General features: G+C 38.1%; 6 protein-coding genes and 1 non-coding gene across 7 annotated transcripts; 2 read left to right on the top strand and 5 right to left on the bottom strand.

Annotated features, from left to right (window-relative positions):
* Positions 1-2,822: 2,822 nt before the first annotated feature.
* On the bottom strand, positions 2,823-3,871 carry LOC118582501 (olfactory receptor 5M11). The gene has a single exon (XM_036185427.1). It carries the CDS (start codon positions 3,843-3,845, stop codon positions 2,871-2,873), a length of 975 nt encoding a protein of 324 aa, XP_036041320.1. The 5' UTR covers positions 3,846-3,871; the 3' UTR covers positions 2,823-2,870.
* Positions 3,872-10,161: 6,290 nt separating this feature from the next.
* On the bottom strand, positions 10,162-11,130 carry LOC118582502 (olfactory receptor 5M11-like). The gene has a single exon (XM_036185428.1). It carries the CDS (start codon positions 11,128-11,130, stop codon positions 10,162-10,164), a length of 969 nt encoding a protein of 322 aa, XP_036041321.1.
* An 11,231-nt stretch (positions 11,131-22,361) lies between these two features.
* Positions 22,362-23,285, bottom strand: LOC118582816 (olfactory receptor 1030-like). Its single transcript, XM_036185925.1, has one exon. The coding sequence runs from the start codon at positions 23,283-23,285 to the stop codon at positions 22,362-22,364; it is 924 nt and encodes a 307-aa protein (XP_036041818.1).
* A 13,183-nt stretch (positions 23,286-36,468) lies between these two features.
* LOC118581770 (olfactory receptor 1030-like) lies at positions 36,469-50,061 on the bottom strand. Its single transcript, XM_036184222.1, has 3 exons — positions 49,992-50,061; positions 49,406-49,464; positions 36,469-37,338 (listed from the first exon to the last, which is right to left on the bottom strand). The coding sequence occupies exons 1-3, from the start codon at positions 50,059-50,061 to the stop codon at positions 36,469-36,471; spliced, it is 999 nt and encodes a 332-aa protein (XP_036040115.1).
* Positions 50,062-50,760: 699 nt separating this feature from the next.
* Positions 50,761-51,705, top strand: LOC118583011 (olfactory receptor 1030-like). Its single transcript, XM_036186259.1, has one exon. The coding sequence runs from the start codon at positions 50,761-50,763 to the stop codon at positions 51,703-51,705; it is 945 nt and encodes a 314-aa protein (XP_036042152.1).
* Positions 51,706-58,545: 6,840 nt separating this feature from the next.
* Positions 58,546-59,481, bottom strand: LOC118582866 (olfactory receptor 5M10-like). Its single transcript, XM_036185995.1, has one exon. The coding sequence runs from the start codon at positions 59,479-59,481 to the stop codon at positions 58,546-58,548; it is 936 nt and encodes a 311-aa protein (XP_036041888.1).
* A 1,556-nt stretch (positions 59,482-61,037) lies between these two features.
* Positions 61,038-61,221, top strand: LOC118583334. The gene has a single exon (XR_004944908.1). It is a non-coding gene; the product is annotated as a U2 spliceosomal RNA (small nuclear RNA).
* The last annotated feature ends 10,868 nt before the right edge of the window (positions 61,222-72,089 follow it).

Raw genomic sequence — 72,089 nt, 5'->3', positions numbered from 1 at the left:
GTGTACTTCTCTTCTTTGGGGTTTACTGCTGTGGTGTTATCTATTGCCTGTGTTTTCATGGGTGTATCTGCCTTCCTTAGGTTGGGATTTTTCTTCTAGTGCTTTCTGTAGGGCTGGGTTTGTGGATAAGTATTGTTTAAATCTGGTTTTGTCTTGGAAGGTCTTGTTCACTCCATCTATGATGATTGAAAGTTTTGCTGGGTATATTAGTCTAGGCTGGCATCCCTGGTCTCTTAGTGTCTGCATTATATCTGTCCAGGTCCTTCTGGCTTTCAAAGTCTCCATTGAGAAATCAGGTGTTACTCTGATGGGTTTGCCTTTATATGTCACTTGGCCTTTTCCCTTTGTTGTCCTTAATATTCTTTCAGTATTCTGTATGTTTAGTTGTTTAGTTATTATGTGGCGAGGGGACTTTTTTGGGGGGTCAAGTCTGTTTTGTGTTCCATAGCCTTCTTGTATCTTCTAGGCATTTCCTTCTTTAAGTTGGGAGAGTTTTCTTCTATGATCTTGTTAAATATATTTTCTGTGCCTTTGAGTTGGTATTCTTCTCCTTCCTCTATCCCTATTATTAGCAGGTTTGGTCTTTTCATGTTTTCCCAAATTTCTTTTACATTTTGGGTCAGGACTTTGTTGGTTTTAGTGTTTTCTTTGACTGATGAATCTATTTCTTCTACAGTATCTTCAACACCAGAGATCCTCTCTTCCATCTCTTGCATTCTGTTGGTTATACCTGCCTCTGAAATTCCTGTTTGCTTACTCAGATTTTCTATTTCCAACCTTCCTTCTGCTAATGTCTTCTTCATTTTTTCTATTTCCCTCTTCAGGTCTTGGACTATCTCTCTTGCTTTTTCATGATTTTTCTTTCAAGGAGTTATTGTTTTCTTCTGCTTTAATTGTCCTTTCCTCTAGTTTTTTATAGCTTTCTTCCCATTTTTTGTTTGTCTGTTCCTCTACTTTATTTTTGATTTCTTCTATATAAGGCTCTAGCCTCTTCATGATGTTACTTATAAGGTTGTTTTCTTCTTCTTCTTCTTCCATTCCATGATGTTCAGGTCTAGCTGTTGGAGAAGGGCTAGGTTCTGGTGATGCTGTATTGCTCTTTATTTTGTTGTATGTACTTCTGCCTTGACGTCTGCCCATCTCGTCTTATGTTTGTTCTTGGTCTTATCTGTTTACTTGGTTCAGAGAGAGCTGACAGATTTAGGGAGCCTCTCTCTGGTCCAGATGGAAGCTCTGGGCCAGATGGGAGACCTGGTCCAGATGAGAATGCTGGCTGGATAGTAGCTGTGGGGCTGGACTCTGAGTCTTGGGAAATCCCTGGTGTCTCCTTATTTTGTCCAGATGGGAGCTCCTCTTGTCCAGATGGGAGTTCTCTGGTCTCTGGTCCAGATGGGAGTTCCAGGGCAGGATGGAAGTTTGGGGCTGGATTCTGATTCTCAGGAAGTGGCTGGGGTCTCTGGCAGATGGGTGTGGAGGCAGGGTGTGGAGACTGCAGGGTCTGTCTGCAGTCTTGGAAAAGGGGAGCCTTCCTGCAGGGCCTGCCAATTGGCCAGAAACTGGGTCCAAGTTGGTCAGGTCCTCCCTGGATGTCTTGTGTCCAGAGGTGGGACCCAGGGGCAGTTGCCTCTCTGGCTACAGCCCCAGGCACTCACCTCTGGTCCAGATGGGCATTCCCAGCTGTCTCTCTCTTAATTCACATATAGCAAACACATTGTTACCTTGTTTAGATTTATACACTTTAAAAGAATTCTTCTGTGTTACCTCATTTCTTCAATTGTTTTTTTTTTTATAATCTGTCTCCTCTTTAGAGAAGGATTGACTTTTACTGTTTTCTTTGATGAAGCACTCACTTCTCCCGAAATGCTAATTTGATAGTAGATAATCTATCCTGAATGTAACTGGGATTAGAAAAAACAGTGAATGCAAGGGAATCACTATCGGCAATGGCTTAACGCTTACTTAGTTTCGGTGTCTCCCATTTCTGGTTTTATTCTTTACTCTCAGATCAACTTCCTCTAAATTGTCAGGATGAAGATGAAACAAAGTGATAGGACAGCCCTGAATCTTAGGAGAAATATGCTTACAAAAGACAGAGAAGACCTGGAACAACCATCTGACACCTACAGAAGTGTCAGCATAATCCATTAGTCTCATGCTACTGGCATGACTCCTCTACAGAAGTACATCAGTAAGAAACAGAAAAGCACCAGAGCACTTAGAAGTTTTCACTTAGAATAGCCCTTCTCCAAATCTGATGTGCATGTCAGTCTGTACGTCTACAACATGGATTTGAACAGACATATCTGTGGTAGAATATGATTCACCATTTTAATATTTGCTGCAGTGATATCTGTGTTACTGGTTTGTATCAGTTGTTGTGCCTTTTGCTGAGAGAAAATGTCTGACAGGTGCAACTTAAGAGAAGAAGTTATTTGGGCTCATTATTTAAGAAGATATATAGTTACCACGGAAGAAAGGTAGAAAGGCAGGAAAGAGGCAGCTTGGTCACAATATGCTTACACTGAAAAACCATGAGTTGAATGACCATGTCTGTGCCTTCTTCTATGTTCATTTTTATTTAGCCATGACCCCAGGAAAAGGAATGATTCTGTGTGTTTTCAACGTGTCTATTTTTCCCTTAGGTTAACCTCTACAGGCAGAGGAAGAGGTGTGTCTCTTAGGTGAATTTCAACCTAATCTAAATATGAGCATTGACTATCACTTATCCATGAAGAACAGGCTGCAAAACAGGACTGAAAATAAGGCCAGATGATTTATCTCAAAACATATAACATTTAGTTGGGACACCATGGATATGACCACAGAGAATATAAAAAAAGTCATCAAAGCACAAATGTGTTGTCTCAAAACTATAGTTTCAGTTTATTGAAAAATTGAGGCATCAATGCTCTCCTGATAACTTTTTGTCTGAGTATTGTTTTCAATGCCTGCTTTACATCTTTGTTCCTCAGGCTGTAGATCAATGGATTCAGCATTGGACTTACAAAGGTATAGAAGACAGCTATTATTTTGGATTCCTCAACAGTCTTGTCAGTGGGTGGTCTTACATACATGCAGAAGAGAGTCCCATAAAACAATGTGACAGCCATCATGTGGGAACCACAGGTAGAGAATGCCTTGTGCCTTCCTTCAGCTGATTTGATCTTTAGGATGGCAGCAATAATGAAGGCATAAGACACCAGGATGATTGTGAGGGAATTGGAGAGGTTGAAACCAGCTGATATTAACATGGCATGTTCCTTTATATAAGTATCAGAACAAGACAGCTTAATGAGTGGTGGGTCAGCACAGTAGAAGTGATTGATGACATTGGATTTGCAGAAGGTCATACTGAAGGTCAGGATGGCTTGGAAAAGCCCATCTGAAAAGCCATAGACATAAGGACATACAGCCAAGCAAATGCAGACCCGCCTGGACATTTTCACACTGTAACGCAGAGGATTACATATGGCCACATAGCGGTCATAGGCCATGGCTGCCAGCATATAAAACTCTGTGAGGAGAAGGGCAATGAAAAGGTAGCACTGGATAAAGCAGCCAATGAAGGAAATGGTCTTCTTGTCTGATAAGAAATTAGTCAACATCTGTGGGGTTGCAGTTGATGTATAGCACAGATCCACAAATGCCAAGTTACTGAGGAAGAAGTACATGGGAGTGTGAAGGCGGGAGTCCAGGCTGATCAGGGCCACCATGCCCATGTTGCCCAAGACAGTGACAAGGTAAACCAGCAGAAACAGCACAAAGAGGAGGGGCTGCAGTTCTGGGCGGTCCGTGAGCCCCAGTAAAATGAACTCTGTAATTCCAGTGCTGTTGGTGAGAGGCATCTCCTTAGAGCTGGGTCTGTGGTCGGAGCTGCGAAAACAAGGCAAAAATGGAGATTAAAAACTGACAGCTAAAATCATCTTTTTCTTAAAGTTAAATCTAATGCAAATTGTACAATAATCCTCTTTACATGTCTATTAAGCCCCTTTCACTTTACTTTTATTCCTCTGTGTTGTGTTTCTACTATATCCCTATACTAATCCACACATCTATGAGTGAATGTTTGCTACATCTGTTCTACTTCTCTGAATTTCTTTTTGCCTCCCAATATATCTAACTTGCAAAGCTAAGCAGACTAAAGTTCCTGTGTGAGTTCTCACATACTTCCCTCACATGTGAATCTAGCACAGTCTCTTTATTTCCTTGTTTTCAGGACATCATATACACCTATATATTCACATCCAGTTTCCATATTAGTACTGTAAGTCTAAGGGGAAAGGCCTGCTAATTACTGTACCATGAGTATTCAGCATTTAAACTCTGGTTATGGGAGAAAAATAAAACAAGCAAAAAGTTTCCAAGAAGTACGAATTATTGACAATACACAAAAAAAATTGTAAAGGTTTTTGTGCTGTTGTATACAATGGAGAAACAATTACAATTTAAAAATTTTATGTACAATGGCATTTCTTAGAAAGCTTACTCTTCAATTAAATTCACAGCCATTTCAGAATGGTTAATTAAAATATTTTGCTCCTTGGTGAGATTTTTTTTAAATTTTTTTCTTTATTATTATGTGTTTTAAATTTTATACATCAGCCATGGGTTCCCCTGTCCTCCCCCATCCCGCCCCCACCCCCACCTATCCCCAACCCCTCCCCTCCATTCCCATGTCCTCCAGGATCAAGGCACCCCTGGGGATTCATTTAAACCTGGTGGATTCAGTACAGGCAGGTCCTGTCCCCTCCTTGCAGACTGAGCAAAGTGTCCCTGTGTAAGCCCAAGGTTTCAAACAGCCAGCTCATGCACTAAGGTCAGTTCCTGCTCCCACAGACTGGATGCCTCCCAAACAGAACAAGCTATTCAATGGTCTCACTTATCCAGAGGGCCTGATCCAGCTGGGGGCTCCACAGCCTTTGGTTCATAATTCATGTGCTTCCATTCGTTTGGCTATTTGTCCCTGTGCTTTTTGCAATCTTGGATTTGCAGACCCTCCTCTTTCTTGAAAGTTGGACACCTGGAGCTCCACCTGGGGCCTGGCTGAGGATCTCTGCATCCACTTCCATCAGTTATTGGATGAGAGTTCCAAGACGATTGTTAGGGTGTTTGGCCATCTGATCACCAGACTAGGTCAGATCAGGCTTTCTCTCGACCAAAGAAACTCAAAGCAATACCATTAAAATCAGGAACAAGGCAAGGCTGTCCCCTCTCCCCCTACTTATTCAATATAGTACTTGAAGTTCTAGCCAGAGCTATAAGAAAACATAAAGAGATTAAGGGGATACAAATTGGAAAGGAAGAAGTCAAGCTCTACCTATTTGCAGATGACATGCTAGTATACATGATTGACCCCCAAAATTCAACCTTGGTGAGATTTTATCCAATCATATGGAAGAAAGAAATTATGTCATTGGTAGGAAAATATATGTAAGTATAGAGGGTTTTTTTTGTTAAAAAATGAGCCAGATGAAGAAAAAGTAAAGTAGTATGTAGATAACACTCTTTCAATCACTTAGAGTGACTAAGTGACTTTTCCATTTCTACAGTAGCTTTTTAAATAGGAGGAATAAAATTACTATTAATTCTTGTGATATTTTGATGAGATATTCTGTGAGCATCAAGAAAGAAGTATATGTGTGTACTCCTTCAAAAAAGTATTATGAAAGTACTACTGATATGAGTAATTCTAGTATATCCTCTCACATGTTTATTTAGTGTATATTTTTCATTCTTGATTAAATGATAAAAGTTATGTGTGTAGTAATACGATTATTACAAATTCAAAATTCCAATAAATTTTTAACATTTTATGACTAATCTAAATTCTAAGCATTTCAGCTAGAAAAGAGCCAAGACTAGCATTAACACTGTTTCATTGATAAATATCCAAAATGACATAAAAGCAAACGTGTGAACAAAGACATCATAATTTTATTCCTACCTTCCCTAGGAAAAATTCTCTCAGAGACACTAGCAAGAAAAAAGCTGCTGAAAATGATTTGTAGCCAATTTGTAACCTGTATCTTTTATCTCCAAAATTATCTCTCAACACACCCCAAAGAATTCATTAAGAAACAATAGTAATTGGTATAGCCATTCCCTCACTAGACCCTTGGGATTTGAGCAATGAACTTGTATCACCTTGTAATCACCTTCGGCTGGATGTCTCAGCTGCTTGAGAATTGATACAGGATTTTTATATAAGTCAATATTTCTTGCAAGAAGATGAGTTGAGAAATTAATCATGGTATAACATTATGCCACAATCCATGGACTTTGGTGTATCTAAGATTTCTCTACTGTTGAAATGTGTGCTCTACAAACCTTCTCCAAAAATAGCTGGAGCTATGCTGTTAAATTACAAAATGCACTGAATAAAATTATTACTATTTCGAAAAGACTATGTGTATAGTTATAGTAAAATTAGTCTAATGTAGTGGTTCTCAACCTTCCTAATGCTGTGACCCATTAATAGAGTTCCTCATGCTATGGTGGCCACCCAACCAAAACATTTTCATTGCTACTTTGTAACTTCAATTTGGCTACTGTCATGGATCATAATGTAAATATCTGATATGTAGGATATCTGATATGTGACAACATTGAAAGGTCATTCTACCACCAAAGGGATCATGATTCACAGGTTGAGAACCACTAGTTTAATTTGTTAGGCTTAGATGTAGAGAATTAATATTTTATGAACAACAAAGTGAGGGCTGGAATTCAGAAACATGTAATAAGTAGGGTAATAGAAGTAGAATGATAATATCTCCACTTATTTATAGAGACTACTATAATTCTAACAGTAAAATTAAATAACGGTGACAACTAATAAAGTTGCATAGTACATATACTTACTAATGTGCATAAAAATCTATTTTTTAAGTAAGTTTTCAGGACATATAGTCAACTTCATTCTGCTACTGGAAATTCTGGGGACTTCCACAAGAGCTGCCATATGATACCAGGGAAATGAGGGTCTTCCCTTGTGGTTCTTAACCTCATTAATCCAAGTATTTAAGAACAGACTTAAATAGAAGCTTGAGGACAATTTTATGAAAGTTAAACATAAAAAACAACCCAGGGCAGGCCAACTATAAATCCCAGCAGCTACCTGGGGAAAGAGAATAAAAAGAGGACAAAAGCCATTTGCCTTTTTAGTTATTCTGTCATGTAAGTCAGCCACATGGTGCACAAGCAGCCACATAATATGGAATAGATCTCTAGAGAAAGAGCAATAAATTCCAGAGCAGCAGAAAAAAAACATAGTTAGCCTTTATCTAGTCTCTACAACAAAAAGATATGAAAGAAGAATAAGGAAAAGGTATACTTTTCTGAGTCAGGACTCAGGAAGAGGGTCAGACACAGCAGGATCTCATAGAGGATTATAGGGATTTCACTAGGAGCAGAAATTCTAGGAAGGAAAAGCACATTGTTTTATTAAGAGTTAATTATTTCTACTACCTCTTTTGTTTTGCTTAAGATGAAGCCACTTTCCTAGGGTTACTGGTCCTTCCCAATCATTGACTTTCCCAAGTGGATTAACTCTTAACTGAGGAGATATTGGCATGTCTTTACCTACAGGAAGATTTCATTCCTTTGAGTAGGAAGTAATCACTTGCTTTAATAGTGTTCAATGCTGCTATAACAATTTTCATTTGATTTTTATCTCATAAAGACAAAATATATTAACAAATTTATCATCAACTAAAAAGATTTATCATAGGACAAATAGTACATGCAGAAATTCTATTTCACTATCATAAATTCATTTAAGATGAAGTGTATCAGCAAGGAAGGAAAAGCTAGGATGGTATACATATATTATACTGATGAAAGTTTTATATGGGACCAAAGGGCCAAACACTAAAAGGAAGTGTAAAAACAGGTAACTGGCAGGGAGATAAGCAATACTGTCAATGTACATCAACTATTTGTAGGAAAATGCCTTTATGTAACACAATATATCATGCACAATGAAAACATTATAAAACAATTTCTAAATGTATGTAATACAGATAACTGCAGGAATTCTGTCTTTATATTAAATATGTACCACAGTGATGAGGAAGGAAAAATAACTATCTGTCTCCTCTCTACAGCATCGTGCAATCACTCTAAAGATGTTCAATAAGGAAGGGCAAAGGAATGAAACCAGGAAATGTGAGAAAGGAATGAAAGCATTTTACTCACCAGTGACAGTGACAAATGTTAAAAGATCTAGAAAAACAGATGAAAGTTCATAGTAGAATTAGTAAGAAAGACAACCTCATTTGCATGATAAAAGAAGCTTGTATTTAAATAAACCTGTATGAGGCTAATGTATAGTCAGAGTTACCAAAGATATCAAAAGACCTTAGAGTCTTGATTTTTTTTTTTTGATGTTGAAATACAACTACATGCTTGATAATGATTCTGAAAACTGTTACCATGTATTTGTAATGAATTACCTGTTTCCTTGGGTTCAAATTCTAAACAAACAATAATGACAAAAATTACAGAGCTGTTAATAATACATTTAATAAGCACCCGAGTAAGTATTAAATGAAAGCATTCTTTTATCTTGTTTTAATGGCATAGTGTTCTTTCAAATACATTTAGCATATTTGAACAGTAAGATATTTTGATGAGACTGATCTGTGTTGCCTTAATTTATTCATGCTTCAGGATTTCCTGAAGACAAATTTGTACTGTATTCTTTTGATGTTTTTGTTTAGGCAAAGAAATTTATTCCCTTGTTTGTACAGTTCTCAATACCATACTACATATAAGCGTGGTGTGTGTTATTTGCACTTATGAAAGATAAAACAAACATTACTATCCTAATCATAGTTTGAAATAGAAGGAATAGTCAATGCAAAGTAATCAATATCCACTATAACTTTTGATTATTCAGTTTCTGTATTTATTTCTTTCTGATTTCAGTCTTGACTCTCAGGTCAACTTCCTGTCTATTGTCAGAAGAAGATGAAACCCAAAGTCATATGCAAGCCCTTAATCTTAGGAGAACATTGTAATCTTAGGCTTACAAAAGGCAGAGACCTGGATCACTAGTCTTACATCTACAAAAGCATCAGCATAATCCATCAGTTTCACATTTCTTTCACCAGTACTTCCCTATACACGCACAACAGTAAGAAATAGAAAAACAAGATCATGATTCACATCCTCATTTTCACTGGTAAGTAGGTGAGGGGGAGTACAGATGTACCATTGTTCCTTAAGTGTCCTTCATCAGAAAGTCTTATGGGTCTATCAGTGGAAGGAACTGAAATGAATAGCCTCAGTATCCTGTTAGGTCTTGTAAACAATTTTCCCAGAAGGATGCAGGCAGATCCCTTGTCATAGCACTTGGAAGTTTTCACTTAGACTATTTCTTCTCTAAATCTGATGTGCCTATCAGTCTCCTTGGGATCTGTCTACAATACAGATTTGAAAATAGATCTGAGGTGGAATACAATTGAAAGTTTTAATAGCTCCTTCAGTGATATCTATGTTGCTTGTTTGTTACTAGCTGTGCTCTTTTGTGTGAGGAAAAAGTCTGACATGAGCAACATAGGGAAGAAGGTCTTATTCGGGTTCATGGTTTCAGATGGTATATAGTCCCCACAGTGTAAAGGGATAGAGGGAGGAAAGAGGTGACTTGGTCACTTTGGGTTCACATTCACCTAAGTTGAGTGATTGTGAACATGCTTCCTTTTGTATTTCTTTGCATTAAGTTCTGATCTCAAGCATTGGATGGTGCTGTCCTTCTCCTAGACATGTCTTCTTGCCTCAGTTCAATCTCTCTGGAAATGCCTATACTGATAGACCAACAGGTGTTACTCCAAGGTATTTCTCAGTCTAGACAAAATAACTACATATACGAAATATCACTGATCCATGAATAACATGGTTATGATCAACACTAAATACGGAAATGTAGATGTTTCCCAAATAGCTACAACTCAAGATTGTGTGTGTGTGTGTGTGTGTGTGTGTGTGTGTGTGTGCGAAATATTATTTGGAAGTGTCATGGGGAATATGTGGGGGGAAGGTGAAAAGGGAAAATAGGGGATAGAAGTATGAATAGTACATTTTATAAATCTAGGAAATTGATAAAAACAACAAAAAAGATCTAAGCATAAAAATACAAATATATTTGTCACAAAATTATAGTTATATTTTATTGGAAAATGGAGGCATCATTGCTGTCCTGATAACATTTTGTCTGAGTATTGTTTTCAATGCCTGCTTTACATCTTTGTTCCTCAGGCTGTAGATCAATGGATTCAGCATTGGACTTACAAAGGTATAGAAGACAGCTATTATTTTGGATTCCTCAACAGTCTTGTCAGTGGGTGGTCTTACATACATGCAGAAGAGAGTCCCATAAAACAATGTGACAGCCATCATGTGGGAACCACAGGTAGAGAATGCCTTGTGCCTTCCTTCAGCTGATTTGATCTTTAGGATGGCAACAATAATGAAGACATAAGACACCAGGATGATTGTGAGGGAACTGGAGAGGTTAAAGCTTGCCGATATTAACATGGCATGTTCCTTTATATAAGTATCAGAACAAGACAGCTTAATGAGTGGTGGGTCAGCACAGTAGAAGTGATTGATGACATTGGATTTGCAGAAGGTCATACTGAAGGTCAGGATGGCTTGGAAAAGCCCATCTGAAAAGCCATAGACATAAGGACATACAGCCAAGCAAATGCAGACCCGCCTGGACATTTTCACACTGTAACGCAGAGGATTACATATGGCCACATAGCGGTCATAGGCCATGGCTGCCAGCATATAAAACTCTGTGAGGAGAAGGGCAATGAAAAGGTAGCACTGGATAAAGCAGCCAATGAAGGAAATGGTCTTCTTGTCCGATAAGAAATTAGTCAACATCTGTGGGGTTGCAGTTGATGTATAGCACAGATCCACAAATGCCAAGTTACTGAGGAAGAAGTACATGGGAGTGTGAAGGCGGGAGTCCAGGCTGATCAGGGCCACCATGCCCATGTTGCCCAAGACAGTGACAAGGTAAACCAGCAGAAACAGCACAAAGAGGAGGGGCTGCAGTTCTGGGCGGTCCGTGAGCCCCAGTAAAATGAACTCTGTAATTCCAGTGCTGTTGGTGAGAGGCATCTCCTTAGAGCTGGGTCTGTGGTCGGAGCTGCGAAAACAAGGCAAAAATGGAAATATGATATAGTCCAGGAGGCCTCAACTCTGTTCTAAGAACTATTGGCAACTATGGAATGCTGAGAAGGGCCAAGATCATCTTCACGCTTGGTAGAGCATATCAGTTGCTTATCTAGGGCCAAATGGTGAGCCCTGAAATCATACATGCAATACCATGTTACAGACTGAGGAAGTTATACTTACTTGCAGGAGTACACACACAGACATACACACATATAGAGTAGACACATACATGTGCACATACAGCAACTAAAGAAAAATTCAAGGAGAGATACATGAGAGGGTCATTGAGGATGTAAAGGAAAAGGGAAATGATATAATTATATTATAATCTTAAAAACAAAGAAATAATTGTTTAAAATAAATACTTTTAAAGCAAAACTTTAATAACACTAAAAATCATGTTTTTCTAAAATGATACCTTCTGAAATAGATTGTATTATACTATTTTTTAGTATTCTTACTAAGGTAATATTTCACTTGATGCTGTTTTTATTTGCTATTTTGTTTCTAACTAACTAGCTAATATATATATATATATATATATATATATATATATATATATATATACACACATATATATATATATTCTAGCTCATACATATGTAAATGAATCAATGCTTTATCTGTCCTGTCCCTTTGCATTTTTTTTCTTACCAGTATCCTATTGTGCAAGGCTAAGCAGGTTAAAGGTATTTTGTATGATATTGCTTACATACTTCCTCTATACATGGATGTAACCTAATCTCTTTATGTTTTGTACTTTTAAACCAAACCCCACATCTAAAATGTGTATTTAGAATATTTATATCACACTTTTATCTCTTTAAGGATAGGAATGAAATCTTGTTAATTAGTACACCATGAGTATTCTGAGTATGTGTGTGTTTGTGTGTATCTGTTTAATTATGGAAAACAAATATCAAAGGCGTCATAGGAGAATGAGACATTGATAATACAAAAGCATAGAGAGTTTGTGGTGTTATTTACTTTAAAAAACAGTTGCATTTCTATAAATTATTTGTGCAAAGGTATTTCTTGGAAGGGTTAACATTCAGTTAAATTTATGTACCATTTCAAAATACATTATTAGAATATTGGACGGATGACTTTTGTCATATGTAGGAAGAAATCATGTCTTTGGAAGAAAAATAGTTTAAACTGGAGGTTTTCTATTGTGCAAAATGCACCAAATGCTGTGAAATTGTATCAAGCTTTCTCTCATATTTACAAGCTTAAAATGATGACTTGAAAATAGAGAATCAACGTTTTTTAGTTAAGGGAGAAAAGAGAGGAAGGATAAAATAGCATTGTAGGTGGAGTATATGTGGTAAGAACACAAACTGTACATATGTGTATGTGCCCTTGTGGTATCCATCTAGTTAAAAAAATAGTGTGATCAAAAAATGCAAGAAATAAAAGAAAATACTCAGAAAAACCAAAAGTTAATTTTTGAAGAACACACCTATAAAAGACAAAGCCCTAGTGTCCAATCTCAGTTGAATTTAGTTCAGCAGTAGAAGACTGATGTAGCATATATGATCATACATGATGCCCCAACTGTAATTCCCAGCATTTGCATTCTGCCGCGTGAATATGTGTATGTATATTTGTATAATATATATACATATCATATATCAAGAGAATTAATAAGTAGTTATCCAATATATGAATTGTAGCATGGTTGTTTAAGATAATTAGAAGAACATTAATTAATACTTACAAAGAAGGAAAATTACAATTACTTCTGTAGCTAATATTTAAGAAGTTGAGATCTGGTGTACCCTAATTTATTTTAAATTTCTCCTCCTATTGCAACCAGCTAACACTGAATTTCCACTTCACTTCATTTTACTTTCCTACTCAAAATACATTTTTATTAAACTTTTTATTTGCTTTTATTTATTGTGAGTGTGTGTGTGTGTGTGTGTGTGTGTGTGTGTGTGTGAGTGTGTGTGTGTTTCAATACAAGTGAAGTTCAAAGGACATCTCATTCTCTCCTTCCACCACATGGACCCTAAGGATGCAACTCAGGTCATCAGGCTTGATAGAAATTGCTCTTACACATTGAGCTATCTTTCCAGCACTCATTCTTAAAATCTTTTATTGGAAAATTTTCACCAATCATGCTTCACCATGAAATTAGTGACCTCACTTACTTCACTATGTAGTTTAGAAAGTAGATAATCAATAAGCCTCCTGTTCACTTACCCCAAAGTTTATGCACTTAATAGGTGTTGTTTGAATGGATTGATGGTATAATAATGCTCCCCTGGTCTTTAATCCCACACCAATTTATAATTTTAAGCTATTTCTCTGAGTGTGATAACAGTTCTCACACCAATAAAACTCTACTGGGTAAATGCAAACATGATCTTCCCGTTAGTCTTAAGAAGACTGAGATAATTAGGAGAACATCCACCTGAGAGAGGTTGTTGAATTTGATGTATGAACACAAAATTGTCTTGTTTTTAAATATCCTCTGCCAGATGTTGTTCTGTAACCTGGACCACATTGTGAAACTCTCTGAGGTATATGATGTGATATCCAGAAAAATCCAACTGCAGATCTTTGCAGAGGACAGGAACAACCATGGCATTCCTACATAGTACAAAAAGGGAAAGAATTGTGTGGCAATTTCCCTTAAGCACAAACATGCTTGATTATGGGACTACTTCATGTTCTTCATTAATCCAGACCTAATGCATCTGTTGTAATTTTTGGAGCTGAGGACCAAACCCAGGGCCTTGCACTTGCTAGGCAAGTTCTCTACCACTGAGCCAAATCCCCAACCCCTCTGTTGTAATTTTATAATCTAAACCAAACTGGGGCTTCTGCCACAATTCCTGCATCAGTCCTTACTCCATCACAGACTGAGATACTGTGAATTAACCTATTTAACAAATTTCCATGTGCCATATTTCTCACTTGGAGAAGTGAGTTTATATCAAAGAGAATATTGATCACATTTTCTGTTCCTCAACCACTATCCTGGTTCAGATTGTGTTATGAATTTTCTCCATTTCATCAGAGAGCTCTAAATCCTCCCATCATGCCCTTTGATGTGCTCATGAAAGTAAAAGTCACTTAATAAAATCCTTACCCCCAACAATCTTCCTTAGTATCCCTGTTAAATCTGTCTCCAGATCCTTTTAGCATTATATCAAATATAGAGAATATGACTACTCTTGACATCAGAGTGTGTGAGAATCTGCCTAAAATGTTGCTTCTTAAATCTAAAGGAAGTCACAATTATTTTCCAAATTGCAGGTTATAAATGTTGAGTAGAAAAAAAAGCATCTCACAGGAAGGAAACTGAGGGAAAGCACACCACAGAAGAGCCTTATTTAAAAAAAAAAAAGTTTTAGTCTCAAGGTCATAAAAACCCATGTTAAGATGCTGAAGTAGGGGAGCATTAGAGGAGATAGATGCCATGCTTAACATGAGGGATCCTGGAAAGCAATAGCCTTTAATTCAGCAAATAGAATTCCTATCTCTCCCAGTTATGAAGAGTTTCAGGAGCTATGTTTCATCCCACATAATCTAGCATAAGTGCTAGAAGTTGCAAGGCATATGGCTAGAGGAAGGAAGAGCTTATAGTGAGAGGTGCAAGGTCTCAGCAGCTTCCTGTACTTGGCATTGAGAAAGAGACTGTTGGAAGATGTACCTGGTATTTGAGATAGAGTTAAGCAGCTAGGGCGTGTGTGGTCTGGCCCAAGTAGTGATATCTACCTCATCTGTAATAACACTGATTATGGACTATAGAACTGAAAAGAACATCTCTTTAAAGGTTCATGTGTTTTCACAGTCTTTCTAGTGAATAGAAATTTATAGGATTCTGAATAAAAGAATGCTGCAATAAGAAGCTTACAAAAATAGATCCTGTTTAAAGACAGACTAAAGCAGGATGCTTTAAGAAGAGATTTATAGGAAAGAGGAGGAAATTGCAGAAATACTGTTGACTCTCTTTGGCAGTGTTAGTGTGTTACTTTACTTTGGGCCACAGCCTTTGCACCACACTGTGTTCAACCACTTACCCTCAGTAAGCCAATTTAGGAAGTCAAATTAATAGTAGCAAGCAGAAAAAGGATATTTATTCACTATAGCCACCTTGAGAAGAGGAACAAAGAGATACAATGAATGCCCTAAGTTTTCCTGGGGGTCCTGAAATGTTACTGAAGTTTAAACAGAGGGCCAAGGGTGTGCACATCTGAACAGTCCTGGTCAATATGTTGCCCTGTCCACCATTGACCCATCCTTGTCTGGGCTTCAGTTTCATCCTATGAGGTAGTCTGGTAAGCTATAATAACTGTGTGAATGAATTTGCTAGAGACAAGTGACCCTCAGGTTGGGACATTCCCTTCACCCAGAATGCGATTCTTGGAGTCCATTGTTTCAATATTCTGAGAGTCAGATTAAGAGACACATACATCTCTTTAGAATATCTTAACTTTTCCCAGTTAGAGTGTGAGCTTTGATTGCATGAAGGGAGATGCAGAAAATGCTATATGGGTGTTTCTGGGAGGAAGAAGCACTTAGCCCCTGAAAGGCTGACCCTTATTGTCAGTGAATATACTAAACTTCAAAATCTTCCATGAAAGCAGCAGAGTGGCCCAAATATGCTTTTAGAAGGGAATTCATCAAAGTCAAATTGGTCTTAGAGATCTCCAGGGAAAAGCACAATTGTGTTATTCCATGCTTGTAAAAGAAGAGTTATTCAATATGCTTCAGATGAACAGAAGAAACATAACTAACTCCTCTTGAACAATTATTGTTAAGGTGACCTATAATCTGAATAGTCAGGACATAACAACTGCTGTTAGAAACACAGTTTATATTGATCAGAGCTGGCTTCCTTTCTAGATTTTTTTGGGTGTGCTTTTAATCACAGTAAATACCAAGATTCCTGTTTCCTACTGATTAGCTAATTAAAGAAAATCCTGACTGTCAAGGAATTAAAGTTAATAGACATGATTTCTTGGCCTGGTTAGAGGGAGTAAAAACACAAGACTTACGTTTGGCTCTGCCATGCACCTCTGTGCTCAGTCTCTGTAGAGGTTTCTGGACACTGCTATAAACTATAAAATATACCCCTACTTATACTTGCATGAGGGAAGTGTGCCACCGTAAGCCAAACTCTTGAGGGACTGAGGTAAGGAAGATTAGCATCACACTGAGGAATACTTTCTTGGCTTTAATAGGAGCATTTTGGGATCCAGAAAGTAATTAGCCACTTCAGTCATCATAATTTCTACCCTTCCATATTTAGAGTATCTTTTTTCCTGAGCTCTGCCGAGGACATAGTTTGCTTTGATTGCCTTTTTTTATATGCTAAAAGTAAACGAGGTCAACTCAGTCATTGCTATCATTCTCTAAGAAATTATGAAATCCTATGCTTTGATGATTCCAAGTAAGCAACAAAAAAGAGCATTCAATTTAAATTAAAATTCTAAAAAATACAAAACATAATTAAAACAATAGATATGTGAGATCCTCAGCAGTGGAAGCACTTGCCTTCAATTCTGATGACCTGATTCTGATCTCTGGGACTCACACAGTGGAAGGAGATGTGGTAATGTTCTATTTGTGCTCTAATAAAGCTCGCCTGGTGATCAGAGGAAAAAGCCAGGCACTATATTAAACATAGATGTCAGGCAGTGATAGCACACTCCTTTAATCCTAGCATTTGGGAGGCAGAGATTCATCTGGATCTCTGTGAGTTCAAGGCCACATTTGGAAAAGAGCCAGGTGTGGTGGCATACACCTTTAATCCCAGCACTACTTAACCATAGAGGTCTGGAGGTCTGTACAGACAGACAAGAAGTGATAGAGCTGGGCAGAAAGAGGAAGTGATGTAGCTGGGCAGAGAGAGGCAGTAAGATGGCAAGGCATAGAAAGGTATGTAGGCATGAGTTTGCAGGAAGTTGTTCTCTTAGGCTGAGGATTTCCTAGCTGTAAGAACTTGTGACAAGCTTGATCTATCCCTCTGATCTTTCACCTTTCACCCAATATCTGGCTCTGTGTTTTTTATTAATAAGACCGTCTAGCAATTTGTGTTACAAGGAGAGAACAGTTTTCTCAAACTTGTCCCCTGATTGCAACTAACACCCCATGCCATGTACATGCCTATATATACCCATTCCATGCACATAAGTAAATCTAAATAAAAAAAGGAATGGATAAAATGGCACATATACACAATGGAGTACTACTCAGCATACTCAGCAGTAAAAAGCAATGATAACATGATATTTGCAGGCAAATGGATGTAACTAGAAAACATCATCCTGAGTGAGGTAATCCAGACTCAGAAGGACAAACATGATATGTACTCACTCATAAATGGATACTAGGATAATCAGACTGCAACCCATAGCTCCAGAGAAGCTAGCTAACAAGGAAGACCCTAAGATGGATGCATAGATTGCCCAGCAAAGAAGAAATAGATGAGATCCACATGAGCAAATTGTAGGTGAAGGGGGTAATGGAGGGCAAGTGATGGGGGATGAGAACATAAGGGAACAAGAGGTTCGAGCTGAACAGGGACAGAATGGGAGAGCAAGGAAAGAGATAACCATGATAAATGGAGACACCATGGGAACAGGGAGAAACAGGGTACCAGGAATCCTCAAGAATGACCCTACCTTAGATTACTAGCAATAGTCGAAGTAGGCTGAACTGGCCTACTTTGGTAATCAGATTAGTGAACACCCTAACTGTTATTACAGAGCCTTCATCCAGTAACTGATGGAAGCAGATGCAGAGATCCATGGCCAGGCACTAGGCTGAGCTCAAATGTTATTTCCACTGAGAATTGTAATCGAATTACATCTTACTGTATCCATCACCTTCTTTGTCTTTTTGCAGTGAACCCTAACGCCTGTGTGAAGCATACATATCTTCTGGGTTTGGAACTAGTCCTGGTTGGCTCGGAAAGAGAGCATGACTGAGGCACTCAGCAACTATGACGATTGCCTACTCAGTAAATGCTTCTATATTCAGGGAATTCTGTAATGGTAGCTATCAAAGTAGATGTGTGGACACAGACTCAGTTTAGGCTTCAATTCAACTGCTCTTCTAATTTTGTTAACATCACTGCTATATAAATAAAGTTTGATGGCTCTATTGAAGTAACAGTGGGTATCAGCACTAAAGAAAGCACAGATGCTTCAATACATTTTAAAGATATTTTCTTTTCTCCCATAAACAATTTTTTAAAATCTCATGTAGATTCTAGATAGCAGTTGTAAAATCTGTTTATTTTGTTAAGATGACTTTTAGTAGTCAAGAGATTGGCCCAATACTGAAACTACAATATTCATACTACACTAAAGATCTTAATTGCAAACTGGCACATGCATAGAAACTTGAGGCATTAAAGGTTTTTCAAACACAGCTGTTTAGACAGACATGTTGGTCAAAATATATTGCTATAATATCTGAGATTTCTAGGAGACAGTCTTACAGCAAAGTCACAGATCTTCTAGCTTTTGCAATCTTCTGCCTACTTTCCATAAAGATAAAACCAATAGGCAAGCCAAAGTAGACAAGGAAAAGCCCAAAAGGCCTCAACCTTACAGGCAAAGAACTAGAGGCAACTAAGGAATGCTGAGTATAGGAGAAATAGTCTTCCCCAGAGAAGAGTATGCCAACTGTTTATCTAACACCAAATGGTCCACTTGAAAACATATACACAAGTAACATTATACAGACTGAGAAGGTTAAATTAGGACTGTATAGATATGTGCATGCAATAACAATGAAAAAGTAAGTCACTTTGAATAGAGCAAGGAAGGGTATATAGGAGAGCTCAAAAGGAGGAAAAGGAAAGAAGAAATGTTATAATTATACTATCATCTCAAAAAAATTCAAAATGGTTTAAAAGGTAATTAAATGTAAGTAATGCAGAATAGAAAATGATACTTTTGTTGAATATTGGAATCATATTCTGTTGTATATGTACTGTAATGGGGGAGGTATAAAGTCCTAAAGACATGCATGTATATCTTCACAAGAGGAAATTTTTAGAATGGGATCGATGGAGGTAATTTGGAAATAAAAGAAAACCAACAGGCATCTCCAGGAGCAGAATAGTTCTTTAATCAGTACAACTTAAGGGTCACACTCTCTCTATAGAGTAGAGACTACACACAGATGGGGATCTTGAGGTTTTATGGGATGGGAAGCCAGAAGTTTTGGGGCAGCAGAGTCCATCTGGTCAGATCTCCTGAAAGTGGTAGATACCAATGGGTTAGGCATGTGAACCTCCTTACCAGATGCTTCCACAGTGTCATCAGTCAGGTCATCTTTCCTGTCCAGAGCTTCTCAGGCCACCAGAGGCTTTTATGAACCCTTCAGTCATAATTTAATCAGCACAGAAGAGTACAGCTAAACAGAACAACGAGATAGAACTACATTTAAATGGATATATTTCACAAATAAAGTACAACATGTGAAATACTGAAATGTAAGTTGTGAAGAGTTTGTGGACACAACATCAAAACATCGGTACTGAGAACAGTGTGTTGGAAAGCTATTACAAATGAAGTAAAAATGATAAAATAACTGTTTAAAAAGTAGGGCAAACAGCAAAATATTCAAAAGTATGTAATTTCATTTGTAATAATAATCCAAAGAAATGAGAATGTAGATTGAATCCTCCCCACTGGAGAATGTTTAAGAAATTTGAAAATACCTGTGCTTTATAGAATGTGGGAGAAGAACATTTGCTTATTCTTGCTATTCTGATAGTAAGGCATTTGAAGAAGAACCATGAATTTAAACATAAATGCATCCTATGATGCAAAGTTAGCATTCACCTAAAAAAAACTCTATCACTGTGAAATATTTAGACTCACCTAATTCAATTTGTCACTTGGTTTTCATATTATCAAGAGGGGAGGGGCTTGGGGGAGGTGGGAGTGGGTGCGGGAGCGGGGAGGACAGGGGAACCCATGGCTGATGTGTAAAATTAAAACACAAATATAATAAATAAAAAAGGAGAAAAAATGTTATTAAAAAAGAATGTGGAAATATGCAATGATAATTTAAGAGTAGAATTGGATACTTGTATCATGTCTTGTACTGTCATAAACTATAATAGTTAAAAGTGATGTTATATGAGCCGGGTGGTGGTGGTGCACACCTTTAATCCCAGCACTCTGGAGGCAGAGCCAGGCAGATCTCTGTGAGTTCAAGGCCAGCCTGGTCTACAGAGTGAGTTCCAGGAAAGGCGCAAAGCTACACAGAGAAACCCTGTCTCAAAAAACTAAAAAAAAAAAAAAAGTGATGTTATATGAATCAATATGTATATACCTAACAATGCTAGTTAAAAACAAAACAGTTTGCAGAGACACAGAATTATTTTATCTCCGACATGATTTATATAGCCAAATGATGCTGTATAATTCCACGGATACACAAATACTTAGTGACTAACGTACTAATAAGATACATTAAATTACAAGAAGCATTTACTGAGAAAACTTTTAGTATCAAAACATATTAAATCAGTGCAACATCGCATAAAGATTGAGGAATGATGACAAAGGGCTCATTACCTGATTTCCTTTTTGGTTAATGTTAAACATTGGCCTTCTAAACAATTAGAAAATTCCTAAAATTAATTTTAAAATACATGTAATTCCAAATGCATTGCATTTAGGAAGCAATCTAACTCCCAAAGACCAAACAATGAACCAATAAAATAAATATGTTATTTGATAATGTGTAAAAATAAAAAGCATTTCTAAACATATGGCAATAAAAAGAGTTAAAATGGAGAACATGCATGTGTATAACTATGAAGTAAAAAAAAAAGTTAATACTTTAAGATAAAAATTAAAAATAAATTTAAGAATATATAAATATAATAATTGATAAACAGACAAAATAGTGCATTAGACTTTATCACAAAAGAAACTGGAACAAGTAATGAGTAGGTGAAACTGTAACCATGAGGTCAGAATTGTGCAGACACATGAGAATACCATGCACTGATAAGGTTAAAACATCTAAGGCAGCTAGCTATTCACCAAGAAAAGGCAAGGGCTATGTAAATGTTCTCGGCAGGAATGAAGATGTTCTAAAGAGACAATTCTGCTCCTCTCTTTGCTATCACACTACTGAAACAATGGATCATCCACCACCCCCAATGGAAAACTCTCTAGAAACCTCATGTTGGGTAAAGGAAAAGCCGAAGAATTTGGTGTGAAGCAAAGGGGGAGCTTGCACCCCTAGAATTGATTGACAACTTGTCAGTTCATTTTGCAAGAGAGATTAGAGCTGAAGCATTGAAAATTAACAAGACCACACAGTACCTTGACCAAGACTTCATAAATATATAATTCATGCATTTTATTTAAATCTAATACTCATGATCAAAAAGATAAACTTGGGGTATCACTAGATCCCTCTACTCTTCTTCTTAATATGGCCTTATTGAATAAATGCTTTCTGCTTTTGTTTGTGTTTTCTCTGCTTCTCACTGTTAGCTGTGCTTTTAAGTGGGCTGCTGAGGATGAGTCTCTAAGCCTGGCTTGTTAGAGTTGCCAGGATTCACAGGCACAAACACCTTCTATAACTCTAATGAAGGAATGGAGGAGAGGTTACAAATTGAGGGTCATACATAACAGTAAAAGACTCAAAGCACATCCATCAAAAACTATGCCTTTCAAACAAACATCCCATGTACAATGTCATTGGTTCAGTAATATCAGTTGAAAGACACATTTTAAAGAAATATTAGTTATATATCCAAAAACAACCTTTATTGCCTTATAATTTGTATTAAAAAATAAGCAAATGAAAGTTTTCCTTTCTATGGATGAAAAAAATTTGCAGAAACTGTACAAGTCAGAGCACTGGATAATTACATAATTTACAACTCTGAGTCAGTGTAAGTACTATGGATATAATCATGCCCTTTATTAATTAAAATAAGCACTGTCCCTGCACCAGTTTCTGAATTACTACGCTACAAAAAAAAAAAAAAAAAATCACCGAGATTACACTGTAATCTCCAGCTAATGAATTACTACAAACTAGTAAATTCTACATGTGAATTTAGAAACATAGTCAGTGGCAGAAGAAGGTTTGTTCAATTAAAACATACAGTACCTTATCAGATAATAAGAACATTTTACATACATGTGAGTATGTCAACTTTACTCAAAAAATCATTTCTGGATAAGTTTCCTTATTGCATTTTTCACATCTTTGTTCCTCAGACTATAGATGAATGGGTTTAACATAGGACTTACAAAGATATAAAAGACAGCTACAATTTTCCCTTGTTCTACAGATGTCTCCGAAGGGGGCCTCAGGTGCATGCAGAACAATGTTCCATAAAAGATGGTCACAGCTGTCATATGGGACCCACAAGTGGAGAAGGCCTTGCGCCTCCCCTCTGCAGAACGGATTCGCAGGATGGCTGCAAAGATGAAAATGTAGGAGATGAGGATGATGGTGAGAGAACAGGTGAGGTTGGATCCAGCCACCACAAACATGGCAGTTTTTTTCACATAGGTGTCTGAGCAGGCAAGGACCATGAGAGGGGGGTCTGCACAGTAGAAGTGATTGATCTTGTTGGGTCCACAGAAATTCAAACGAAGCATCAGGATAGTCTGTATCAGACCATTTACAAAGCCGTAAATGTACTGTGCAGCCACAAGGGAGAGGCAGACACCTTTGGACATTTTGCTAGTATATAACAAGGGCTTGCAGATGGCTGTGTAGCGGTCGTAAGCCATTACCGCAAGCATATAATAATCTGTGATCACCAGGGCAATAAAAAAGTGGAATTGAATAATGCATCCAATAAAGGAAATGGTTTTTCTCTTGGATAAAAAGTTAACCAGCATCTGAGGGGCAACTGTGGTGGCATAACAGAGATCTACAAAGGAGAGGTGGCTGAGGAAGAAGTACATGGGAGTGTGGAGCTTGGTGTCACTTCTGATTAAGAAAATCATGCTCACGTTGCCAATCACTGTGATGAGGTAGATGAGTAGGAAGACCACAAAGAGCAGAGGCTGCAACTCTGATTGATCTGTCAATCCCAGCAAAATAAACTCAGTCACTGCTGTGTAATTCTTCTTTAACATCTTGTTATCTTGGCTCCAGAGAAGGTCTAAAGAGGAAGGAATTTAAAGCGTATGATTATTATTGTACATGCAACATATCATTCTGCATGATACTGAGTCCTCTTCTTCAAAGTTATAAATGCACATGACAGAAAAATGGCTCAGGGCTCTGGAGATATAACTCAGAGGTTAAAAGCCATTGTTGCTCTTGTGAAAGACTGGGTTCAGTTCCCAGCATTCATAAGGTGTCTCACATTCCTCTGTAACTTCAGTGCCAGAGACTACTATGCCCTCTCTTCTGCCCTCTGCAGGCACAAGGTACACACATGCTGCACATACATAAATGCAGGCAAAATACTATATACATAAAATACATAAATCTAAAACAAACAAAAGTAAAGTGGCTTAGGGACGTGTGCTTAATGTTTTAAAATTTCACCATATATATATGGAGCCGTGTGTGTGTGTGTGTGTGTGTGTGTGTGTGTGTGTGTGTGCACGTGCATGCATGCATGTCTTCTCCATTTCTCCATGTTTACTCTGTTTTCCATGAACATGATGTTTTTTTCCCCTAAAATGATCTTTGCCTAAAATGATGTTTTTCTCCAAATATACTTTCAGATGTGTTTCATAAAATGTTGGAGATTGAGAGTTACCTAAATTTCCCTAGCTAATTAAGTTGGAAAATTAAACTGAGCATGACACATATCCATGTAAGCATTGGATCTCTCTACTTACTCTTCTGAACCAAAGATGTCTTGTAAGCTGTTCCCTCATTTTTCAACTGAAGTCCCTCATCCCAAGTAGCCTACCTCACAATACTCTCATACCAACAAAACTCTTAGTTTTTAAAAATAAGCTCAGCATCTGCATATTTTTTTTTTTGCTCAAGAAGAAAAATAATTGTTTTGAGGGAGAGAGCACCAGTCAATATTAAATATTTATGTATAAAAATATTCATATATAAACACATACGGCATACATGAGGGAATTAAATTCTATACATATGCCTGTGTACATGGATGCACATGTGCATACAATGGTGGTGTCACATACTCATGAGGGGCATTGAAAATTTCCTGTTAGGTTGGCAGGAGATAATGAAAAAATACTGAGAAACAAATCTTCATTCTATAATGATTTGTTATACCTTTAAGTCAACCTAACACTTGTAGAAAATTTCAATCATGCTAAAACATGAATTCTATGCAGGTTTCTTTTTTTTTCTTTTTATTAAGAGATTTTCTATTAGTTTTACATAACAACCATGAATTCCCATGCCCTCTCTCCTCCCACCCACCCCCCAGTCTTCGCCCCCACCCACCCCTCATTACCACCTCCTCCAAGGCAAGGTCTCCCCTGGGGAGTCAGCAGAGCCTGGTACATTCAGTTGAGGCAGGTCCAATCCCCTCCTCCCTGCACCAAGGCTGAGCAAAGTGTCTCAGCATAAGCACTAGGTTCCAAAAACCCGGCTCATGCACTAAGGACAGGTCTTGCTCTCACTGCCCAAGAGCCCCCCTAAACAGTTCAAGCTAAACAACTTATACAGAGGGCCTAGTCCAGTCCAGTTATATTCTATATAGCATGCTGAAGCAATAATCATGTTATGAATCTACCTGAGACAATACTGCAGGCATTACCCCAGAAATAAAGAGATCACAGACATCATATCAAGGAACACCTGCATTCTCCTTTGGTGACAAATGCCCACATGTATCAGGATTGTAACCTGGCTCTTCCATGATAAGCACAATATCACTGATAGAAAGAAGTTATTTATGGACTCCATAAGGGATTCTTGTGCATTTTATTTTGCTATTCTACAAATTAGGACTTAAGTTTTATTGGGTAGGGTATTAAGATACAAAAGAAAAATCATATTGGTAAATGAATACTTACTCTGAGAAACAGAGAAGACCTTCAGCGGTGATATTGCAAAGCCATTACAGTAGAAGACAGGTCAACTTATTTTATCTGTTAAAATGTATACTTCTAGATTCTAAAATTAAGAAAGGATGATTGCTACTCCTAACTGTGAAAGGAGAGTAACTTTGTAATGGCAGCACCAATGTGAAGACGTTGAATTGCTTATAAGAGCAAACTCTCATAGAACCAATTCCCTGTGGCTCAATTATTGCTTGGAGTAAATTGCTTGGATTATGAATAACCCCTAGCTTCCTGTTCTAAAAGCCTAAATCCATTGAGAGCAGTTTTGCCCACTCCCTGCAGTCATCAGAAATTCAAATCTTCCAAGGACAGTGAACCAAAAGACTCTTTACTTATTGTAGCTTGTGCTAAAAATCTTTATTTTTAATTATTATCTGTATGTATATACTAATGACTGCTTATAGCGGGCTCAGGGATGAGCCCCCTATTTGTTTATTCAATACTAAGTGAACAGTCCTGAAATCATATACATACAAGCAACACTAAATCGACTCAGTAGGTTGCATTTGTATATTTATGTTTATGTATGCACTTAATAATAGTAATAATTAAGGAAAAGGGGGTATTAATTTGAAAAGCAATAATAGGGCAGAGAATGGGTTGAAAAGAGGAAAAGAAAGAGTGGAAATTTGCTTATTTTTATAATTTGCTTTTAGTGCCCTGACTACATAGCTGTGGCTAGCCTGAAGTTCCCTGTGCAGACCTGGCTGTCCTATAGACTCATATCTGCCTGCCTCTGTTTAGAGTGCTTGCATTAAGACACGCACTACACCACCTGACCTGTATTTTTTTTAAATAAAATCAATATTAAGAAATAAAACAAGTATTTAATAGTACATTTTTAAAATATAAAATATTATTGAAATATTGGCTGCATATTTCGGAGTCTAGAAAGTGGTGAAAGTTCAGTTAACTTACCTTGAACTGGCTGTTTACTGATTTTGAGCCTCTCATCTGGCTTTTTTCAAATAGAAATAACTGTTACTATCGGTGTTTTCTCAGATACAGCCAGTCTGATGAGAAGACTCCCTTGTTGTTCTAGGTGTATTCTCCTTTATCTCATATTTCTAATTATTTTCCCAATGTGGCATTATGGACTTCAAGAGTAATTAAGTTTGTGTTTGATTAGAGCTGACTTTAATTAGTAGGGGGAATCAGGGAAACATCCGAAGCAGGATAAGAAAAGTAGCTCTGTGTCCTTCTCATCCCCTTCTTGTCTTAGAATGGGCATGCTAAGGTTTCCTTGTCCACGCAGAGAACTCCTTTCTGAGTGTTTCCTGCAGAAGAAAGTAGCATAAGATGTTCTTTCTGGCTCAAGCTCCCAATGGCTCTGGAGCCAGTATCACTGTCCCTGATCCTGGGGCCTCAATGTGGGATTTTTTTTTCTGCCATAAGACTGCTTCATTTTCATTAAATTCAGTTTTTAAGATCACCTTTGTTCTCATTCATCAATAGATCCTAAGCTTCAACAATAGAGCAGAACCTTGCTTTAGTACTGTTTTCCAATCTAGACCAGAGTAACACATGTTTTATATTTAATACATATTACATACAGCAAAGTAAAATTAAAAAAAAACTCACAATAACTGTTTTCTGTTTTTTTTTTTTTTTAATGTTTGAGGTGTTTCTGGTTTATCATTGTTAGAGGACCCTCCATCTGGGTCCTGATTCAATTGTTCAACTGGGAGTCATATGACAGTCAAATACTATAATTACTGGCAAGATGGCAGGCAAATTCAAGTTTGACCATGTTGCTTAGGAATTATTTTCTCTTCTGCTCTCTGTATGGACATACCCTAGGTACAACAAGACAAAGATTGAACACCCAATACCAAGTCCTATAATTTTTTTGCTTAGGCAGGAATGCAAGATGGAGGAACCAAGTGCTATTGGCAGGTGTACAGTTTGGCAAAACATTGACAACACAAGAAAACTATAGAAATGTTTATATATGAACACTCAATGCAGTAGCACCTTTTTAGAGACACATATTTATAATTGCATGAAGTATATAAGCAGGATTTCATATCAATAGGAAAGCAGAAATATACAATTATTCCTTCAGAACAGGACAGATGCATACACTGTGAATAGATGGTATACGGACAAGGACTATATGAGTGAAGAGTACACCCCAATAAATTAATGTGTAGAAGTCTAACCTGTGAGAGAAAATACAGTTGAAAAAGAGAAATAACCAATTTCCTTCTGTGAAGTTGGAAATCTATTTTATAAAAACTGTGTGTTATGTTAACTATGTTATATTAATCTGTGAACATATAAACAACTAGCTACTGAGGCAATTAAAAAGAGGGTCTAGAAACTTTCAAGTGTTTACTGTGGGAAATGAGACAGAAATGGAATGAACTGGGAGAACTATTTCAAATACTAGACACGACTATGACATTATATGAAAATCAGATAGAAATGACCTAAATTTACAAGGAGACATTTCATATCATATTTTTGTCTGTAAGAAAGGTGTAAATAGTTTGTTTCAAAAAAAAAGTAGCAATATGTTGTGTTAGAAAGATGACTCAGCAGTTGATGCTCTGATATACTCTTCCTGAGGACCTGAATTCGATTCCTATCACCCACATGACAGGCAACAACCACCTGCTAACTCCAGTTCCAGGGCATTCTTCATTCTTTTCTGGACTCCACAGGAATGATATATACCTGGTGCACAAAAACATATGCAAGCAGAACACTCACTTACATAAAATAAAAATTAAATAATCTCAAAATATAAAAACATAAACATACTAACATTTCAACAATATGAAAATTATTGAATAGTAAAACCTATGCCATTGCATATAATAGTATTTACATAATAGGTATAAGAAGAAATGGTTTAATAATTAGTAATGCTAAATGAATAGGAAAAGTATGAACATTTTAATATAATAGACAAAGGATGGGGACATGTCACAAGAGAATTCTAAAATTGACACACAAATGTTAAAATATAAGTTTTATGCACAAAATAGCTGTATAATAATATGGCTCAAGAATCAAATTACTGTTTAATTGCAAACACTAGACAATGGTGATGAAAGAGTAGAGGAGCATTACTCCCACTGTCGTTCATGTAGATCTCATCCATTTCTCTGTCATTGGGTGATCCCTGGGTCTTTCCTAGGGTCTCATTTTCTAGGTAGCCTCCCTGGAGTTGTGTAGCGGTCTAGTGAAGGAAAGAAAGCTTAGGGGAGCAGGAGATCCCAGCTGGATCAAGAACAGAAAGGGGGAACAAGGAATAACAGACCATGATAAATGAAGACCACATGAGAACAGGAATAGGCAGAGTGCTCGAAAGGTCCCCAGAAATCCACAATGATATATCCTCTGTAGACTGCTGGCAATGGTCGAGAGAAAGCCTAATCTGACCTAGTCTGGTGATCAGATGACTAAATACCCTAACAGTCGTCTTGGAACTCTCATCCAATAACTGATGGAAGTGGATGCAGAGATCCTCAGCCAGGCCCCAGGTGGAGCTCCAGGTGTCCAACTGTCAAGAAAGAGGAGGGACTGTAAGAGCGTGAATTGTTGAATCCAAGATTGCAAAAGGCACAGGGACAAATAGCCAAATGAGTGGAAGCACATGAATTATGAACCAACAGCTGAGGAGCCCCCAGCTAGATCAGGCCCTCTGGATAAGTGAAACAATTGAATAGCTTGATCTGTTTGGGAGGCACCCAGGCTGTGGGACCAGGACCTGTCCTTAGTGTATGAGCTGGCTGTTTGGAACCTTGGGCTTACACAGGGATACATGCTCAGCCTGGAAGGAGGTGACTGGACCTGCCTGTACTGAATCCACCAAGTTTAAATGAATCTCCAGGGGAGTCCTGGCCCTGGAGGAGATGGGAATGGAGGGGAGGGGCTGTGGGGAAGGTGGGAGTGGGGGCAGGAGGAGGGAGGACAGGGGAACCCATGGCTGATGTGTAAAATTAAAACACATAATAATAATAATAATAATAATAATAATAATAATAATAATAATAATAATAAAGAGTAGAGGATCAGAGGCAAACTGGTGAGAATGCAAGTTCACTAACAGAAGAACACCAAGTCCTGCTAAGGGAAATTGGCATTTCTATCAAGATCATATGTATAGAGATTCCATCTGACCAATAAAATCATTTGAAAGGTCTATCTTAAAGTAATAATCTGAGATATATCTCTGAAAAATGTATGAGTTAACATGTAAAAAATCTTAAAGAGAAAGAATTGACTACTAGAAGAATGATGTAAACTGTCCTGAATTTTCTTTTGGCACTTATCAGGTGTCTACAATAACAAGGATGAAATTTAAAGCTTCTTGTGCGTTAAGTTCTCTGCTTTTTCTGTGTCATTGATAAGACACATGGATTGGCCATAACCTGAAAAGTGAAGGGAGGAGACATAGCCATTCTAACATGTTTATTTATCAAATAAGTGGGTTTCATAGAAGAGGTGCAGAAATCATCACTGAACAATGTCAAAACTCAAATGCCTCAATGTTGTCAGCAAAATATAACATCTCCCTTCCATGCTTAGCTTACAGTTGAGTCTGGATACAGAATGAAGGTAATTCAAGGCTTTTTTAGGGAGACTGGAGAGATGACTCAATGGTTAAGGCCCCATACTTTTCTTACTTTTTCCACATGGTTGCTTATAACCCTCTGTGACTCGAGTTCCAAGGGACCCAAAGCTGTGGTTGATATATTGTGCACCCCAATACTTATCTGGGGGTCAGAGAACAGAACAGCCACTTTATTAAATGTAGGTTTAGGCAGTGTAGCACATGCTTTAATCTAGCATGCCAGAGGCAGAGATCCATCCAGATCTCTGTGAGTTCAAAGCGACATTGGAAACAGCCAGGCATGGTGACACACACTTTAATCTCAGAAGTGATGGCAGGAAGCAGAAAGGTATATAATGTGTGGAAGACCAGCAACTAGAGCCTTTTTTAAGCTTTTAGCTTTTAGTTCAGCTGAAATCCATTCAGATGAGGATTCAGAGGCTTTCAGTCGAGGAAACAGGTCAGATGAGACTTGGTGAGGTGAGATTGGATGTAGCTTGTTCTGATCTTTCAGCATTCATCCCAATACCTGGCTCTGGGTTTGTTTTTTATGAAACACCTTTTATGATTCGTGCTACACAAAGCCCTCTTCTGGTCTCTGCACTGCCAGGAAGACCTGTAGTATACAGACATACATTCAGGCGATACACCCATATGTATTTAAATATATATATATGCATATGTATATACATATCTTTTAAAAACCCCAACCATGATGTACAAAGAAATATCCTGAATTTAAGCAAAAACCAAGAATTAATATTATTATGACTGTCATTGTCTCTACTACAATGTTTCCTGAGCAACTATTGAGTGTTACTCCAGCCTGAGTCAAGAATACAGTATGAGCAAATCCTTCTGAATTGTTTCCCTTAAAGGAATCCAACAAAAAGTATTAATGATAAAAAGTTGAAGATATCTGTATAATCCAAACAAATTTTATCAACAGAGGCAGGGAGCAGGGCCAGTGTATATTTTCAAAGCTGTTTGAGAGCTGGAAGCAAAAAAATAATAGATCAATTTTCTTATCTGATATATTAATGAGAGAAATCCAGAGTCTGCTTAAAGGGCAAAGGAATTTATTAGGGAAGGAAAACTCTTTAGTCAGAATAGAGTGAATTGTTGTAGGATCCTGGAAGGGTGAGGCATGGCCTACTACAATATATACTCAGTGCTAAGTTCTTAGATGTCTGTGACTGTGTTAGTATGGTGATGTTGAGCCAGAAATGGAATGGGATGAAACAGGGATCTACTTCTCTCTCCTTCCATTAGTGACATCTTACTGGTTCCTCCAAATAACAGAAGTCAGAGTAAAGCTAAACACCAAAAGCAATGATACTGGAGCAGCTACTGGTATTAATGACTGATGTTAAGGGGGAGAAGGTGAAGTCAGGGTCAAAGAGACATAGTCTAAATCATCACCATACCTATAGTGTCTGTAAAGATACAACATTCTCTATTTTCCCTGAAAAGGTAAATGCAAGTTTTGAATTCAATAGGTAGCCCAAACTAAGAAAAAGTAACTGATGTTCAGGTTTCTCAGACTCTAAACTCTCTTTCTCTTGTGTGCTATTATATTTTAGAAACTGCAACCAAGGGAAACAAGGCTTTCCCAAAACAAAAGTATGAGAACATTCATCATAAACAAAATAAATTATAAGTCCCATTGCTTTACCATGTATACCAAGAGTATTATGGTTATACTCCCATGAGCAATGAAAATATGTAGCTGTGGACATACCTTGATGACGTTCACTGTTCATGCTGGGCTGTTGTCAAGGGAAAAAAAAGTATATCTACAGCCTCTGGTGGAACAGCAGGAGACAATGCGACAATTTAGAGAAGGGAATCTTTAAACTGTACTGACTGTGCCATGCTACCACTGATTCTAATTTTTGGTCTATCACCTTTTCCTTTATGTGAATACACACATCTTTATCATTTATCTATGAATAGTTTAGCCTGAGAACAGTTGTATTTCAATATAATTGATTCTTAATTCAGAAATATAGGTTGTAAGTCAATTTAATTTACCAATTAAAATGTGTATTTCTGTTCCAAACTTAAATGAACCATGAATATCCTACCTGAAGAAGCAGTGTAAGACCACAAAGGTAGCATTGACATACAGACATTTGGGATTTTATAACCTAATTGTTTCATAAGCACCAAATCCCTGTGGTTCTATTAATTCTTGCCAGGAGTAATTTGTATTATAAACAACTACTTACAATGATAAACTCTTTGGTAACTTTAGTTTCACTGCTCAAATCATAGGAGAACCAAATCTCCAAAGAATGGTAAAGCAATGGGACTTATAATTTATTTTTGTTTATGATGAATGTTCTCATACTTTTGTTTTGGGAAAGCCTTGTTTCCCTTGGTTGCAGTTTCTAAAATATAATAGCACACAAGAGAAAGAGAGTTTTAGAGTCTGAGAAACCTGAACATCAGTTACTTTTTCTTAGTTTGGGCTACCTATTGAATTCAAAACTTGCATTTACCTTTTCAGGGAAAATAGAGAATGTTGTATCTTTACAGACACTATAGGTATGGTGATGATTTAGACTATGTCTCTTTGACCCTGACTTCACCTTCTCCCCCTTTTAACATCAGTCATTTAATACCAGTAGCTGCTCCAGTATCATTGCTTTGGTGTTTAGCTTTACTCTGACTTCTGTTATTGGGAGGAACCAGTAAGATGTCACTAATTGGAAGGAGAGAGAAGTAGATCCCTGTTTCATCCCATTCCATTTCTGGCTCAACATCACCATACTAACACAGTCACAGACATCTAAGAACTTAGCACTGAGTATATATTGTAGTAGGGCCATGCCTCACCCTTCCAGGATCCTACAACAATTCCTCTATTCTGACTAAAGAGTTTTCCTTCCCTAATAAATTCCTTTGCCCTTTAAGCAGACTCTGGATTTCTCTCATTAATATATCAGATAAGAAAATTGAATCGATTATTTTTTGCTTCCAGCTCTCAAACAGCTTTGAAAATATACACTGGCCTTGCTCCCTGCCTCTGTTGATAAAATTTGTTTGGATTATACAGATATCTTCAACTTTTTATCATTAATACTTTTTGTTGGATTCCTTTAAGGGAAACAATTTCAGAAGGATTTTCTGTCATACTGTATTCTTGACTCAGGCTGGAGTAACACTCAATAGTTGCTCAGGAAACATTGTAGTAGAGACAATGACAGTCATAATAATATTAATTCTTGGTTTTTGCTTAAAATTCAGGATATTTCTTTGTACATCATGGTTGGGGTTTTAAAAGATATGTATATACATATGCATATATATATATTTAAATACATATGGGTGTATCGCCTGAATGTATGTCTGTATACTACAGGTCTTCCTGGCAGTGCAGAGACCAGAAGAGGGCTTTGTGTAGCACGAATCATAAAAGGTGTTATTCATAAAAAACAAACCCAGAGCCAGGTATTGGGATGAATGCTGAAAGATCAGAACAAGCTACATCCAATCTCACCTCACCAAGGTCTCATCTGACCTTGTTTCCTCTGACTGAAAGCCTCTGAATCCTCATCTGAATGGATTTCAGCTGAACTAAAAGCTAAAAGCTTAAAAAAGGCTCTAGTTGCTGGTCTTCACACATTATATACCTTTCTGCTTCCTGCCATCACTTCCTGAGATTAAAGGTGTGTGTCACCATGCCTGGCTGTTTCCAATGTCGCTTTGAACTCACAGAGATCTGGATGGATCTCTGCCTCTGGCATGCTAGGATTAAAGGCATGTGCTACCACTGCCTAAACCTACATTTAATAAAGTGGCTGTTCTGTTCTCTGACCCCCAGATAAGTTTATTGGGGTGCACAATATATCAACCACAGCTTTGGGTCCCTTGGAACTCGAGTCACAGAGGGTTATAAGCAACCATGTGGAAAAAAAGTAAGAAAAGTATGGGGCCTTAACCATTGAGTCATCTCTCCAGTCCCTAAAAAGGCCTTGAATTACCTTCATTCTGTATCCAGACTCAACTGTAAGCTAAGCATGGAAGGGAGATGTTATATTTGCTGACAACATTGAGGCATTTTGAGTTTGACATTGTTCAGTGATGATTTCTGCACCTCTTCTATGAAACCACCTTATTTGATAAATAAACATGTTAGAATGGCTATGTCTCCTCCCTTCACTTTTCAGGATTATGGCCAATCCATGTGTTCTTATCAATGACACAGAAAAAGCAGAGAACTTAACGCACAAGAAGCTTTAAATTTCATCCTTGTTATTGTAGACACCTGATAAGTGCCAAAAGAAAATTCAGGGACAGTTTAAATCATTCTTCTCAAAGTCACTTGATTCTCTATATTCAGCTTTTTATCATGCTATTAACTCCCTGGAGACTTTGTTTTCAAGAAACATTTGAATCACATTGATTTCCTTGTCCTTTTCCTCAATGGACATATACCACCTCTATAAGATTTTAATTGCCTCACAAATCAAGTTTTCCTACAAATGTAGAAGAATATAATTGTCAAAATGTCATGATATGCAAAACAAAAACCAATGATGCCTTTGAAAATATCAGGAGATATATTTTATTAAAATTCTGAAAATTTTTATTAATTTATTTCTCTTAAAATTTACACTTTTGAGATGGATGTAAATAGAAGTCCTTGAATTGACAAAATCAAGTTGTTTTCCTTCTCCCTCTCTATGTTGAGTCACTCTCACTCAGATATTAGGTCCTATACTTCCTACCTGATAAGTTTAGTAGTTCTTGAGTGCCAATTCCTCCTTAGTGCTTTCATATAAGTATTAGTGCATTCTTTTGTCAGGTTGTTAACAGAGTTATCCACAAAACATCTAAGAAGATAATATTTTGATTTTAATTACCTTGAATGTTTTTATCTGAATGTAGTACCCATTCCAGTGTGTGTGTGTGTGTGTGTGTGTGTGTGTGTGTGTGTGTGTGTGTGTTGGAGAGAGAAAGTATAACACACACACACACACACACACTGGAATGGGTACTACATACATTTTTCTTGATGAAAAGTAAAACCAGTCAGAAAAAGCTGCTGTTCCTTCACACAAGAACATCAATACCCACCCAGCCAAGCAAAAAGGCAGTAAAGCTGAAAAGGGTGGGTGATTTATAGTAGATATGAGGTAAGCAATCTTTTTGTCCAAAATAAAATTTGACTTAGTAGAGTCCACAATTTTTTTTTAAATAATTACATGTTTGTTTTAAAAAGCAAGAGATTTCATATCTTTTTTTCAAGTATATCACGTTCTAAGCCTATTCACACCCCATTGCTCTCTTCTGTGTCATCTTTCCTTTGTAACTAATTCACCTATTCCTCCAAAATAGCCACTTTCTATTTCAATATCACATCTCTCTCTCTCTCTCTCTCTCTCTCTCTCTCTCTCTCTCTCTCTCTCTCTCTCTCTGTGTGTGTGTGTGTATGTGTGTAGATATAAGGTCCCCAGAAATCCACAATGATATATCCTCTGTAGACTGCTGGCAATGGTCGAGAGAAAGCCTAATCTGACCTAGTCTGGTGATCAGATGACTAAATACCCTAACAGTCGTCTTGGAACTCTCATCCAATAACTGATGGAAGTGGATGCAGAGATCCTCAGCCAGGCCCCAGGTGGAGCTCCAGGTGTCCAACTGTCAAGAAAGAGGAGGGACTGTAAGAGCGTGAATTGTTGAATCCAAGATTGCAAAAGGCACAGGGACAAATAGCCAAATGAGTGGAAGCACATGAATTATGAACCAACAGCTGAGGAGCCCCCAGCTGGATCAGGCCCTCTGGATAAGTGAAACAATTGAATAGCTTGATCTGTTTGGGAGGCACCCAGGCTGTGGGACCAGGACCTGTCCTTAGTGTATGAGCTGGCTGTTTGGAACCTTGGGCTTACACAGGGATACATGCTCAGCCTGGAAGGAGGGGACTGGACCTGCCTGTACTGAATCCACCAAGTTTAAATGAATCTCCAGGGGAGTCCTGGCCCTGGAGGAGATGGGAATGGAGGGGAGGGGCTGTGGGGAAGGTGGGAGTGGGGGCGGGAGGAGGGAGGACAGGGGAACCCATGGCTGATGTGTAAAATTAAAACACATAATAATAATAATAATAATAATAATAATAATAATAAAAAGTAGAGGATCAGAGGCAAACTGGTGAGAATGCAAGTTCACTAACAGAAGAACACCAAGTCCTGCTAAGGGAAATTGGCATTTCTATCAAGATCATATGTATAGAGATTCCATCTGACCAATAAAATCATTTGAAAGGTCTATCTTAAAGTAATAATCTGAGATATATCTCTGAAAAATGTATGAGTTAACATGTAAAAAATCTTAAGAAGAAAGAATTGACCTACTATAGTTGGGAAATTTCAGGAAAATACTTTGAAGAACATACATAAATAAAGGAGCTCACTGCCACAGCATTGGACAATTGTACCTTTGATAACATATCTGCCATGATCCATATTGACTTTATATAACAATGACAGTATCTCCAGTCAATTTGAGAATTCTTTTTATTCATTCATCAAGGTGGACTGTAATATTTAACTTACAAAACAATACACACTATTGTACTTTGTCATTTATAAGAGACAAAAATTAAAATTAATCAGTCACCAAAAGCAATTGGGAAATTTTGAATGCCCATTTCCTTAGAAAGTAAAGGTCTGTGTACCTCTCAACTTACTTCATGAACACTTCCTTATGGACAACTTTCCTGATTGCTTTTTTCACATCTTTGTTTCTCAGGCTATAGATCAAAGGGTTTAACATTGGACTTACAAAGATATAAAAGACAGCTACAATTTTCCCTTGCTCTACAGACTTCTCAGATGGAGGCCTGAGGTACATACAAAACAAAGTCCCATAAAAAACAGTGACAGCTACCAAATGAGACCCACAAGTAGAGAAGGCCTTGCGTCTCCCCTCTGCAGAACGGATTTGCAGGATGGCTGTGAAGATGAAAATGTAAGAGATGAGGATGATGGTGAGAGAACAGGTGAGGTTGGATCCAGCCACCACAAATATGGCAGTTTCTTTTACATAGGTGTCTGAGCAAGCAAGGACCATGAGAGGGGGGTCTGCACAGTAGAAGTGATTGATCTCGTTGGGTCCACAGAAAGTTAAACGAAGCATTAGGATTGTCTGTGCCAGACCATTTGCAAAGCCATAAATGTATGTGGCAGTTACAAGAGAGAGACAGACACCTCTGGACATTTTGCTAGTGTATAGCAAAGGTTTGCAGATGGCCATGTAGCGGTCGTAAGCCATCACTGTGAGCATATAATAATCTGTGATCACCAAAGCAATAAAAAAGTGGAACTGTATGAAGCAGCCAATGAAAGAAATGTTTTTCCTCTTTGATAAAAAGTTAACCAACATCTGAGGAGTAACATTGGTGGCATAACAGAGATCTACAAAGGAGAGGTGGCTGAGGAAGAAGTACATGGGAGTGTGGAGCTGAGATAATTCCAGTTTATGAAAAGCTTGTTCAGTATTTAAAATGTTGGGATTGATTTTTTTTTCAAAATCAATAGTCCAGTTAGTATAAAGCTCATGAAAAAATTCAACTAAAGAGTTTAGTAATAAAAATGCAAGTGCTGGGATGTGTGGTTGGTTATTTTTTCTACTCTTTTGCTCTTTTGGAGGCCCACTGCCCAGCTCACAAATAAATCACACACAGAGGCATATTCTTCATTATAAATGCCTGGTCTTAGCTTGGGTTGTCTCTTGCCAGCTTTTCTTTACTTTAAATTATTCCATCTACCTTTTGCCTCTGGGCTTTTGCCTTTTCTTACTTCTGTATGTCTTACTTTCAATCTTAGTCTGTAGCTGGCTGGGGGGCTGGGGGGCTGGCCCCTAACAGTCTTCTCTTCTCATTCTTTTGCTCATTTTCTCTCTTTTTCGCTCCAGATTTCTCATTCTATTTTTTCTCTCTACCTGCAAGGTATGCCTGTCCTTACTGCTGCCTAGCTATTGGCCATTCAGCTCTTATTAGATAATTGGGTGTTTTAGATGCAAAGTAACACAGCTTCACAGACATAAACAAATGCAACATAAAAGAATGCATTACAGTTTTGCATCATCAAACAAATGTTCCACAGCATATACAAATGTAACACATCCTAAAATAATATTCTAAAACAGGGATTTGCTGTAGAAATATGTCCATGTGTAAGAGAACTTACACTTACAGAGGACCCAGGTTTGATTTCCAGAACCCACACTGTGCCTCACAGATACCTGTAACTCCACTTTCAGGGGATCTGATGTCCAATTCTGACCGCCACAGGCACCATGAATTCACATGGTATAGAGTGAACAAAACACAGCAATGCATGAAAAAAAATCTTTAAAAATATAGAATGCATGTATGTATTAATATTCATCTGTTCAGTAAATAAAATGCTACTGTCGTGAATATTTTCAGGGCTGATAGTTTGGCAGTAGACAACCCAATGATGTTATATTCCCTGGAGAAGACGACTTCTTTCATTCACAGCATTCCTCAGTTAACAACAGTTCTTTGTGTAGGGTCGGGGCTTCATAGATTTTATCTATATGCATGAAATAATAATTAGTAAAAAGGAAGCTATGAGATTAAAAGGAGATCAAGGAGAAGGGGTATCTAAGAGGATATAAAGGGAGAAAAGTGAAGGTAGAAATATTTTATTATAATCTAAAAAATACAAGGTATGTGCCTTTTTTAAAAAAAAGGGACTTAGAAGTTGAATTTGAAATGGTTGGTCATGAAGTGCAAGGAAGAAATGTATTTGAACTTAATCTCAAAAAATACAAAAATAAAATACAACTGCCATTAATAAATGCAAAGAATTACCTTCAATGAATAAATGTAAGTAACTAAGTAATATTTTTATTATTATATTTGTGATTAAACTTTACACATCAGCCATGGGTTCCACTGTCCTCTCCCCTCCAACCCCTACCCCCACCTTTCCCCCATGACCTCCCCTCCATTCCCATCTCCTCCAGGGCTAAGACTTCCCTGGGGATTCATTTAAACCTGGTGGATTCAGTACATGCAGGTCCAGTCCCCTCCTTCCAGGCTGAGCAAAGTGTCCCTATGTAAGCCCAAGGTTTCAAACACACAGCTCATGCACTAAGGACAGGTCCTGATCCCACAGCCCTGATGCCTCCCAAACACTTCAAGCTATTCAATTGTCTCACTTATCCAGAGGACCTGATCCAGCTGGGGGCTCCATAGCCTTTGGTACACAATTCATGTGCTTCCATTCATTTGGCTATTTGTCCCTGTGCTTTTTGCAGTCTTGGATACCACAATTCACGCTCTTACAATCTCTCCTCTTTCTCGACAATTGGACTCCTGGAGCTCCACCTGGGGTCTGGCTGAGGATCTCTGCATCCACTCCCATCAGTTATTGGATAAGAGTTGCAGCACGATAGTTAGGGTGTTTGGGCCATCTGATCACCAGATTAGGTCAGATCAGGCTTTCTCTCGACCAGTGCCAGCAGTCTACAAACGATGTATCATTGTGGATTTCTGGGGACCTCTCCAGCACTCTGCCTATTCCTGTTCTCATGTGGTCTTCGTTTATCATGGTCTGTTATTCCTTGTTCTCCCTTTCTGTTCTTGATCCAGCTGGGATCTCCTGCTCCCCTAAGCTGTCTTTCCCTCAAACCTTTCACTTCATTACTCCCACTGTCATCCAGGTAGTTTCATGTAGATCTCATCCATTTCTCTGTCATTTGGGTGATCCCTGAGTCTTTCCTAGGGTCCCGTTTTCTAGGTAGTCTCCCTGGAGTTGTGTAGCAGTCTAGTCATCTTTGTTTTACATCTAGTATCCTCCTATGAGTGAGTACATACCATGTTTGTCCTTCTGAGTCTGAGTTACCTCACTCAGGATGATTTTTTCTAGATCCATCCATTTGCCTGCAAACCTCATGGTGTCATTGTTTTTCTCTGCTGAGTAGTACTCCATTGTGTATATGTACCATTTTTTTCTCCATTCTTCAGCTGAAGGGCATCTAGGTTGTTTCCAGGTTGGCTATTACAAACAAAGCTGATATGAATATAGCTGAACAAATGCCCTTGTAGTATGATTGAGCATTCCTTGGGTATATGCCCAAGAGTGCTACAGCTGGGTCTTGGGGGAGATGGATTCCCGATTTTCTAAGAAACACCATATTGATTTCCAAAGTGGCTGTACAAGCTTGCATACCCACCAGAAGTAGAGGAGAGTTCCCTTTGCTCCACATCCTCTTCAGCATAAGCTGTCTTCTGTGTTTTTAAACTTAGCCATTCTGGCAGGTGTAAGGTGGTATCTCAGAGTCGTTTTTGATTTGCATTTCCTGGATAATTAGGGATGTTGAGCAATTCCTTAAATGTCTTTCAGCCATTTGAACTTCCTTTGCTGAGAATTCTCTCTTTAGTTCTATAGCCCATTTCTTAATTGGATTGTTGGGCATTTTGATGTCTAATTTCTTGAGTTCTTTATATATTCTGGAAATCAGCCCTCTGTCAGATGTGGGGTTGGTGAAGACCTTTTCCCATTCTGTAGGCTGTTCCTTTGTCTTGTTGACCGTGTCCTTTGCTTTACAAAAGCTTCTCAGTTTCAACAGGTCCCATTGATTGATTGTTTCTCTCAGTGTCTGTGCTACTGGTTTTATATTTACAAAGTGATCTCTGGTGCCAATGAGTTCAAGAATACTACCTACTTTCTCTTCTATCAGGTTCAAAGTAACTGGGTTTATGTTGAGGTCTTTGATCCACTTGGACTTAAGTTTTGTTCACGGTGACAGATCTGGATCCATTTGCAGCCTTCGACACATTGACATCCAGTTATGCCAGCACCATTTGTTGAAGAAACTTCCTTTTTTCCATTGTACAGTTTTGGCTTCTTTGTCAAAAATTATATGTTCATAGGTGTGCGGATTAATGTCAGGGTCTTCAATTAGATTCCATTGATCCACATGTCTGTTTTTATGCCAGTACCAAGCTGTTTTTATTGCGGTAGCTGTATAGTAGAGCTTGAGGTCAGGGATAGTGATGCCTCCAGAGGTTATTTTATTGTACAGGATTCTTTTGGCTATCCTGGGTTTTTTGTTTTTCCATATGAAGTTGAGTATTATTCTTTCCAGATTGGGGAAGAATTGTGTTGGTAATTTGATGGGGATTGTGTTGAATCTGTAGATTGCTTTGGTAAGATCGCCATTTTTACTATGTTAATCTTGCCTATCCATGAGCATGGGAGCTCTTTCCATTTTGTGACATCTTCTTCAATTTCTTTTTTCAGGGACTTAAAGTTCTTGTCATATAGGTCCTTCACATGCTTAGTTAGAGTAACTCCAAGGTATTTTATATGATTTGTAGCTATTGCAAAGGGTGATGTATCTCTGATTTCCTTCTCAGCCTGTTTGTTTATTGTATATAGGAGGGCTACTAATTTTTTTTTTTTAGTTGAACTTGTTTCCTGCTATGTTGCTGAAGATGTTTATAAGCTGTGTCAGTTCCTTGGTTGAATTTCTGGGGTCACTCATGTATACTATCATGCCATCTGCAAATAGGGAAAGCTTGACTTCTTCCTTTCCAATTTGTATCCCCTTAATCTCCTCATGTTGTCTTATAGCTCTGGCTAGAACTTCAGGTACTATATTGAATAAGCAGGGGGAGAGGGGACAGCCTTGCCTTGTTCCTGATTTTAGTGGTATTGCTTTGAGTGTCTCACCACTTAATTTGATGTTGGCTGTTGGCTTGCTGTAGATTGCCTTCATTATGTTTAGGTATGTTCCCTATATTCCTGATTGCTCCAAGACCTTTATCATAAGGGGTGTTGGATTTTGTCAAATGCCTTTTCTGCATCTACTGAGATGATCATGTGGTTTTTTTTTCTTTGAGTTTGTTTATATGATGTATTATATTGACGGACTTTTGTATGTTGTACCACCCTTGCATCCCTGGGATGAAGCCTACTTGATCATGGTGGATAATTATTTTGATGTGTTCTTGGAGTCTGTGTACCGCTATTTTATTGAGTATTTTTGCATCAATGTTCATGAGGGAGATCAGTCTGTAGTTCTCTTTCATTGTTGCATCTTTGTTTGGTTTAGGAATCAGGGTAATTGTAGCCTCATAGGAGTTTGGTAATATTCCTTCTGCTTCTATTGTGTGGAACAATTTAAAGAGTATTGGTATTAAGTTTTCTTTGAAGATCTAGTAGAATTTTGCAGTGAAACCATCTGGTCCTGGGCTTTTTTTTTTTTTTTTTTTTTGGTTGGGAGACTTTTAATGACTGATTCTATTTCCTTAGGGGTTATTGGACTATTTAAATGATTTATCTAGCCTTGATTTAACTTAGGTATGTGGTACCTATCCAGAAAATTATCTATTTCTTTTAGATTTTCCAGTTTTGTGGAGTAGAGGTTTTTGAAGTATGACCTGATGATTCTCTGGATTTCCTCATTGTCTGTTGTTATGTCCCCCTTTTCATCCCTGATTTTCTTAATTTGGATGGTCTCTCTCTGTCTTTTGGTTAGTTTGGATAAGGACTTGTCTATCTTGTTGATCTTCTCAAAGAACCAACTCTTTTCTTCATTAATCCTTTGTATTGTTCTCTTTATTTCTATTTTATTGATTTCAGCTCTCAATTTGATAATTTCCTGGCTTCTGTTCCTCCTGGGAGACTTTACTTCTTCCTGTTCAAGGTCTTTCAGGTGTGCTGTCAAGTCACTAGCATGAGATTTCTCCAGCTTATTTATGTGGGCATTTATTGCTATGAATTTCCCTCTTAGCACTGCTTTTTTAGTGTCTCATAAATTTGGGTATGTGGTGAATTCTTTTTCATTGATCTCTAGGAAGTCTTTAATTTCTTTCTTTATTTCTCCCTTAACCCATTGGTGATTCAGTTGAGCATTATTCTGTTTCTATGAGATTGTAGGATTTCTGTTGGTTTTGTTCGTTGTTGAACTCTAACTTTAAACCATGGTGGTCTGATAGAACACAGGAGGTTATTCCAATTATTTTGTATCTGTTGAGATTTGTTTTGTGGCCAAGTATGTGGTCGATTTTAGAGAAAGTTCCATGGGGTGCTGAGAAGAAGGTATATTCTTTTTGGTTCTTTTGGAATGTTCTGTAGATATCGATTAAGTCCATTTGAGCCATAACATCAGTTAAGACCATTATGTCTCTGTTAAGTTTCAATTTGGCCCATCTGTCAAGAGGTGAAAGTGGGGTCTTGAAGTCTCCCACTATTAATTTGTGGGGTTTTATATGTGATTTAAGCTTTAGTAATGTTTCTTTTACATATGTGGGTGCCATTGTGTTTGGGGCATAAATGTTCAGAATTGAAACTTAATCTTGGTGGATCTTTCCTTCAATGAGTATGTAATGTCCTTCAACATCTCTTTTGATTTTAGTTTATAGTCTATTTTGCTGGATATTAGGATGGCTACACCAGCTTGATTCTTAAGACTATTTGATTGGAAAGTCTTTTTCCAGTCTTTTATTCTTAGGAGGTGTCTGTCTTTGAATTTGAGGTGTGTTTCTTGTATGCAGCAGAAAGATGGGTCCTGTTTTCATATCTATTCTGTTAGCCTGTGTCTTTTTATAGGTGAATTAAGTCCATTGATTTTAAGGGATATTAATGGCCAGTGATTGTTTGTGTCTATTATTATTTTTATTTTTTGGTGGTAGTGTATGTGTATTTCTCCTTTGGGGTTTACTGCTGTGGTGTTATCTATTGCCTGTGTTTTCATGGGTGTTTCTGCCTTCCTTAGGTTGGGATTTTTCTTCTAGTGCTTTCTGTAGGGCTGGGTTTGTGGATAAGTATTGTTTAAATCTGGTTTTGTCTTAGAAGGTCTTGTTCACTCTATCTATGATGATTGAAAGTTTTGCTTGGTATATTAGTCTAGGCTGGCATCCATGGTCTCTTAGTGTCTGCATTATATCTGTCTAGGTCCTTCTGGCTTTCAATGTCTCCATTGAGAAATAAGATGTTATTCTGATGGGTTTGCCTTTATATGTCACTTGGCCTTTTTCCTTTGCTGCCCTTAATATTCTTTCTTTATTCTGTATGTATAGTTGTTTAATTATTATGTGGCGAGGGGACTTTTTTTTTTTGTAACTCCAGCTCCAGGACATCTGATGCCATCTTTTGGCCTTCACAAGCACCAGTAACGCGCACGCGCGTACACACACACACACACACACACACACAATTTTAAAAATTTATCTGTATCAATAATGCAGTCATGTTGACTTTGTTTTACTTGAAAGCATAATTTGAAAGGATATCATGTAGGGGCTGGAGAAACTGCTCAGTGGTTAATACTGGCTGCTCTTTCAGAGAACCCAGGTTTGAGTCTCAACACCTGCATGGCTTTTAAAAAGCCGTCTTTAGATAGCTATAGATGATATAGACAGATGTATAGTATGTATATGATAGATAAATGTATATCTTAATCATGAAAGTCACTACTCCTCCCAGCCCTTCTCCCCACCTCCACTCACCCCAGATCCACTTCTCCTCTATTTCCCTTAAGAAAAGAGTAGGTCCCCCAGGGATGTCAACTGAAGACTGCATAACAAGTTACAAAAAGACTAGGCACATAGCTTATATCAAGGCTGGACAAGGAAACGAGTTGGGGGAAAAGTGTCCCAAGAGCAGGAAAATGAGTTAGAGACCACCCCAACTCCCACTGTTGAGAGTCCCACAAAAACACCAAGCTAACAGCCATAACATATACACAGAGGACCTGGCATAGACCTATGAAGGAATTGTGCTTGCTACTTCAGTTTCTGTGAGCCTCTATGATCTCTGCTTAGTTGATTCTGTGGGCAATGTTCTTGTGGGGTCCTCAATCCCTCTCTCTCCTATAATCCTTCTTCCCCCTCTTCTGCAGAGTTCTCTAAGTTGTGCCTATTATTTGGCTGTGGGTCTCTGTATCTGCTCCCATCATTTGCTGCATGAAGCCTCTCTGATGACAATTGGGCCAGGCTCATATCTATTAGCATAGCAGAGTATCACTAGGAATCATTTCATTGACTTTTTCTTTTTGGTTGTTGATATTTGTTTGTTTTATATTTGTCCAGTCATGTTTGGTTCTTTCCTAGGTCTCTGGGCTATCCAGCCTCTGGTTCCTGGCCAACCAGGCAGTGTCAGGCATTTGTTTCCTCTTGAGGCATGTGACTCAAGTTGGACCAATCATTAGTTGGCCACTCCCACAAGTTCCACCCCACCATTACCAAAGCATACCTAGCAGACAGGACAAATTGGAGGCCACAGGTTTTGGGACTGGGTTGATTTCCAGTCAAATCACTAGAAGACTGCCTGGTTACAGAAGATGGCCAGTTCAGTTCTACATCCTCCATTACTAGGAGTATTTACTAATGTTACCCTGGTATATTCTAAGGAGTTTCCACTGCACTAGGTTTAGACAAGTTTCAGCCATCTCCCCCAGTACTCTCACTCTCCCTTTCCATTACACACACACACACACACACACACACACACACACCTCCCCATCCCTACCCACCCCTGGTCCACCCACAAAAATATATTCTATTTCCCTTTTCCAGGGAGATTCATGAGACCCTCGCTGAATCCTCATTACTTAGCCTCTCTGGGTCTGTGTGTATGCTTTAATCCCAGCACTCAGGAGGAAGAGGCCAGCCTGGTCTCCTGGATAGCCAAAGCTACACAAAGAAACCATGTTTCAATAAAAACAAAACAAAACAAAACATTACCATTCTGGCTTCTAATGTACCTGACTTTTGTTTGTCCTGCTGTCACCCATCATAACAAGAACATCTCAAAGTCATGTTTCTTTTGGCTAGATAGTCTTTCTGGCATTCCTAGCCACCCAGATCCACCAAAGTCTTCATAGGGTTCAAAGGTTAAGGAGTCTAATATGTGGAGTTAACTCTGTGGCATAACACTTCAGGTATAAGCTCATAGCTATTCTCTTATTCATATATGAAATTTGAAATTTGCAAACAGAGAACCATCAATGACAGATGCACAATTATGAACTTTTAAAACAACCTGGATCTGAAAATCACTTTGCTGTGATTACCCAACAAGTTTATACATGGACAATGAATGCATGGATCAGGGTACTTTGGGATATCTTGTCTTCGTTAGACTAATCCTACTATTGAAGCATCCTAAAAACATATATGCATTTTATTGGTGATAAGACTTAATAAAATATCTTCTAACATTACTAGGAGATACAATCTCACAGCAAGCCCCATGATTATCTGGACCTTATAATCACTCTGTCCCCTCTTCTGTAATGTACTCTGAAACTTAGATGCAGGAGGTTTTTGTTTTTTAGGGTTTTTGGGTTTTTTTTGTTGTTTGTTTGTTTTTGAAAATGGGTCCATTTTGGACTAGGCTCTACAATTCTGAACATTGATTGGTTATGATTTTCTGTAATCACTACTGTCTGTTTTGAGGCCTCAGTCCAACATAAAGAACCACAAGCAGCCAAGAAATGCTTAGAATAGGAGAAATAGTCTTCTCCAGGGAATAGTGCACTGATTAGTTATTCAATACATAGTGGTCAGCACTGAAAACATGCTTTCAAGTAACATTATACAGACTGACCATGTTATAGTTAGGAATATATGTGTGTGTGTGTGTGTGTGTGTGTGTGTGTGTGTGTGTGTGTATGTGTGTGTGTGTGTGTGTGTGTGTAATAACAACTAATGACAAAAGCAGCCACAAATTTTGAAAAAAAAAGCATGTAATAATATACAGGATGATTTGGAGGGAGGAAAGGGAAAGGGAGAAATGAATGATATAATTATACTATAGTCCCAAATCTAAAGGAAAGAATACACACATAATATTATGCATCTACAATATTATATATATGTAAATATATATGTATATATGCATACACATAACAAGAGTTAAATTGAAATTGCCCTGTAACAGAGCAATAACACCCCTACTAGACTCCAGAGGCTAACAAATAAAAGCCCAATGACAGGAATGGGTATTTCTTTTGTAGCTTTTGGCCAGTGAGATTTCATAAACCTCCAACCAGTACAGACTATTGCTATTGCTTTAGTTACCTTTTAGAACTTGAGAATAAGACCTTACTGAAGAATATACCACATTCTTGAGTCACAGAACATGGAGAAATCAAGTTGATATCCTCCTGGAGGCATCAACCATGCTTTGCTTTTCCTTTCCTACACATTAGTATGTTTGTGATAATGGAATAGTCTATATAATTTAAATTTTCCCATCTATAATAATCTACATCTTTTAAATGTCAAACACTAATGGTGAATGAAATTCAGGTGAGGAAGACTATCTTAGTTATAGGAAAGGTATATTATTACTCCAAAAGAACAATAACAATGCATAATAAGCATACTATTTTAAATCTGGCCCATAAATTCCAGAGCTTTAATCAGATTTTAATTATATGTACAGAGGATAATAGTCTATTAACCAGTAATTCCTTGAAATTATAAATATACCTTTGTATATCTTTATATGCCAAACATACTAATTATTATTTGACCCAATTTTAAATATACTAACATTTGTTTACTAATTTAATGTGTATTCATTCATTAAACACTAATTGCATGTATAAGTTTTTATCCATATCTCTACAGAGGATATCAAGATAAAATTTACATTAATTATGTTTTCATAACATTTATAGAGAATTAAAACAAGTAGAAAATTACAGAATGGCACAAACACTACCAAATGGAGAAAAAACACTAGAGAAACTCAGGAGACAAAACCACAATTCTTTTTCAGGGGGTGATGAATGGGGTAATGAAAAGATTTTCTGATTTAAAAAAAAAATTGGGGGAGAGATAAATCTTTAAATTGGCCCTTAAATTAGCCTAGATACCAAAACCAATCTACATATTTTTTAATTTATTTGAAGAGACTCCAAACATTTAATGATAAATTTAATTAAATCATAAATTAAGATTCTTACCCATGGAGATGTTTCCCTTGTAAATAACTATAGAGGGAGCCTTACCGATTTCCCCTGACAATTCCTTGATTAATGCTTAGGGATATCTTTGTCCCCAAGGTTAATTGCTTAGATATAAATTCCCCCACCTTTGGTGGCAATCAGAAACCATTGTCTTTCCATACGTAAGTCTGATTGTCCAGCTAATCAAAAACTCGGAGGAGATAGGGTTTGATTTCTTATTATTTTCCTCTTCTAAACATAAATAGAATGGCTAGTGACCTTAAGAATTGTTATAATGAAATGAAACTAGGCAGACAGACCCAGATTATCCCATGCAGAAGCTGAGCTGACAACTGATGGATGATAACCAGGTTCTGTAACTGTCTTTGCTGTAGTCCAGGTTTAAAGCCCTTTTCTGTGCTGAGTTCTAGTTCCTCAGTGTGGTAGTTTTCGTACTAACATTTTAGCTATTCAAAAATCAGAACCATAGAATCTGGCACATGAAAGTATATTCCCACTCCACATGCATTTAATTATTTTTGTAAGTTTCTGCTAAGAAACAAAGTGTTAAGAGAGGTGAGTAAAGCAGAGGAGAGAAGCAAATGGTGAAAATGTTTCCTTCCTTAGTGCAAAAAGCTCTTCTCATGTTGGCTTATGCTGAAACATGATGACATGGTTGAACCCAGGATCTTCTAGACAAGTGAACAATGTTTTGACCAAATGCTCGCTCATAGCCCAGGCTTGTAAAAAATTAGTGGCATCTTTTTGCCACATTCTCCTCAGTGCTGATATTGCAGGTGTAAGATATCAAACAAGGCTTGTTTGTCACCTTCTCAACACTCACAGATTTCACCCTTTAAGTTGAATCACCTACTTTTGTTAAAATTCTCAAGAATGTATTCTCTGAAGCTGGGAGTTGGCCTAGGATGCTACCACCCTGACATTACACACAGAGATTTAATTCTTATACCAAAGCACAACTGGAGTGTTTTTTAATGAAAGTGGAATAATTTATGCCTTTAATTATTATATTTTATTGAAATATCACTATCTGTTACATTTTCCCATTTACCTCTATACATCTTACAATGAAGAAATCACACTAAATGAAGAGAGTGTCTTAATAATGTTATTTATTCATGTCCTGGAGGCTCACTCCAAAGTATATCAAAAGGATTCTCTATTCAAACATTCTAGAGGCAACATAATACTATGAAATCTATTTACATTTTTATTTTTTTATTTCAGAATTCAGGGAGAATATTTTTAAGATATACATTGATACAATGATAAACATTGATGGCAGAAATTTTTTATTTGGGGAGATTTTTTTCTAGCATTTAATGGTATATTAAAATACACTAACAAAAGAAACCACAAACTTCTAGAATAAAGGCACCTAATGTTATCAACCAAAACTGTATTCATTCAAATGGGTGATCTCAACTATTTAAGCCAATTTTTGATCCATTTTTATGCAACACAATCACATAGAAACTTGCTAAGGATCTCATTCTTTGTTGTCATCCACCATGGATGGGGCTAGGACTCAGCTCTAGACCTGCCTTCTGGTTGATAACCACTGGTATAAATGTGAATATATGAGTTTATTGAAACAAGAGAGTAGTTATAGTTGAAAAGATGTATAGTCTGTCTTTCCTCCTGGACTTCTGGAATGTCATACAGTGATGAAAGCTAGGTTACATTTTAATCCAGATTCAGCTTTAATTTCTTTCTGGTATTCTAAAAAGAAAAAGTTAAGGATTAATTACAGGGATTAGATCATGCCCCACCAGAACTAGCTTTATTATTTAAGTAAATCCTTAGTTGCTCCTTTTTTTCTTTAGTTTTGATTCCTCTTAATATGTTATTCACTTGATAATAAGTATTTGCAGCTATTCATAGCCTAGTAATGTCAGAGACATAAGAAATTTGCATATTCAGAAATCATTTTGCCATGCCAACAAATGTCCTCATTGATTTAAGTAAGGATGTATGTAATATGGTCTATGATCCAGGCACTTGTTCATGTTCTAGGTAATAATACAAGCTAAGTTTTTGCCCATATGCAGCAACTAATAACTGGACAGAGAATCACAGATCAAAACATAAATAAATAATCATTTCAGTAGGAGAAGTGGAGCTTAGATTTATGGATGGCGGAATCTAAACAGCTACTTGGTTTTCAAAATTTCTAGAAAATTTATCTTTATTGACAGTAACCACATGGTCTCTGGATGATCATCTAATGGCCCCATTCCATTACTTACCTATGACAGGAGCTACATTTGAAGAGCAGAAGTCCAAGTTACTCATTGGAAACACCAAGAGTGAAGCCATGTCCCTTATACTACAGCAGACTTCAGGAAGAAGTTGTTTAGTAGCTTTAGCAGCATGGTTCAAGCTCTGCAAACTCTTGGAGATTGCTTGTTGTAATCAGCACAGTAAACCAACTGATAAGAACATGTCAGGTCTTCAATTTTGGAAGTAATTTTAACTTTCTCTTTTGCTAACACACACACATGCACCCACACACACTGCCCTTCACCCCATATATATTCAGTTCTCAAATACAATGTCCAATATGGAAGCAACTTCATGGAATTTTTAGAGTAACAGAACAAAAGAAGCTATGAGTCAAGGCATTTAAAAAATATGTTGGTGGAAACATAAGTGAGCAATTATATCAGGCAGAGGAATCTCATCTGTAGGCTTCAGATGCTGTCTGATACCATTCTTAACTTTTCACATTAGTAGAGAACTAGGTGATAAGTTATACATTCCAAAGGGTTTTATCAGTTTATCAAAATGTTAAATCTGATACAGAGGAGAATAGATCTTAGGGGCTAAGGGTAAACTACATGAAATTATAACCAGACTACATTCCATCAAAGGTCTTCTCTGTTGATCAGCTATTCAGACAGCTTCTTTTAATAATTTCATGCACACTCCTAAGGAGTATTTCGTTGAGTAAAAACTGATGTGGGATTTTACACATAATTTAATTAATATTTCTTACTCATTTTTCTATTAGGGAATATGAAGGTGTACTCAGACACAAAGCACAATGGCACTGAGGCCACTGAGTTCATTCTTCTGGGACTTAGCACCCGACCAGAACTGCAGCCGATTCTCTTCATGGTGTTTCTCATAATTTACCTCATCACACTGACAGGGAACTTTGGCATGATCTTATTAATCAGGTTTACTCCCCGGCTGCAAACCCCCATGTATTTTTTCCTGACCCACTTGGCATGTGTGAACATTTTTTATTCCACCAATGTCTCTCCTCAGATGCTCATCAACTTTCTGTCTGAGAAGAAAACCATTTCTTACATTGGGTGTCTGGCTCAGTGCTTTGTTTTTGTCACTCTGCTCTTAACTGAATATTACATGCTTGGTGCCATGGCCTATGACAGGTACATGGCAATTTGCAACCCTCTGCATTATAGTACAAAAATGTCCAGGCCAGTTTGCATTTGCCTTGTCACTTTTCCCTACTTCTGGGGTTCTATGGTGGGCACAATGCAGGTGATATTGACCTCACGTCTATCCTTTTGTGGACCCAACACCATCAACCATTTCTACTGTGCTGACCCGCCCCTCTTGATGTTAACATGTTCAGACACTTATATCAAGCAAACTGCACTGTTTGTGTCAGCTGGGATTAATCTCACAGGTTCCCTCCTCATCATTCTCATCTCCTACATTTTTATCTTCATCACCATCATGAGGATCCGTTCCAGTGAAGGGCAGCAAAAGGCTTTCTCCACATGTGGCTCACACCTGACAGCCATCACTATGTTCTATGGTTCCCTCTTCTGCATGTACCTGAGACCAGCAAATGAGAGGTCTGTTGAGCAAGGCAAGATTGTGGCGGTGTTTTGTATTTTTGTGAGTCCCATGATGAATCCATTTATTTACAGCCTGAGGAACAAAGATGTGAAGCAGGCTCTAAGAAGGATATTCATAAGAAACCTCTGAAAAGTGGAGAAAAGTTCAGCACCTACAGTCTCCCATTAAAGCAAAATACATCTCCAATTTTAATAGGAGCTATGAATTTGAGAAGGAGGGGAGGAGAGGAAGAGGTGGAAATTATGTAAATACTACACTCATGTACCAAATCTCCCCAATTTTAAATTAAAGATGTTTTTAACAATTCTCTGGTTTGTTTTGATTGAATGTGGTTCTTTGGAATGATAAGAACATGTTTAGAGGGCATAACTTGGGATCGAGTGAGAATATAATTGATAGTATAGATCTAAAAGTTGTTGGAAGAGCTGAGTGACAGGAAATGAAATCCCAGACTTCATCTCTTGTAGTTAAACTATATCCTGAGTTTACTCTTGCTTGATAACGTCTCTCTGCCTGATTCATCAGCACTTAGGCTCTTCCTTTCACTTTGTAAACCTGTATTGAGTGACTCCATTTTTGAACCAAGGTGAGTTACAATATATTATTTGGATTTTAATAACATGATTTCCATTCATGTGGTGATCATACAATACATTTTAGCTTTTTTGTAATACTTAGGTAATATTTTCTCCACCTTCAAAAGGATCTCTATAAATACAAGTTTCTGCTTCTAACCAGTTACTATACAGAAATTATCTGCAAAAGTAACAGACAATAGCAAGTAGTATTCCCTGATGCTGACAAGAGGTATAAGAGCACTTGAATCAAGCATTAGTCATCAGTATCAATTGTTAATTACTTTCTGGAAGATAATTCCCTCCAGAAGAAATCAGAATAGATTATAAAATTTTCAAAGTATTTGTTTATTTTTATTTTTTGAGATAGTATTACACATTGACTTTATTTTTCCTGTATTTTTTCTTTATTTAAAATTTATTTTGAAGGACTCTAGCAGGCCAAGCATGGCAAACATGGCACCAGCGGGTCTTGCCCTCTCTGCTTCCCTCTCCCTTGCTAAACCATTGGAATGCATTCTTGGTGCTAGCCACCAAGGTCTGTTCTCTTACTTGACCACTTTCACAAACCTGACTCATTTCTGAGGCTGATCAGCAAGATCTAACTATCAAAACATCAAGGTCAAGCAATCAAAAATCCCCATTTGGCTATACAAATTAACATGCCCAATCAGAATTTATCAAACCATCCTAGCTCATTCTAACACAGATCTCTTCTTTTTGCCCCTTAAAATTACAATTGCTAAGCTATTGCTTGCTGTTTCTGCCTGATTCAGCAGATTCAGCCATCTTTTTTTCTTCACCTTACTTAATAAAGAATCTCTTTGTATAGAAAATTGGCATGTGGGTGTGGCCAGTGCCTAATACAGGTCCAGAGGGGAGCACTCTCCAGTCCTTCATATTCTTTATGCAGTATATTCTGATTATGGTCCACAGCTCCAAGATCTTCCTGTCACATCTGAATCATACCCTTTCTGTATCTCTTTACAAAACAAATAGGCAGCTAAAGACCTATAATAAGATAAAACAAAAACAAACACACCATAATAGGACAAAACAAACAGAAAAAAAATCAAAGAAAAGGGACAAGAAAGACAAATAGACATGTATGTTCATGTACTATTTAATCCATAAATTCTACTCTTTGTAGTATATCCTAAATCAGTGGTTCTTAACCTCCTTAATGCTGCTACTCTAATACAGTTCCTTGTGCTGTGGTGACCCCAACCATAATATTTTTGTTGCTGATTCATAACTGTAATTTTGCTTCTGTTATAAAACAATGTAAATATCTGATACACAGGATATCTGACATGTGACCCCAAAAGGGTCGCAATGCACAGGTTGAGAATCACTGTTCTAAATAGAAAGTCAACATTGTGTGAACAAACATCATTGTAATTACAGGTGAAAGAATTTCCTTTCAGGAAAGCAATTTATTCTCTCTGCCTAAGAATTCAAATATTAAGAATAAAAATAATCATATTTCTACTATTTCATTTTTATGATTAAAATAAATAATGTGAAAAGCAGCAACTATATTGCTAAATGTCACAATATTTTCGTGCTTAGTGATTCATGTTTTATTGTATTTTAAAAGAACTGCTGAAATGCCATTCACCTAACACTCACATTATATAATAAAACAAATAGTTCAATTATAAATGTAAATAAGAATATATATAAAGACTAAAATTAGGCCAACCATTTGTATTAAGAAAGGTGACAAGCCAGGCAGTGGTGGCGCATGCCTTTAATCTCAGCACTTGGGAGGCAGAGGCAGGTGGATCTCTGAGAGTTCGAGGCCAGCCTGGGCTACCAAGTGAGTTCCAGGAAAGGCGCAAAGCTACACAGAGAAACCCTGTCTCGAAAAACCAAAAAAATAAATAAATAAATAAATAAATAAAATAAAATAAAAAGAAAGGTGACATGTCTGAAAGAAAGCTGGGTTTCTCTAAGACAAAGAGGATGACAAATTTTTAAAAATGAATGTCCAATATCAACTGGGCAGCCAAGAGAATGTATACTTACAGGTAATTATACAGATTTAGTAGGTTGTATTTACTTACTTAGGAATGTGTATGTGTGTGTCACAATAAGAAAAAAGAGGACATAAATTTGAAAAAGATCAAGGAATGAGTTCATGGGAGGATTTGTAAAGAAGAATGGGAAGAGGAAAATTATGAAGCTACATTATAATATCACAAAACAAAAAAAATTAAATAACTATAGAATTATTTAGGTAATTCAATGTGTATTTTGCAATTATTAAAATATATACATCAAAATTATATACATCAAGAAGGTGTTGTTTCTGAGACAGCATTTCTCACTGACCTGGAGCTTGCTAAGAAGCCAAGGCTGGCTGGCCACTGCCTGAGCTTACAAACTCAGTCTTTCTTCCTGGGTTCTGAGATTCTCACATAGGTCCTCATGCTTACAAAGTAAACACTCTAACACTAAGCCACATTCACACACCTATTTCTTTTGAATCTCAAGTATCTTGGAGCTCATTTTTAGCAGAGGAAATGATACTGGGCCTTGAAAAGCCTATGAGAGCTTCCATCTTTATCATTTCAGAAGCCAGCCCTCACTGAAGAAGACTCGGGTTAGACTACTACATATGAGAAACAGGATCAATAAGAAGCACGTGGGTTTATTTTGAAAAGGTGTGCTGTGTGATTTGGCCTCCTAGGAAAGCCAGACCTTTGTTCTGCAGTCAGGGTGGAACAACTGTGTGTGTGGTGTGCTGGAAAAAGAGGGGAGACACTGCCCATGGAGTCATATCTGTGCTCTATGCACAGCTTCTAGAAACACCCTCTGGAGAACAGGTTCAGGAAACTTTCAAAATGTCTCTGTTTTCAGGGTGAGAACATGTTGTTTTATAGGGTATCATGAAACTAGGCCCTGAGTCGGGTGCTCTGTGCTCCTGTTTGAAGACTTCATAGTGTGGGGGATACATTTACTTGGGATACAGATACTGCATTTAGCCACCATGCACATTATGCAATAAATTTTCAACAGACTCCTGCAGAGCCACCAAATTAGTCCAGGTCTCACCCACATTCTACTCTGTCTCACACTAATCACACAGTTAAGGGACTAGTTGGGCTCGTTAACTCCCCTAGGTCTCCTGGGTAAATGTCAGTAGGGTGTGAAATGGGAACCTCGTGGATGAGAATGAGCTACTCCACAGTCAGTTCATTCCAGCTAAGAAGAATGGGATATCCAGGGACACTCAGGCTCCCTGACATGTTGACTCCATTTACACTCATCCATTCATTCATTGCACAGATGCCTAATACTGACCAGGCACACGGCTTTCAAAATAGCTTTAAACACATTAATACCCAGCTTCAGCAAACCTGCAAAATTAAGTGGTTTTCTTCCACTACCATCAGATTCAAAGGCATGTGGGGAACAAATAGAAAACAAACAAACAAAAACCAGCAAGGCCTTCTTATTTTATTTTACTTATTTTAGGTTTTGAGACGGCTTCTCCTCTAGGTCAGATTGGTCTTTAACTGTATGTGTAACTGAGGCTGGCATTGAAGTACCGACCCTCCTGTGTCTACTTCCTGAGTGATAAGATGACAGGCCTCCACGGCCACACCCAGCTAGGTCCTCATGGTTTAGCAGTCTATTGCTTTAACCATTTGACCACCCCATCCTGTAAGATTTCATATTTTAAAGACCTCATTAGCATGACTAATCTAACATTTCCATATGTACAGGAAACTCCCCTTACCAAAGCTCCACATGCATTGCAGCCTGCTTAATTCTTTAAAACGTTATTTACTCTTTATACACAATTCTGAGACATTACGAGAAAGAGGAAAATCTGTAGTTAGAGTTTTCCTGCCTGGCCCAGTCAGGACAAATCTCTCTTACCCGTCAGTCCCACAGTCGCTCAGACCCAACCAAGAAAGCACACAGAAACTTACATTGTTTACAAACTGTATGGCTGTGGCAGGCTGCTTGTTATCTACTTTTTCTATCTTAAATTAACCCATTTCTGCTTATCTATACTTTGCCACATGGCTTGTGGCTTACCGGTGTCTTTACATGTTGCTTCTCATGGCGGCGGCTGGCGGTGTCTCTCTCCAGCCTTCTACTTCCCAGAATTCTCTTCTCTCTTGTCCCGCCTATACTTCCTGCCTGGCCACTGGCCAACCAGAATTTTATTTACACAGAGCGATATCCACAGCAAAAATCTGTATTACTTGGCACCGATCAGGGAAAGGCTCATAAAAAATGAAATCCTTTTTTTGGATTGTGGCTAACAAGGTTTCTTCCTGGGACCCGAGGTGGAAGGGGAAACAAATACTGCTCACCGGTTTTGGAAACATTGACATCTGGCTGAGAAGTTCTTCTACACAAATAGTAATGAAAGAGAACTGGAGAGACAGAAAGTTCTGCACAGGAACCAGGGCTTTTCCTTTCATATCATCTCCAACACTACCCCATCCCCACATTTGGGTGACTCATTTGTGTACAGAGCTTCTTCCCTCATGATTTTCTTCTGGGCAGGTCTGTAAAAAAGCACATTAATCCCAGATACATGCAATGAAGAGCCATGAGTCTTGCGGGTTATTATGACCTCCAAACATTATGAATTTTGAGTCTATAATCCTTAACTACATTTATAATTTCTCTTATAAAACCTATATATGTACAATGATATACTAATGTTTTATGCATAGTCTAAAGCATAAAATCTAAACATTAAAGAAAATGAATATAAAAAAAGAATTATAATCTGGACATCAAACCATTTTCATGGCTGTAAATGGAAGCAACACTGGAAAGATTGGTGAAAATATCCCAAAATAAATAGCTTAAGTCATAAAAATGAAGCAGGACCAGGGACCACATCACAAAAGAGCTGTTGTCATTGCATTACTCTTCTAAACACCTGACTCCACTGATCTCGCCACACATCACATTTTTAAGTCCCACTGTGTTGTAATACTACTGATAAATCACATGCCTCTTAAATATAAATTTATATATTAATGACGCAAGTCATCTCTCTTTTCTTAGAGTATTGTTTCTAAATGAGAAATCCGACAGAACTTTAGGCTTATTCAGTGAACCAGGACTCCAAAATGGTCAAGCTTTACAAAAACTATAGATGATTTATTTTCTGCAAAAAATCTGCTCTACATTTTGCAGCAAAGATTCCTATAGAATTTCTGTGTTGACACTTAATGAAAGCATTAACGGATCAAATATTTAAGGGAATTTAATGAAAGTTAACTATATATGTTTTACTATACAACAATCTAGCTGTCCAATAATGAATGAGTTAAAATGAATGGAGAATATTGCTCTTCACCTCACCACTTCTGCTGCTCAGTCTGTTGCTAAAAGATTTTTGTCTTACATTTTATCTAGGAAATCAGATTTCATTGACTCTGGCCCTTCTGTATTTATATACTTGTCCTTAATAACAATCAAAGCTAAAGAGGCCATAATTTGAGAGGGAGTCAAGGACATAGCATGGAAGGGGTTGGAGAGAGGAAAGGAAGGAGGGGAAGGATGTAATTATAATTTCACTAAAATTAAAAGTTATCACAAACATTAAAGATTTCACTAACTTTAAATCTCAAGAACAGTAAGATTACACTCACTCCTACAGACATGTTTCCACCAATGGGTGGAAAAAAGTACATAGAAGTCAATAAATACACCCTATTGTTCCAAATTACCAAATTCTAAATGTAAGTGATTGTACCAAAAATTTTGCAGAATATACAGCTGGATGAGTCCTATTAATAATACCCTTAACAATATATAGATAGATGTCATTCAACAGAAGATTTCCAAACTCGGAGAAGATTCCTAGTCCCACTTAATAGATGGGATGATTTTTTGGAATGCTATGTTTTGAGAAAACTAACAGAAATCTTGGGATGATGATCTAGATCTTCAATGTTTACAAGAATGTTCAACTAATTATTAAGATAGACATCAGACCAAGTTCTTTATCCTAGACATTGCATCAGAAATGATCTAATGACTCAAATGTAAAATATTTTTGGCATATGTTTTTAATCACATTATTCAAAGAAGATGGACTGTAAGGTTACAAGGATCATAGATTTGTGATCACATACATGTACATGGAAACAAGACTTTGTATGGAATCATTGAACACTAAGTGAAGCCTATTTGAAGTTTTTCTATTAAAGAGGGTATTTCACAATGTCAGTACCATAGATTTTACAAAATGTTTTCCCCAAAGATATTAATTTCAAGAATAGATGAGGAAAATTAACAAATGAGAGAAAGGTGAAAATAGTCATGAGGCAGAGGCAAATGGGTCGCTTAAAATTACCAAGTTTAACTAGACACAGAGTGAGTTCAACTAAAGACATGCACAAATGGACATTTATTGAAAGAGCTTTCCTTTAATCACCTGTTTCATGGCATTGATGACATCTTTGTTCCTTAGGCTATAGATCAAGGGGTTCAACATTGGGCTCAAAAAGGTGTAAAAAACAGCAATTACTTTGGACTCCTCTACAGACTTCTCTGATGGAGGTCTTAAGTACATGCAGAAAAGGGTTCCATAAAATATGGTGACTGTTGTCATGTGGGAACCACATGTAGAAAAAGCTTTTTGCCTTCCTTCAGCAGAACGGATCCTCAAGATAGCTGCAAAAATGCAAAGATAAGACAGGAGAATGACAGTGAGAGAGCTTGAGAGAGTAAAGCCAGCTACCACAAACATGGCCATCTTTTTGACATGAGTGTCAGAGCAAGCCAGCATGATGAGTGGAGGGTCTGCACAGTAGAAGTGGTTGATTTCATGAGAGCCACAGAAAGACAAATGGAAAGTGAGCAGAGTCTGAGAGAGCCCATTCAGGAAGCCAAAAATGTAAGGGAACGTGACTAGAGAGACACAGACATTCTTGGACATCCTGGTATTGTAATGCAGAGGGCTGCAAATGGCCACATAGCGGTCCAGCGCCATTGAAGCAAGGATATAAAACTCAGTAATCACCAGAGCAATGAAGAGAAGACACTGGGTGAAGCATCCAGCATAGGAGATTGTCTTCCGGTCAGAGATGAAACCATGCAGCATGTTGGGAGTAACATTGGAAGAATAGCAAATGTCTACAAAGGAGAGGTGCCCAAGGAAGAAGTACATGGGCGTCTGCAGGTGGGAATTGGTCCTGATCAGCATAATCATGCACAGATTTCCTGCCAGTGTGATGACAAAGATGAGCAGAAACACCACAAAGAGGATCCTCCCCAACACTGGGCTGTCTGTGAGTCCCACAAGAATGAAATCCATCCTGGCAGTGTGGTTTAGGGAGGTCATTTTCTTACACCTTTTAAGTTGAAAGTGACAAGAAATGTGAGCAGTGCCTTCTCTTCTGTACTGCCCATCAGTTCCACTTATTTCTTCATGTCCTTCTTTTCATCTGTGGAACAGTTACTCTTCTCAGTATACACCCCATCTTTGCTGTATTGTTTTTTCACCATGCATGTTTGTATTATATCTCCCTTTCATTCTTCCTGTATCTATTTATCTATCTCTCTCTGTCTCTGTCTGTCTCTCTCTGCCTCTCTCTTTGTCTTTTCTGTCTCTGTCACACACACACACACACACACACACACACACACACACACACACACACTTACGTGAGTTTTGATTCATTTCTTCCAAACTTCCTTCCTTACATATATATATCAACTTGTCTTTTTGTATACATCTGTGTTTTGAAAGGTCCTACTTTTATTATATGTTCCAAGCTTCCTGAAAAAAATAAATAAAGTAAACCCAAAAGGTCGAAGTAAGAAATGCAGCTATTTATTTCTATCATGCAAATTGACCAAGTGATATACATTGGGTTTCCCGCTTTTCTCAGCAGTGATAAAATATCATTTCAGATACAGGATAAAAAAAAAATGAATAATAACTGCTGCTTTTCACTTACAACCCATAGATGTCTCACCTAACTTTAGTTATCTAGAGAGAACTTAATATGTAGAATTTGTCTTTTACTATATAACAAAGATTCAGAATCCAAATTAGTCTTTCAATTAATAGTTCACGCACTTATTCATGTGCACAAACAAGTGGCATTTTTATTCTGTTCCATCATAGGAGATTATAGCAGTTAACAAACTCTTCCCATTCCTACAGCACACATTACACTGTAACTATTAATCACAGCAAAGCAATGCAAATGAAATGAGCCACTTTCTGATGTTAGAAAATCTCTTCCTATAAAGATAGCCTTTAAACAGTCAATAAAAAAGGCAACTATCTTATAACAAGTGCAGAGTTTTGGGTTTTTATTTTTATGTTATTAAATCATTCATGAAAATAGTTTATGGAACCACAGGTGTTTGAACAATGGCCTCTCTGTTTTTGTGTGTGAGGGGCTGAATATATTAAACCACAAAGCTTCATCTTGAGTCATCACACACTCAGACAACTGTGTTTGTTCTCCAACTGTATATTTGAAGAACATGCATATGGTCTGGATTCTTCAATGACACAGAAATATCAAAATATGAATAGAATGGTCAATGGCACTTCTTGAAATAACTCTGTTTTCTAAAGTGATAAGGCAACACACAAACATTCAAGATACATCTTTACTTACCAAATGCAGAAAATAACATCTGTGGATATGGATGTACCATATATTATAGAAACAAGGTAGAGGGATTTATAGTATATTGATTCAAAATAGTCCCATGAGTTTCAAAAATAATTCCAAAAATCCAATTAATATATTCTTTGATTCTCAGGGGTAGAACATTAATTTTATGGTTTGAGGAGCTGATTTTCCTTTGAGACCAAAATCTCAATTGGATTGCTATAGTGTGCATAAAATCTCAGCATGGATATAAAAGTATATTGGTATCTTTACTAGCCCTTTGGCTAAGATCAAGTAGAGTGTTCCTTCTTATCAGTTTAATTCCTATTATATCTTTAATATGAAAAAATATATTAAATATACTTTTGGAATTATGGTATGAAAAAGGACATTGCACCACCCTTCCTACATGTCAACCTAATATTGCAGCACTGCCTGAAATAATTCACACAAAAGATTAAAAATAAATAAATTGTGTGCCAGAAATTTCAATATATAGGCAATAACATGAAGACTTTATTTTATTGTTTGCTTTTGCCAAGTACACTAAGTACACAAATGTTTCTTCTTGTGAACACAGACTGAGGTCATGGGGAAGAAGTTCTGCTTGCTCTATAAGGGATGTGAAAAAAAATAATTGACAAGAGATTTGAACAAGGCCAATAAACTGGTGTGAAAGAAGTCAGGTGGTAGTGGTGCATGCCTTTAATCCTAGCACTCAGGCAGGCAGATCTCTGTGAGTTCAAGGCCAGCCTGAGCTATAGATTCAGTTCCAGGACAGGCTCCAAAGCTACACAGAGAAATCCTGTCTCAAAAAACCAAAAACACTGGTGTGAAAGAACTGATAAAGTCTGGGGTATTTTATAGAGCAGGACTTCAGGACGTAGGCTGGGATTAATGTGACCTATGTAGTTATGCTTTCAAGACACTAAGAAGCACAGACAAGTCTGAAAAGCACAATCATTTATAAATGGAATGGCTTACAACTTGTTATTGAAAAGGATATTTAATAATAGATTTTAAAGGGATTGAATACTGTTTGGCAAGGCATTAATTAGTGAGTGAAGGAGGAGGCAAAATGTTTTCTTTGGCACATGTCTTTCAAAGTACAGATAAGTCCAAGTCAAAGCACTTTAATGTGTCCAAATGTAGTGTGATTACAGGGGAGGCATCCTCAATTTCCAAAGGCATCCAAATAATTCTATGACTAATCAGTATTCTTTTCTGCATTTCTTTTTTTTAAATTTCAAATTTTTATATGTATATTTGTGTTTCAATTTTACATATCAGCCATGAGTTCCCCTGTCCTCCCCCTCCCGCCCCCACCCCTGCCTTCCCCCAGCCCCTCCCCGCATTCACATCTCCTCCAGGGCCAAGACTCCCCTGGGGATTCAGTTCAACCTGGTAGATTCAGTACAGGCAAGTCCAGTCCCCTTCTTCCAGGCTGAGCAAAGTATCCCCACATAAGCCCCAGGTTCCAAACAGCCAGCTCATGCACTAAGGACAGGTCCTGGTCCCACTGCCTGGATGCCTCCCAAACAGTTCAAGCTATTCAGTTGTCTCACTTAACCAGAAGGCCTGATCCAGTTGGGAGCTCCACAGCTTTTGGTTCATAATACATGTGTTTCCATTAGTTTGGCTCTTTGTCCCTGTGCTTTTTCCAATCTTGGTCTCAACAATTCTCGCTCATGCAATCCCTCCTCTTTCTCAACAATTGGACTCCTGGAGCTCCATCTGGGGCCTGGCCAAGGATCTCTGCATCCACTTCTATCAGTTATTGGATGAGAGTTCTAGCACCATAGTTAGGGTGTTTGGCCATCCGATCATCAGACTAGGTCAGTTCAGACTTTCTCTCGATCATTGCCAGTAGTCTACAGTGGAGGTATCATTGTGGATTTCTGGGGCCTCTCTAACATTTTGCTTCTTCCTGTTCTCTTGTGGTCTAAATGGTCTGTTATTCCTTGTTCTCCCTTTCTGTAGATGCCAGGAAATTATAAGATTGAGAGCTGAACTCAATAAAATAGAAACATAGAACAATACAAAAAATTAATGAAACAGAGTTGGTTCTTTGAGAAAATCAACAAGACAGACAAGCCCCTATCCAAACTATCCAAAAGACAGAGACAGAACATCCAAACTAACAAATCAGAAATGAAAAGGGAGACATAACAACAGACAATGAGGAAATCCAGAGAATCATCAGGTCATACTTCAAAAACCTCTACTCCACAAAACTGGAAAAATCTAAAAGAAATGGATAATTTTGTGGATAGGTATCACATACCTAAGTTAAATAAAGACCAGATAAACCATTTAAATAGTCCAATAACCCCTAAGGAAATAGAATCAGTCATTAAAAGTCTCCCAACCAAAAAAAGCCCTGGATCTGATGGTTTCAGTGCAGAATTCTACCAGATCTTCAAAGAAGACTTAATACCAATACTCTTTAAATTGTTCCACACAATAGAAGCAGAAGATATATTACAAACTCCTTTTCTGAGGCTACAATTACCCTGATTCCTAAACCAAAAAAAGATGAAACAAAGAAAGAGAACTACAGACTGATCTCCCTCAAGAACATTGATGCAAAAATACTCAAAACACTGACTCCAAGAACACATCAAAACAATTATCCACCATGATCAAGTAGGCTTCATCCCAGGGATGCAAGGGTGGTTCAACATATGAAAGTCCATCAATGTAATACACCACATAAACAAACTCAAAGAAAAAAACCACATGATCTTTTCTGTAGTTGGAGACCCTCTCTCCAGCCCCCGTCAAGCCCTGTTAGTCCAACAACCCACTTATAAAATAAACACACAGACACTTATATTATTTAAACTGCTTGGCCATTAGCTCAGGCCTACCATTGTCTAGCTCTTACTCTTATATTTAGCCCATTTCTATTAATCTATACTTTGTCACATATACCTTACATCTTTCTTGTCATGGCAGCAGCTGGCAGTATCTCTCCACCCAGCCTTCCACTTCCCATCATTCTCCTCCTCCTTGTCCCTCCTACCCTATCCTTTCTGCCTGGCCACTGGCCAATCAGCATTTTATTTATTTTAACCAATCAGAGCAACACATTTGACACACAGAACATCCCACACTTTTCTACATTTCTAAGTCAAAATATATTTTTTTCATTGTAAAACTGGAGAATTCAGCACCTGCCAGGTGAATCTTTTCTAACCTGAGTGTGAAAAAATGTTCTCTACTCCCATTATAATATGAAACAAAATTAGTATAAAATAGCATAATATAGTTCTAGATTCCAGCACACTACTGGGGATGGGGAGATTAGAGCCTAATATTCTTAAAGAAATATCTTCAAAGTTCTATCTGAAGTCTCAAACGATGGGAATACCAAGGAAGAAGTCAACACAGAATGATCACAGAGGAATTCTGACTAGTCAAACTTCCAGCTTGGCGCTGTTTCTACTTTGCTGTGTTCTTTTCCTCTCAGGAATGTCTTACTTTTCTACTTAACTAATGTCTACTTAACTGATGGCTACTTAGCTACTGTTTTGGTTTGAATGTAATTGGCACCCATAAACTCACAAGGAGTGACACTAAGAAGTGTGGCCTTGTTTGAGGAAGTGTGTCATTGTGCTGGTTGCCTTTGAGGTCTTCTTTGCTCAAGCTTAGCTTAGTGAGACACTCTGAGCACTTCCTGTTATCTAAGGGTCAAGATGTAGGACTCTCAGCTCCTTTTCCAGCACTGTGTCTGCCTGCATGTTTCCTTGTCCCACCATGATAATGGACTAAACCTCTGAAACTGTAAGCCACTCCAATTAAATGTTTTTCCTTTATAAGAATTGCTGTGGTCATAATGTCTCTTCACAGCAATAGAAAGCCTACCTTACTGCCTTATTTAATAAAATGGGGACATATTGAAGAGGTCCAATGTCAACATCAAACACACACACACACACACACACACACACACACACACACACACGCACACACACACACACACACACACACACACACACACACACACACACACACACAAAGATATACTCATACACATAGTCGCATAAATTTAACACCTTAGAAATAAACTCTGAGTCTCTAGTAATGAATCAATGTCACATTAATTAAAGAAATTGAAGCTTAGGATATAAACTGATTACATGGGAAATCCAAGGCAAGTAAGGTAGATTGTTAATGTCATTCTATTAAAGACAGGTTAAAGGAACAAGCTGAGTACATAGTAGGGTAGCAGTCACAATTCTTAAGTTTATTTCATTAATTTTATTTCAACAAAATTAATTGTTATTATTTTTAATAAAATACAAAATAACAGATTTTGCTATGAAATTTAACCAAGATTAAGCTGAGATTTGAATTCATGGCTCCATGCTTCCTGTGTCTTCCACCCTATCTGTCTGTTGTATGAGTCTAAATCCGTTCCTGCCTGAAAGCTGACTAGTGTATTTGTCCATGTGTATGTGTGTTTCTTTGTGTATCTTTCTAACAAAAGGGCTTCATTCTGTTTTTATTGAACAGAAGAGAAGCATCACATGGAGAAAGAATGGTATCCTTTACAGAAATTTTTAACAGAATTTTACAAGGGATTAAGTCACTGGCTTCAACTGATTCCCACTGACCCAGACAACAAACAGCACTAGAAAAAAATCATTGCCAACCCATATCCATAAATGTCATTTTCAAACTTTATGATAGATTTTAGAAAATTGCTTTCAACCTCTATATTTGATGCTTTCAGCAAATGAGACACATGCACTGGTTTTGGTCAAGAGCATAGAAGCATACACAATTTAAGATTACAGCTATGCATTAGCTTAGGTTATAAAACTTAATTACCTGGGTAATTCAAGGCAAATAAGTTTGACTGTTATGTTATTTCTTTAAAAGCAAGTTAAAAAACAGGCTCAGTACATAGTAGAATAGGAGTCTTAAGTCATATACATAAAATTTTATTTTAAATGTTATTTTTAAATTATTTTTCATATTATATACCAGCCACAGTTCTCCTTCTCGCCCCTCCTCCTGCTCCCCTTCCACCCCCTACCCCCACTGAGGGCAAGGCCTCCTATGGGGAGTCAATAAGGTCTGGCCCTTCAAGCTTAGGCAGACCAAAGCCGACCCCACTCCTTAGCATCAAGGTTGAGAGTTATCCCATCATAGGAAGTAGGCTTCAAAAAGCCAGTTCATGCCTAAGAGATAAATCCAAGTCCCACTGCCAGTAGCCCCAAAAGCAGACCAAGCCACACAACTGTTACATTCAGAAGGGCTGGTTTGATCTCATGCAAGTTCCCCAGATGTTCATCCAGACTCCATGAGCTCCCATTAGCTTGGGTCAGCTGTCTCTGTGGGTTTTTCCATCATGATTTTGACCACCCCCTGCTTGTACAACCCTTCCTCCCTCTCTTTGACTAGATTCCAGGTATTAGGCACCATTGACTAGCTGTGAATCTCTGTATCTGCTTCCATCAGTCACTGAATGAAGGCTCTATGATGACAATTGGGGTAGTCACCAATCTGATTACAGGGGAAGGCCTGTTCATGCATACTCTCTACTATTGCTGGGAGTTTTAGCTGGGGTCATCCTTGTAGATTTCTGGGAATTTCCCTAGCACCAGGTTCATCCCTGACCCTATAGTGGCTCCTTCTATCAAGACACCTTTTTCATTGTTCTCGCTCTCTGTCCCTCCCCGTCCTGGACCATACAGTTCCCTCATGTTCTCATCCTCCATCCCCTATAGTGATATTTTATTTGTATTGAAATGTGATTTTATTTGTATGTCAATAAAGTTGCCTTGAGGTCAGAGCAAGCCAGAGCAGAAGCCGAGCAGTAGTGGGGCACGCCCTTAATCAAAGCACTTGGGAGGCAGAGCTAGGCGGATCTCTGTGTGTTCAAGGACATAGCCAGCATAGCAGACACACGCCTTTAATTTCAATACCAACCATAGAAGACCTGGAGGTCTGTACAAACAGGCAGTGACGAGGAGGTCATATGGCTGGGTTACAACCAATGAGGGAGGAGAACAGAAAGTCTTTAAATAGACAGGACGCACAGAAGTAGGTCTCTTGCGGAGAGGAGGAACCGCAGAAGCAGTGAAGGGTAAGGTTTTCTGCTTTGGCTCTGACCTCGTGGTTTTTAACTCTGCAACTGGCTCTGTGTTTCTTATTTAACAAGCAGGATACATCTACAATCCCCTCCCTTCTCCCCTACTCCCTCCCACTTTACCCAGGAGATCTTATCTATTTCCTCCTCCTAGGGAATTTTATGCAGGTCCCTCTTAGGCTCCTACTTGTTACCTGGTATCTCTGGGGTTGTGTACTGTAGCCTAGCTATCCTTTGTTCTTTATCTAATATCTACTTAGGAGTGAGTAAATACCATATTTGTCTTTCTGGGTCTTGTACAGTCACTTTGGCAAGCAGTATGGAGGTTTCTCAGATAACTGGGAATTAATCTACCTGAAAACTCAGCAATATCACTTATGGGCATATACCCAAAGGATGCTCAATCATACCACAAGGAACTTTCTATGTTCATATCAGCATTGTTTGTAATAGCGAGAACCTGGAAAAAACCTAGATGGCCCTCAGCTAGGAGTCTTTTTTTTATTATTTTAGCTTTGTTCATTTTTATAATAAGAAATTTTTATTCATTTTACAAACCAATCACAGATCTCCCTGTCTTCCCTCCTTCTGCTCCCCCAGCCTTCCCCCTCCAACCTACCCCCCATTCCCTCTTCTGAAAAGGTAAGGCCTCCCATGGGGAGTCAGCAAAGCCTGGTACATTCAGATGAGGTAGGTCCAAGCCCCTTCCCCTGCATCAAGGCTGTGCATGGTGTCACACCATAAGTAATCTTAAGTCTTAAATGACCTCAAAGTATGTAATTAATTCTGGCTGTTAGGTTTGGCAAAAGTTCCATTCTCTTAGAATATAAAAGGATATTTTCAGAATTTTGCATCATCATAGAAAGGGATTCACAGTCATGCATATGCATAATAGATCATTGCTGTAGAAGCTGATTATATTCTTTTTTATTAAGAAAATTTTTATTCATTCCACATGCCATCCACAGAAGATCCCTTCCTCATCCCTCTCCCTGCTCCTCCCAGCCTTCCCCCATAGTCCACTCCCCATCCCCTCCTCTGCAAAGATATGGCCTCTCATGAGGAGTCAGCAAAGCCTGGCACATTCAGTTGAGGCAGGACCAAGCCCCTCCCCATGTATCAAGGCTGTGCAAGGTGTCCTACAATAAGTAGTGGGCTCCAAAAATCCAGCTCATGCACCCTGGATAGATCCTATTCCCACTGTCAGGGGCCCCTCAAACAGACCAAGCTACACAACTGTCTCACCCATGCCGAGGGCCCAGTCCAGTCCCATGCAGGCTCCACTGCTATAGGTCCAAAGTTCATGAGTTCCCACTAGCTTGCTTAGGTTGGGCTGATTATAGTCTTAAAACCTATCACAATCATGCATATACATAACATATTATTATTGTAGAAGCTGATTATAGCCTTAAAACCTATGTATGTGTCCAATTTCATATGCTTCCTCACTGTACTTCACTTGAACCTTTACATGTAGATCAAAGAATGTAATACTTTAGATTGTTTTACCACTATTCAGCTAATTTCATTAATTTTACTTAATCAAAAATTCATTGGTTTTGTATTAATTTTTGGTATGTAAAATAGTAAATTTTATTATGAAATTTGAATCATGCATTATGTCACTGTTCATTCTTCACACTCACCCTCTGTTTGCTTTTCCCATCTCTACTCCATATTCTTACTATTCTGCCAACCCAAAATAATTTCCTATCTACTACCATGGTGTATGTGTCTGTGTGTGTCTCTGTGTGTGTCTGTGCCTCTGTGTATGTGTGTGTTATGTATTTGAGAAAAATACGATATTCCGATATTCTGTCTTAGGCTGCCTGATTCAGAGAAGATAACTATGTACATATGTCTGATTCAACACTTTCCTTTTTTTAAGCTTTGAGGTAATTTACAAACCAAACAAATCACCATTGAAAGTGTATGATTCAATACCCTTTAAACTGTGCAGCTAATGCCATAATCTAATTTTAGGCTACCTAAAAAATCCTTTTTATTGATTCTTTGTGGACTTCACACCATGCATCTTGATCCCACTCATCTCCCATCCCTTCATATCCACCCTTTGCCCTTGCAACCCCCCCCCCAAAATAAAATTAAATTAAATTAAAAAAAATTCTGTTGTGGTTGTTGTAGGGTGACCCAGTGAGTCACACAGTATACCCTTTAGGCCATATATCTTTACTTACAAGTGTTCATTGCAATGAGTCTATGGTCTAGTTTGAGACCTTTGGCTTCTGCTACCCTAATTGTTCCTGGCCCCTCACTGGGACTCCTGTTGGATATCCTGTTGCTGCCCTGTGTCATGGAGATCTAACAATTTTGCATCTGCACGACTGGCCCCTTCACCTGCTCTGGTGTGCTTCACTTTCACTGATGGGGTGGGTCAATTCATAGCCCTTGAGGGTAGCTCTGTTGGTAATCCCATCAGCTCTCCCTCATCCTCACCACCAGGGTGAGTGCTCCAGCACTGCCCTGACTAGCTTACCCAATGCAGCTGGCAGCAAGAGGTGGGAACAGTTCTGCTCTTACATCCTTGGGACTGACTCACCTGCATCCACACAACCAGGGCGTGCTCTACTGTATTGCTCAGGCAAAGTGCGAAGCCCACTCTCCTGAGTACTGCAGATGGTGATGGGCAGAGCTAGCTCTCCCACTCTCATGCCCCCAACTCCAGCTCTTCCACCTGCCACAGGTGGTGACAGGGGAGGGGAAGGGTATCTTTCCCTCATCCATGCCACCACATGGCAGATGGGGGGCAGGGTCATCTCTCCTGCTTTCAGGGCCAGCTCACCAGCACAATCACCAGCAGAGTCAGCTGTACTGTGCTGCCCAGGCAAGAGGCAGGGCCAGATATCTGGAGTGCTATAGCAATCAGGAGCAAGATCAGCTCTCCTGCTCTCATGACCTCAGGGTCAGCTCTTGCTCCTGTCAAAGGCAGTAAGAGGTAGGGAGAACATCTCTTTCTTATCACCCCATGGAAGATGACAGGTGGGGTCAGCTCTTCCACATTCACCCTCTTGGGACCTTCTCACCCACGTTCCTGTTAGCAGGGATAGTTCTACTGTGCTACCCAGGAGAGGTACAGGGACTGGTCTCTTGAGTGCTGTAGCCAGTAAGCAGTGGGCTCAATTCTGTGTCGCCCTTTTCTCACCACAGTGAGCTGACAAGAGCCAGGGACATCAACATAGAGCATGACTGGAGCAGGGCCATGGACCCAGACGTGGCCCTTTGCAGCAGCCCAGGCCTGTACATTACCATGGCCTCAGATGGCAAGCATTTACCCACCTCAGCCCACTCCTCACCCCCTTCCTCTCTTCAGATCTGCCTCTCTCCATAGGACATGAAACATTCTGCCTCTTTATCTCCCCCATATTCTACCATATATTGGTTCACCATAATGGCACCCGACCACTTGGCCCCTCAAGGTGTCTGTCATGCCTGTGGATTCTTCTTCCCACCCAGGGCAAGGGATCCCAGGTGGGTGTGTGGGTCTCCTTCATCTGCAAGGCCCTAATCCACTTTCTTTTAGTATAAAAGTCATTTATAGCATTTTTGCTCCAACAGTATTATTAGCTATAAAATTTTGTGTATTAATCACCAGTATCAATTTATAAATTAATAAAAATATGCATTTGCTATATTATATTTAGTTAGGCCATAACAATTACAGATTTTTAAAACTATTTAATATTAGCTTTGTAAAAGTTTATATAATAAAATTGAATATTGATATAATATATTTTAGTATAATATACCATTGGTATATAGACAGTATTTCATCCATCTTTAGGAAAGTCTTTGTAAGTAACAGTAACCTATTCTATCAAATTACTGCTTTGAGATAGAAAGTGGACACTCCATGCTTCTGTACCTTTCTCTGCACTTAGAACCTTCTATTTATTTTGTAGGTGGACATAGTATATATCAAACCGTAATAATTGAGAGCTTTAAAATCATTCAAAATAGAGCCAGTGACATGATGGAAGGGGTTAATATGTTTTCTGAGATCAACCATTGGGATTCAAAGAATGGAAAGAATCCACCCCTACAAACTGTCTTTTGACCTCTGCCTACCAGCTTTGGAACACATGATTCCCCACTCTCAACACAAGTGCAAAATGAACCAAAGATAATTGACAGGAACCATAAGCCTAAGCAACCCTTGACACGCATGCTGCCATATTTGGGCTTCTCTCCTCTTTTCTTAGATCTAGGCCTTGCTTAAGTCTCCACAGCACCAGAACCTCTTCTCACAAATACCAGAACCTCTTCTCAGATATCAGGTGAATGAGCTGCAGTTCAGCAATTAGGCAGTTAGACAAGAGTAGATAGATAACCCCAGAGCATAATTCCCTGCTGGCCGAACAGCTCACAATTAAGTCCCTTCCTGCTTGCAACCCCCATAATTAAGTCCCTTCCTGCTTGCAACTTCCATAATTAAGTCCCTTACTGCTTGCAACCCCCTTTGCCTACCTATAAATGCCTTAAGAGAAAAAATAAAATAAAATTTTGGAGCTTGATCAGACATCCTGTCTTGCTCTCATTCTTTGTGTCTCTTGTCCCTCTCATTTGCCAGCCCTCCCTTTAGTTCCCCATTGAGGACCCCATTGGCCAGGGCAGATAATATTTTTTAAAATATACAAAATGTTTCATTCAGAAATTCTAATTCCATGATGTATCCTTATAGATGTAAACATCTTGTTAAATGAGAAACACAGAGCCAATGCAGAGATGAAAGCCCAAGAAGTCAGATTAAAAGCTAAGAGCTAAAAACCTTACCCTTTGCTGCTGCTCCTGTCCTTCCCAAAGCAAGAGAACTACTTCCTGTGTGTCTGCCTTTTTTATTGACTTTCTGTTCTGCCTTCTCATTGGTTGTAAACCCAACCAGATGACCTCCTCATCACTGCCTGTCTGTACAGACTTCCAGGTCTTCTATGGTTGGTAATGAGATTAAAGGCATGTGTATCCATGCTGACTGTATCCTTGAACACACAGAGATCCTGCCTAGCTCTGCCTTGCAAGTGCTGGGATTAAAGGTGTGTACCACCACAGCCCAGTTTCTGCTATGGCTTGCTATTAGCTCTGACCCCTAGGCAACTTTATTTATTAACATTCAAATAAAATCACATTTCAGTACAAATAAAATATCACCATATATCCTAAATGGAAAAAGAACATTTAAACAAAGAGATAGAACCATATAAA

The sequence above is a fragment of the Onychomys torridus genome, chromosome 4 (assembly GCF_903995425.1).
Source record: "Onychomys torridus chromosome 4, mOncTor1.1, whole genome shotgun sequence".
NCBI classification, from domain to species: Eukaryota; Metazoa; Chordata; class Mammalia; order Rodentia; family Cricetidae; genus Onychomys; species Onychomys torridus.
This window is presented reverse-complemented; position numbering and strand designations above follow the sequence as displayed.

What these genes read in the sequence shown, in the direction of transcription:
- LOC118582501 (XM_036185427.1), bottom strand. Translation starts at nt 3,845, where the DNA reads ATGCCTCTCACCAACAGCACTGGAATTACAGAGTTCATTTTACTGGGG.
- LOC118582502 (XM_036185428.1), bottom strand. Translation starts at nt 11,130, where the DNA reads ATGCCTCTCACCAACAGCACTGGAATTACAGAGTTCATTTTACTGGGG.
- LOC118582816 (XM_036185925.1), bottom strand. Translation starts at nt 23,285, where the DNA reads ATGTTAAAGAAGAATTACACAGCAGTGACTGAGTTTATTTTGCTGGGA.
- LOC118581770 (XM_036184222.1), bottom strand. Translation starts at nt 50,061, where the DNA reads ATGGCTTCACTCTTGGTGTTTCCAATGAGTAACTTGGACTTCTGCTCT. An exon ending in AAATGTAGCTCCTGTCATAG is followed by an intron (nt 49,465 to 49,991) that starts GTAAGTAATGGA and finishes TTTTCTTTTTAG; the next exon opens with AATACCAGAAAGAAATTAAA. An exon ending in GTAACCTAGCTTTCATCACT is followed by an intron (nt 37,339 to 49,405) that starts GTATGACATTCC and finishes TTTTTTCATGAG; the next exon opens with CTTTATACTAACTGGACTAT.
- LOC118583011 (XM_036186259.1), top strand. Translation starts at nt 50,761, where the DNA reads ATGAAGGTGTACTCAGACACAAAGCACAATGGCACTGAGGCCACTGAG.
- LOC118582866 (XM_036185995.1), bottom strand. Translation starts at nt 59,481, where the DNA reads ATGACCTCCCTAAACCACACTGCCAGGATGGATTTCATTCTTGTGGGA.